The following is a 68,434-nucleotide window of genomic DNA, read 5'->3' on the forward strand; positions in this document are numbered from 1 at the left end:
TTGCACAAACTTTGGGACAGGTGCACGTCTTCCTCTGACTGAACGCTGTTGCTTCTGCTTTCTCTCTTCCTCCATCTATTCCCAGCAGCAAGTGGAAATCCTTCTGCTAAGTGTTGTTCCTCTGCAGGAGACCTGGACGTCTGCATGCTAGGTCCCCTTACAGGGGCTCCACGGGTGTCATTGTGTGGCTGCTTCCCACTTCTGCACAGCTAGAGGTTTTGTCAGCCCTGCCAAAGGGACACTGAGGTGATTAAGGACTTGGCTCATCTGTCATACAGAGAGAGGCTGGGACGGCTGGGGTTGCTTAGCCTGGGGAAGGGAAGGGAAGGGAAGGGAAGGGAAGGGAAGGGAAGGGAAGGGAAGGGAAGGGAAGGGAAGGGAAGGGAAGGGAAGGGAAGGGAAGGGAAGGGAAGGGAGAGGAAGAAGGAGAACCTGCTCTCTCCCATGACAGTGAGTCTGCCCCCCTGCATGGGGCACTCCCAGCTGTGGGTGGAGCTCCCTGAGCCGGAGCACCAAAAATAAGCAAGCAGGCAAGGGAAAGTCAGAAACGCCTCAGAGCAACGGAGAGAGCAAGAAGCACTGGACAGAATTGGAAATACAAGTACTGCCACAAACAGTGGTGGTCAAAGATGGGAAACGTGTGCCCAGGGAGGTTGCAGAGTCTCCATCTCTGGAGATGTGCAGCATCCAACCAGACAAAGGATGAAAAACGGCCTCTACTTGGCCTTGCTTTGAGCTGGGCTCAGGCTCAGACTGCATCGTGTCTCCACCCTGTCTGCTGTGTGATTCTCTGAGGCCCTGCTGGAGGCCCTCATCCAGGAGCAGCCATCAAGCAGAAGTCAGCAGAGAGGGAGCGCTGGCCATTTCTGACGAAAGCTGCAGAGACTTGGTGGGCACAGGGTAGAAGGGTCACTGATGTCAGTGCCAGTGCTGCAAGCGCAGGAAAAGAAGGAAGATGTGAGTGCATCAAAGAATTGACCCAAGAGCAAGTCAAGGGAATTGGGTGTAAGCATGGTGAGGGAGCCAAAAGGACCAGGCCCCACTGAGGTTTGCACTCAGATCGCTGGATTCAGAGTCCAGAGTGCTTACCATTACACCATGGGACCTCCTGGATGGTGCTTCTTTTTCCACTGTGGTCACCCTCACTCAGCCAAATCCCCCTGGCCAAGCCTGGCAGTCTCTCTGTCTCCCTGCCCATCACCAAGTATGGCCTCTCTACAGGGCCACCAAGCGTTCTCTGCTCATTTCACCTTTGGAGGGAGCTGCAGACCTCTTTGGGCAAGCCTGGTATGCCCTCTCTTGCAAGACCCAGGCTGTGAACCCCTTGCTTCTCCCTAATTAAACCTGGTTATGAAGTTTCCAGTAGAACCTCTTCAACGTTGCACCTCACAGGGGACCTTCACGGACCAGTCATCGGTGGTTCGATGCCTGCACTTGCCATCTCTTCTCCACTTGGAGAAGAAGAGAAGGCTCCGGGGAGACCTTATAGCAGCCTTCCAGTACCCAAAGGGGGACTACACGAGAGACGGAGAGGGACTCTTGATCAGGGAGTGGAGCCATAGGAGGAGGGGGAAGGGTTTTGAACTGAAAGAGGGGACATTTAGACTAGGTATTAGGAAGAAATTCTTTACTGTGAGGTTGGTTGCCCAGAGAAGCTGTGGATGCCCCATGCCTGGAGGTGTTCATGACCAGGCTGGATGGGGCTGTCAGCAACCTGGTCTAGTGGGAGGTGTCCCTGCCCATGGCAGGGGGGTTGGAACTTGATGATCTTTAAGGCCCCTTCTAACACAAACCATTCTATGATTCTACCTCTGCTGCTGCCTCCCTTCACCCCCGTGTTGGACAACCTGCCAATCTGCCGGTGTAAGGTATTGCCTCTCTGGTTTCTCACCTGGAGCTAGTATGAAGCAGCCATTAACTAGATATGCTTACTCTTGGTTGCAGTCCTAGCCGAGCTCCTGACCTTGCTGAACGAGGGGACGAAGAGAGAGGGCAGGGAATGAGGTTCAACAGAGGGAAGAGTTGGCACCAGGACCCAAAGCAGCGTGTTACTGATTGCACAAGCTGGACTGCCGACTTCTGCTGGGACCGAGGCAGTATGGCAGGACCCAGTCCCCGAAGGTCTTGGAAACAGGGAAGGTATGTTTGGTATGCAGATACTCTGCAGCTGCAGGAGGAGGAATGCCCCTTGTGGGGCTGAGACAGCATTCCTCCAAGCAGTGGAGGGTGCTCCTGGGGCTCTGCTAGGCTTACTCAGCAATCGGGGAGAAAGGATTCTGGGCCAGTGGATGTAGTGGGCCAGTGGGTGTAGTGGGCCAGTGCAGGCAGGTTCCTCGCTTTTCTCTTTGGTTTCCTTCCTGGCAGCACCAGCTGCTGGGGCTGCCATGGTCCCCAGCCTGTTTGCTTCCCCAAGCTCATGGTAACTGCTCCTACCGCTGTAGGCTCTGATGCTGCTCCTCCCTGGGGAGAACCCTTTGTGCCCCCCTTACAGGATTCAGTGTGCAGCCAGAGACCTCCCAGAGCTCCCCAGGGCCTGGGACCTGCAGCTCGGGCCAGGCTGTCCCACACAGGACACCAGGTCAATCCAGGTCCTGCACTCCTGAGGCCTTTCTGTCTGAGGGCAGACCTTGGCAAGCCAGAGAGCCACCTTCACCCAGCAGACCTCTTCTGTGGCTCATACTTCCTGACTGCGGTCCTTCTGAAAATTGCAACCTGGCTCAGTGTTGCAATTGGCTCAGTGTTATCCAGCTGGGTCCAGCACAGGGCAGCCCCTTACCCCTTCTCACAGAGGCCACCCGCTGCCCTCCATACCAACGCCTGGCCACATACAGCCAATACAGTGCCCACTGGGAATACCTGCTCGGACCTGCTCCTGGCTGGACCTGCGAGTGGGCATGGCAGCAAACAGACTAGGATGGAGAAAGCCATAGGGTTAGGAGTGAAGACTCATCCCAAGGATTTACAGTGAAATCTGTGTTGGAAGAGACTTTCTCTCCTCTCTCCAGGCCTTCTGGCCAGAAGGGTCTTCTAGTCACTGGCATGAAACTGAAATGCAGAGCAGGTGGATTCCTTACACACAGCAGCCCTGTTGCTCTCCAAGGTGGCAGATGAAGCACACTCCGACCTCTTGGTGCATGCAGATCAAACCTAGAAGTAGATGGGTTTTTAAAGTGGGATGAAACAATTCAGCTGAGAATGAGGTAAAGAAAAGGGAATCCTTGAGGTATCACTATAGAGAAGACAAGAAAACTTCCATTCAACCCATCAGCAGACCTTACCCCATAACCCTAGCATCTGCTCTCCAGTGCAGCCACTTAAAGGCAATGGCCAGGAAGGCAGCTGCAGTACAAGATTAGACAGAAGTAGCAGCTGATTCAGGAACGGTGCTAAAACCTGAGGAAATGCCCTTGAGGAAAGCGGCACTTTTAGAGGAATGAGGCTATGAGCTCTGGTATCCCTGTCACGCCTGAGACAGGGGCACAGTGTCCACTGAAGCCAACAGCACGATGGCTCATGTTTGCCTGGAGCTCAGGGTTTTTCCCGACTCTTCCACATCACGATGACTCCCAGGTGCTCTGGGAGACCGATCCCATGTCCCTTTGAAATGTGAAATGCAGGGAACGAGCCACCCCATCCTTTACCCAGAAAAGAGAGCCATGAGCTTTTGGCTCCCTGCCCCGAGGCTCTCCTCAAAAGCAGACCATCCAAGCCTTTGGCCTCTGGGGTGAACTGACTGAGCAAAACAGGTCAATTTGGGTGCGGGTTTTCTCCTTCAGGGGAGGACGCGGGCATCTCTTTGATCACCCTCCTACGCGCTGATTTGCTCTTTTCCATCAGGTTCTCCGCTTCCCAAGCTGAGCCCAAACCCCTGGTTGGAAGAAGCGTGAGGGCCTGGTCAAGTCATCAGGGTACATGGCAATGGAGATCCCAGGGAGAGATTAGTTGAGAGGGACCTGCCCGACCCTCTGCTCTTCATCGTGAAGAAACTGCCTTTGTTCCCTGGGCTCGCGGGCAGAAAAGACAGGTTCTGGCAGAGCCTGCTGAGCGTAAGCAAGGTCCCTGAGGCCCTCAAGCTTGCCCTCAGCCCACAATGGCTTTTCCTTGCCCTTGAGCTTTGCCACATCCCTGGAGATATGAGTCTCTTCTCCCACCATCTCCTGTGAGCCTACAATGACCCGCTGGAGAGGCGTATCTCCCCGGGTCAGCATGAGCCCCTGGACTGAAAGCACTTGAGAGCTGACTGGAGGCGTCCCTAATAGCTGAATAACGTGACTGGTGGCCAAGCTCACCGTGAAGAAGGCGACGGAACAAGTGTCATCCGTGTGATGGAAGGCCACGTAAAATCTCTGCCCAGCTAGCCTGAGACCTCTGAGCCAGTGGGTTTTTGCAGGCCTGGACACAAATTAAATATATTGGCATTCGATGGTATGCAGCTGGAGCAAAACATTTCAGGTGAAAGAGGCCAGGGCTTAATCACCATTGGGGCTTCAGCGAGCAGTAACTGCTAGGTGTTCAGATGCTTCATGAGCAAGGAATGTTTGTGGCCCCATGGGGCTCTGGGACGCAGCATAAAAGCCTGCGCTGCTCCTGGCTCCGCATGCTCCTCTCTTGCCTCCTTTTCCTCAAGGAGCAAGGTAAGCCCGCGTCCGCTCCATCTCTCCCCGTGGGCTGAACTGCTATCATGGTGGTTACTCAGGCTGACACTTGGGCTGCCTCAGCCTGGCCCTACAACAGAACTGTTTGAGGGCTGCCACCTCTTTGCCTTTTGATGGTGGTGGCCGGGGAGAGGTGGGAAGGGAGGGGTTCTTTCAAGCAGAAGGGGATCAATGGGGCTCAGCCGCAGGGAGGTCTGCCCACCAGAATTTGCACCTGCAGCACGTGCTCTCTAACCAACTGGACAAGCTCATCCAGTGCCTTCTTCAATGCAGCAGTGTTAGTTCTGGGGATGGAATGTGATCAGTCTTTCCACAGGCGCTTTACACCCACTGTGCTGGGTCCTATCTCAAAGGGGGTCAGCCTTCCCATCCCGCGCAACTCAGAGGGCACAGTGAGTGTTGTGGGAGCTGTAGGCACAGTGTGCATTTATAAGAGGTGATTTCTGAGATAGCTGTTCAACCCAGCCTGTTTGAGCTGGGTCCATTTCATCAATCTTTACCCATGCTATCGTACCAGGAAACGCAGGAGGAGGTCCTGGTGGAATCGGTAGTCAGTTAGGCAGGTCTTTGCTCCCAGTCCTTCAGATCTAGCCCTAGGGTGTTGTGCGCGTTAGTAAAATCAGCTGCAGGTTCTTTCTGGATGTGGAGCTCAAAACAGAGGTGCATGGCAGCAAAGTATATCTTCAGCGAGAGTGGAAGAAACAATAGACAGGCTGATGTTGGAGTCCGTGTTTCCTCCCTGCTCTGTGTTTCAGCTTTGCCTCCCTCACCGAGAGATGTCTTGCTTCAGACCCTGTCCCCCACGCCCCTGCGGAGCCTGTGGCCCAACCCCACTTGCAAGCAGCTGCAGCGAGCCCTGCGTCACCCGCTGTGCTGACTCGACGGTGGCCATCGAGGCTTCCCCGGTGGTGGTGACCCTGCCGGGCCCCATCCTCACCTCTTTCCCGCAGAGCACAGCCGTGGGATCCTCTCTGTCAGCTGCTGTCGGGAGCTCCCTCAGCACCGGGGGGGTTCCCATCTCTTCTGGGGGCTCCCTTGGTCTGGGGGGGTCAGGGCTGTGTCTGCCTATCCCCCGCTGCAGTCTGAACTGCTGAAGCCGGCGCATCATCCCCTTTGGAGCGGGAAGGAAGACGGGAACTCTGCAGCAGGAGTGTGGCCGCGGCTTGCCGATGGGCTGGGTGTCCCCATCCCAGCAGGCAGGAGGGACCTGCGCCCGCTGCTCCTCACTGCATGGCAGGCCTCGCCGTGCCTCCCCTGGCTCCGATTTGCTCTGAGCTCCTTGAGAAAGGGCTCGTTCTTTTCTGCTTTGCTGAATCTCCTGCTGATGGGGAGAGGGTGCTGGAGTTAGGGACTGCTCTTGGTGGGCTGCGATTGCCACCAGGTAGAGCAGAATGGGAAAAGGCAAGCGCTTTGTGTGGAGCTTCTCCTTGGGCAGCGGGCCATTTTCTTTGCCTCCCCGAACCCTGCAGACGTGTGTCTTGGTCTCTGCCCTGTGCCACCGCATTTGCTCCTTCTCATTAAAGACTTTGTGCAGCGTAGCTGGAGACTCGTGGTGGTTTGTTTCCCCCCCCGCCTCGGCTGGCCAACACCGCTGAAAGGAAGAAGGAGAACCTGCTCTCTCCCATGACAGTGAGTCTGCCCCCCTGCATGGGGCACTCCCAGCTGTGGGTGGAGCTCCCTGAGCCGGAGCACCAAAAATAAGCAAGCAGGCAAGGGAAAGTCAGAAACGCCTCAGAGCAACGGAGAGAGCAAGAAGCACTGGACAGAATTGGAAATACAAGTACTGCCACAAACAGTGGTGGTCAAAGATGGGAAACGTGTGCCCAGGGAGGTTGCAGAGTCTCCATCTCTGGAGATGTGCAGCATCCAACCAGACAAAGGATGAAAAACGGCCTCTACTTGGCCTTGCTTTGAGCTGGGCTCAGGCTCAGACTGCATCGTGTCTCCACCCTGTCTGCTGTGTGATTCTCTGAGGCCCTGCTGGAGGCCCTCATCCAGGAGCAGCCATCAAGCAGAAGTCAGCAGAGAGGGAGCGCTGGCCATTTCTGACGAAAGCTGCAGAGACTTGGTGGGCACAGGGTAGAAGGGTCACTGATGTCAGTGCCAGTGCTGCAAGCGCAGGAAAAGAAGGAAGATGTGAGTGCATCAAAGAATTGACCCAAGAGCAAGTCAAGGGAATTGGGTGTAAGCATGGTGAGGGAGCCAAAAGGACCAGGCCCCACTGAGGTTTGCACTCAGATCGCTGGATTCAGAGTCCAGAGTGCTTACCATTACACCATGGGACCTCCTGGATGGTGCTTCTTTTTCCACTGTGGTCACCCTCACTCAGCCAAATCCCCCTGGCCAAGCCTGGCAGTCTCTCTGTCTCCCTGCCCATCACCAAGTATGGCCTCTCTACAGGGCCACCAAGCGTTCTCTGCTCATTTCACCTTTGGAGGGAGCTGCAGACCTCTTTGGGCAAGCCTGGTATGCCCTCTCTTGCAAGACCCAGGCTGTGAACCCCTTGCTTCTCCCTAATTAAACCTGGTTATGAAGTTTCCAGTAGAACCTCTTCAACGTTGCACCTCACAGGGGACCTTCACGGACCAGTCATCGGTGGTTCGATGCCTGCACTTGCCATCTCTTCTCCACTTGGAGAAGAAGAGAAGGCTCCGGGGAGACCTTATAGCAGCCTTCCAGTACCCAAAGGGGGACTACACGAGAGACGGAGAGGGACTCTTGATCAGGGAGTGGAGCCATAGGAGGAGGGGGAAGGGTTTTGAACTGAAAGAGGGGACATTTAGACTAGGTATTAGGAAGAAATTCTTTACTGTGAGGTTGGTTGCCCAGAGAAGCTGTGGATGCCCCATGCCTGGAGGTGTTCATGACCAGGCTGGATGGGGCTGTCAGCAACCTGGTCTAGTGGGAGGTGTCCCTGCCCATGGCAGGGGGGTTGGAACTTGATGATCTTTAAGGCCCCTTCTAACACAAACCATTCTATGATTCTACCTCTGCTGCTGCCTCCCTTCACCCCCGTGTTGGACAACCTGCCAATCTGCCGGTGTAAGGTATTGCCTCTCTGGTTTCTCACCTGGAGCTAGTATGAAGCAGCCATTAACTAGATATGCTTACTCTTGGTTGCAGTCCTAGCCGAGCTCCTGACCTTGCTGAACGAGGGGACGAAGAGAGAGGGCAGGGAATGAGGTTCAACAGAGGGAAGAGTTGGCACCAGGACCCAAAGCAGCGTGTTACTGATTGCACAAGCTGGACTGCCGACTTCTGCTGGGACCGAGGCAGTATGGCAGGACCCAGTCCCCGAAGGTCTTGGAAACAGGGAAGGTATGTTTGGTATGCAGATACTCTGCAGCTGCAGGAGGAGGAATGCCCCTTGTGGGGCTGAGACAGCATTCCTCCAAGCAGTGGAGGGTGCTCCTGGGGCTCTGCTAGGCTTACTCAGCAATCGGGGAGAAAGGATTCTGGGCCAGTGGATGTAGTGGGCCAGTGGGTGTAGTGGGCCAGTGCAGGCAGGTTCCTCGCTTTTCTCTTTGGTTTCCTTCCTGGCAGCACCAGCTGCTGGGGCTGCCATGGTCCCCAGCCTGTTTGCTTCCCCAAGCTCATGGTAACTGCTCCTACCGCTGTAGGCTCTGATGCTGCTCCTCCCTGGGGAGAACCCTTTGTGCCCCCCTTACAGGATTCAGTGTGCAGCCAGAGACCTCCCAGAGCTCCCCAGGGCCTGGGACCTGCAGCTCGGGCCAGGCTGTCCCACACAGGACACCAGGTCAATCCAGGTCCTGCACTCCTGAGGCCTTTCTGTCTGAGGGCAGACCTTGGCAAGCCAGAGAGCCACCTTCACCCAGCAGACCTCTTCTGTGGCTCATACTTCCTGACTGCGGTCCTTCTGAAAATTGCAACCTGGCTCAGTGTTGCAATTGGCTCAGTGTTATCCAGCTGGGTCCAGCACAGGGCAGCCCCTTACCCCTTCTCACAGAGGCCACCCGCTGCCCTCCATACCAACGCCTGGCCACATACAGCCAATACAGTGCCCACTGGGAATACCTGCTCGGACCTGCTCCTGGCTGGACCTGCGAGTGGGCATGGCAGCAAACAGACTAGGATGGAGAAAGCCATAGGGTTAGGAGTGAAGACTCATCCCAAGGATTTACAGTGAAATCTGTGTTGGAAGAGACTTTCTCTCCTCTCTCCAGGCCTTCTGGCCAGAAGGGTCTTCTAGTCACTGGCATGAAACTGAAATGCAGAGCAGGTGGATTCCTTACACACAGCAGCCCTGTTGCTCTCCAAGGTGGCAGATGAAGCACACTCCGACCTCTTGGTGCATGCAGATCAAACCTAGAAGTAGATGGGTTTTTAAAGTGGGATGAAACAATTCAGCTGAGAATGAGGTAAAGAAAAGGGAATCCTTGAGGTATCACTATAGAGAAGACAAGAAAACTTCCATTCAACCCATCAGCAGACCTTACCCCATAACCCTAGCATCTGCTCTCCAGTGCAGCCACTTAAAGGCAATGGCCAGGAAGGCAGCTGCAGTACAAGATTAGACAGAAGTAGCAGCTGATTCAGGAACGGTGCTAAAACCTGAGGAAATGCCCTTGAGGAAAGCGGCACTTTTAGAGGAATGAGGCTATGAGCTCTGGTATCCCTGTCACGCCTGAGACAGGGGCACAGTGTCCACTGAAGCCAACAGCACGATGGCTCATGTTTGCCTGGAGCTCAGGGTTTTTCCCGACTCTTCCACATCACGATGACTCCCAGGTGCTCTGGGAGACCGATCCCATGTCCCTTTGAAATGTGAAATGCAGGGAACGAGCCACCCCATCCTTTACCCAGAAAAGAGAGCCATGAGCTTTTGGCTCCCTGCCCCGAGGCTCTCCTCAAAAGCAGACCATCCAAGCCTTTGGCCTCTGGGGTGAACTGACTGAGCAAAACAGGTCAATTTGGGTGCGGGTTTTCTCCTTCAGGGGAGGACGCGGGCATCTCTTTGATCACCCTCCTACGCGCTGATTTGCTCTTTTCCATCAGGTTCTCCGCTTCCCAAGCTGAGCCCAAACCCCTGGTTGGAAGAAGCGTGAGGGCCTGGTCAAGTCATCAGGGTACATGGCAATGGAGATCCCAGGGAGAGATTAGTTGAGAGGGACCTGCCCGACCCTCTGCTCTTCATCGTGAAGAAACTGCCTTTGTTCCCTGGGCTCGCGGGCAGAAAAGACAGGTTCTGGCAGAGCCTGCTGAGCGTAAGCAAGGTCCCTGAGGCCCTCAAGCTTGCCCTCAGCCCACAATGGTTTTTCCTTGCCGTTGAGCTTTGCCACATCCCTGGAGATATGAGTCTCTTCTCCCACCATCTCCTGTGAGCCTACAATGACCCGCTGGAGAGGCGTATCTCCCCGGGTCAGCATGAGCCCCTGGACTGAAAGCACTTGAGAGCTGACTGGAGGCGTCCCTAATAGCTGAATAACGTGACTGGTGGCCAAGCTCACCGTGAAGAAGGCGACGGAACAAGTGTCATCCGTGTGATGGAAAGCCACGTAAAATCTCTGCCCAGCTAGCCTGAGACCTCTGAGCCAGTGGGTTTTTGCAGGCCTGGACACAAATTAAATATATTGGCATTCGATGGTATGCAGCTGGAGCAAAACATTTCAGGTGAAAGAGGCCAGGGCTTAATCACCATTGGGGCTTCAGCGAGCAGTAACTGCTAGGTGTTCAGATGCTTCATGAGCAAGGAATGTTTGTGGCCCCATGGGGCTCTGGGACGCAGCATAAAAGCCTGCGCTGCTCCTGGCTCCGCATGCTCCTCTCTTGCCTCCTTTTCCTCAAGGAGCAAGGTAAGCCCGCGTCCGCTCCATCTCTCCCCGTGGGCTGAACTGCTATCATGGTGGTTACTCAGGCTGACACTTGGGCTGCCTCAGCCTGGCCCTACAACAGAACTGTTTGAGGGCTGCCACCTCTTTGCCTTTTGATGGTGGTGGCCGGGGAGAGGTGGGAAGGGAGGGGTTCTTTCAAGCAGAAGGGGATCAATGGGGCTCAGCCGCAGGGAGGTCTGCCCACCAGAATTTGCACCTGCAGCACGTGCTCTCTAACCAACTGGACAAGCTCATCCAGTGCCTTCTTCAATGCAGCAGTGTTAGTTCTGGGGATGGAATGTGATCAGTCTTTCCACAGGCGCTTTACACCCACTGTGCTGGGTCCTATCTCAAAGGGGGTCAGCCTTCCCATCCCGCGCAACTCGGAGGGCACAGTGAGTGTTGTGGGAGCTGTAGGCACAGTGTGCATTTATAAGAGGTGATTTCTGAGATAGCTGTTCAACCCAGCCTGTTTGAGCTGGGTCCATTTCATCAATCTTTACCCATGCTATCGTACCAGGAAACGCAGGAGGAGGTCCTGGTGGAATCGGTAGTCAGTTAGGCAGGTCTTTGCTCCCAGTCCTTCAGATCTAGCCCTAGGGTGTTGTGCGCGTTAGTAAAATCAGCTGCAGGTTCTTTCTGGATGTGGAGCTCAAAACAGAGGTGCATGGCAGCAAAGTATATCTTCAGCGAGAGTGGAAGAAACAATAGACAGGCTGATGTTGGAGTCCGTATTTCCTCCCTGCTCTGTGTTTCAGCTTTGCCTCCCTCACCGAGAGATGTCTTGCTTCAGACCCTGTCCCCCACGCCCCTGCGGAGCCTGTGGCCCAACCCCACTTGCAAGCAGCTGCAGCGAGCCCTGCGTCACCCGCTGTGCTGACTCGACGGTGGCCATCGAGGCTTCCCCGGTGGTGGTGACCCTGCCGGGCCCCATCCTCACCTCTTTCCCGCAGAGCACAGCCGTGGGATCCTCTCTGTCAGCTGCTGTCGGGAGCTCCCTCAGCACCGGGGGGGTTCCCATCTCTTCTGGGGGCTCCCTTGGTCTGGGGGGGTCAGGGCTGTGTCTGCCTATCCCCCGCTGCAGTCTGAACTGCTGAAGCCGGCGCATCATCCCCTTTGGAGCGGGAAGGAAGACGGGAACTCTGCAGCAGGAGTGTGGCCGCGGCTTGCCGATGGGCTGGGTGTCCCCATCCCAGCAGGCAGGAGGGACCTGCGCCCGCTGCTCCTCACTGCATGGCAGGCCTCGCCGTGCCTCCCCTGGCTCCGATTTGCTCTGAGCTCCTTGAGAAAGGGCTCGTTCTTTTCTGCTTTGCTGAATCTCCTGCTGATGGGGAGAGGGTGCTGGAGTTAGGGACTGCTCTTGGTGGGCTGCGATTGCCACCAGGTAGAGCAGAATGGGAAAAGGCAAGCGCTTTGTGTGGAGCTTCTCCTTGGGCAGCGGGCCATTTTCTTTGCCTCCCCGAACCCTGCAGACGTGTGTCTTGGTCTCTGCCCTGTGCCACCGCATTTGCTCCTTCTCATTAAAGACTTTGTGCAGCGTAGCTGGAGACTCGTGGTGGTTTGTTTCCCCCCCCGCCTCGGCTGGCCAACACCGCTGAAAGGAAGAAGGAGAACCTGCTCTCTCCCATGACAGTGAGTCTGCCCCCCTGCATGGGGCACTCCCAGCTGTGGGTGGAGCTCCCTGAGCCGGAGCACCAAAAATAAGCAAGCAGGCAAGGGAAAGTCAGAAACGCCTCAGAGCAACGGAGAGAGCAAGAAGCACTGGACAGAATTGGAAATACAAGTACTGCCACAAACAGTGGTGGTCAAAGATGGGAAACGTGTGCCCAGGGAGGTTGCAGAGTCTCCATCTCTGGAGATGTGCAGCATCCAACCAGACAAAGGATGAAAAACGGCCTCTACTTGGCCTTGCTTTGAGCTGGGCTCAGGCTCAGACTGCATCGTGTCTCCACCCTGTCTGCTGTGTGATTCTCTGAGGCCCTGCTGGAGGCCCTCATCCAGGAGCAGCCATCAAGCAGAAGTCAGCAGAGAGGGAGCGCTGGCCATTTCTGATGAAAGCTGCAGAGACTTGGTGGGCACAGGGTAGAAGGGTCACTGATGTCAGTGCCAGTGCTGCAAGCGCAGGAAAAGAAGGAAGATGTGAGTGCATCAAAGAATTGACCCAAGAGCAAGTCAAGGGAATTGGGTGTAAGCATGGTGAGGGAGCCAAAAGGACCAGGCCCCACTGAGGTTTGCACTCAGATCGCTGGATTCAGAGTCCAGAGTGCTTACCATTACACCATGGGACCTCCTGGATGGTGCTTCTTTTTCCACTGTGGTCACCCTCACTCAGCCAAATCCCCCTGGCCAAGCCTGGCAGTCTCTCTGTCTCCCTGCCCATCACCAAGTATGGCCTCTCTACAGGGCCACCAAGCGTTCTCTGCTCATTTCACCTTTGGAGGGAGCTGCAGACCTCTTTGGGCAAGCCTGGTATGCCCTCTCTTGCAAGACCCAGGCTGTGAACCCCTTGCTTCTCCCTAATTAAACCTGGTTATGAAGTTTCCAGTAGAACCTCTTCAACGTTGCACCTCACAGGGGACCTTCACGGACCAGTCATCGGTGGTTCGATGCCTGCACTTGCCATCTCTTCTCCACTTGGAGAAGAAGAGAAGGCTCCGGGGAGACCTTATAGCAGCCTTCCAGTACCCAAAGGGGGACTACACGAGAGACGGAGAGGGACTCTTGATCAGGGAGTGGAGCCATAGGAGGAGGGGGAAGGGTTTTGAACTGAAAGAGGGGACATTTAGACTAGGTATTAGGAAGAAATTCTTTACTGTGAGGTTGGTTGCCCAGAGAAGCTGTGGATGCCCCATGCCTGGAGGTGTTCATGACCAGGCTGGATGGGGCTGTCAGCAACCTGGTCTAGTGGGAGGTGTCCCTGCCCATGGCAGGGGGGTTGGAACTTGATGATCTTTAAGGCCCCTTCTAACACAAACCATTCTATGATTCTACCTCTGCTGCTGCCTCCCTTCACCCCCGTGTTGGACAACCTGCCAATCTGCCGGTGTAAGGTATTGCCTCTCTGGTTTCTCACCTGGAGCTAGTATGAAGCAGCCATTAACTAGATATGCTTACTCTTGGTTGCAGTCCTAGCCGAGCTCCTGACCTTGCTGAACGAGGGGACGAAGAGAGAGGGCAGGGAATGAGGTTCAACAGAGGGAAGAGTTGGCACCAGGACCCAAAGCAGCGTGTTACTGATTGCACAAGCTGGACTGCCGACTTCTGCTGGGACCGAGGCAGTATGGCAGGACCCAGTCCCCGAAGGTCTTGGAAACAGGGAAGGTATGTTTGGTATGCAGATACTCTGCAGCTGCAGGAGGAGGAATGCCCCTTGTGGGGCTGAGACAGCATTCCTCCAAGCAGTGGAGGGTGCTCCTGGGGCTCTGCTAGGCTTACTCAGCAATCGGGGAGAAAGGATTCTGGGCCAGTGGATGTAGTGGGCCAGTGGGTGTAGTGGGCCAGTGCAGGCAGGTTCCTCGCTTTTCTCTTTGGTTTCCTTCCTGGCAGCACCAGCTGCTGGGGCTGCCATGGTCCCCAGCCTGTTTGCTTCCCCAAGCTCATGGTAACTGCTCCTACCGCTGTAGGCTCTGATGCTGCTCCTCCCTGGGGAGAACCCTTTGTGCCCCCCTTACAGGATTCAGTGTGCAGCCAGAGACCTCCCAGAGCTCCCCAGGGCCTGGGACCTGCAGCTCGGGCCAGGCTGTCCCACACAGGACACCAGGTCAATCCAGGTCCTGCACTCCTGAGGCCTTTCTGTCTGAGGGCAGACCTTGGCAAGCCAGAGAGCCACCTTCACCCAGCAGACCTCTTCTGTGGCTCATACTTCCTGACTGCGGTCCTTCTGAAAATTGCAACCTGGCTCAGTGTTGCAATTGGCTCAGTGTTATCCAGCTGGGTCCAGCACAGGGCAGCCCCTTACCCCTTCTCACAGAGGCCACCCGCTGCCCTCCATACCAACGCCTGGCCACATACAGCCAATACAGTGCCCACTGGGAATACCTGCTCGGACCTGCTCCTGGCTGGACCTGCGAGTGGGCATGGCAGCAAACAGACTAGGATGGAGAAAGCCATAGGGTTAGGAGTGAAGACTCATCCCAAGGATTTACAGTGAAATCTGTGTTGGAAGAGACTTTCTCTCCTCTCTCCAGGCCTTCTGGCCAGAAGGGTCTTCTAGTCACTGGCATGAAACTGAAATGCAGAGCAGGTGGATTCCTTACACACAGCAGCCCTGTTGCTCTCCAAGGTGGCAGATGAAGCACACTCCGACCTCTTGGTGCATGCAGATCAAACCTAGAAGTAGATGGGTTTTTAAAGTGGGATGAAACAATTCAGCTGAGAATGAGGTAAAGAAAAGGGAATCCTTGAGGTATCACTATAGAGAAGACAAGAAAACTTCCATTCAACCCATCAGCAGACCTTACCCCATAACCCTAGCATCTGCTCTCCAGTGCAGCCACTTAAAGGCAATGGCCAGGAAGGCAGCTGCAGTACAAGATTAGACAGAAGTAGCAGCTGATTCAGGAACGGTGCTAAAACCTGAGGAAATGCCCTTGAGGAAAGCGGCACTTTTAGAGGAATGAGGCTATGAGCTCTGGTATCCCTGTCACGCCTGAGACAGGGGCACAGTGTCCACTGAAGTCCACAGCATGATGAGTCATGTTTGCCTGGAGCTCAGGGTTTTTCCCGACTCTTCCACATCACGATGACTCCCAGGTGCTCTGGGAGACCGATCCCATGTCCCTTTGAAATGTGAAATGCAGGGAACGAGCCACCCCATCCTTTACCCAGAAAAGAGAGCCATGAGCTTTTGGCTCCCTGCCCCGAGGCTCTCCTCAAAAGCAGACCATCCAAGCCTTTGGCCTCTGGGGTGAACTGACTGAGCAAAACAGGTCAATTTGGGTGCGGGTTTTCCCCTTCAGGGGAGGACGCGGGCATCTCTTTGATCACCCTCCTACGCGCTGATTTGCTCTTTTCCATCAGGTTCTCCGCTTCCCAAGCTGAGCCCAAACCCCTGGTTGGAAGAAGCGTGAGGGCCTGGTCAAGTCATCAGGGTACATGGCAATGGAGATCCCAGGGAGAGATTAGTTGAGAGGGACCTGCCCGACCCTCTGCTCTTCATCGTGAAGAAACTGCCTTTGTTCCCTGGGCTCGCGGGCAGAAAAGACAGGTTCTGGCAGAGCCTGCTGAGCGTAAGCAAGGTCCCTGAGGCCCTCAAGCTTGCCCTCAGCCCACAATGGTTTTTCCTTGCCGTTGAGCTTTGCCACATCCCTGGAGATATGAGTCTCTTCTCCCACCATCTCCTGTGAGCCTACAATGACCCGCTGGAGAGGCGTATCTCCCCGGGTCAGCATGAGCCCCTGGACTGAAAGCACTTGAGAGCTGACTGGAGGCGTCCCTAATAGCTGAATAACGTGACTGGTGGCCAAGCTCACCGTGAAGAAGGCGACGGAACAAGTGTCATCCGTGTGATGGAAAGCCACGTAAAATCTCTGCCCAGCTAGCCTGAGACCTCTGAGCCAGTGGGTTTTTGCAGGCCTGGACACAAATTAAATATATTGGCATTCGATGGTATGCAGCTGGAGCAAAACATTTCAGGTGAAAGAGGCCAGGGCTTAATCACCATTGGGGCTTCAGCGAGCAGTAACTGCTAGGTGTTCAGATGCTTCATGAGCAAGGAATGTTTGTGGCCCCATGGGGCTCTGGGACGCAGCATAAAAGCCTGCGCTGCTCCTGGCTCCGCATGCTCCTCTCTTGCCTCCTTTTCCTCAAGGAGCAAGGTAAGCCCGCGTCCGCTCCATCTCTCCCCGTGGGCTGAACTGCTATCATGGTGGTTACTCAGGCTGACACTTGGGCTGCCTCAGCCTGGCCCTACAACAGAACTGTTTGAGGGCTGCCACCTCTTTGCCTTTTGATGGTGGTGGCCGGGGAGAGGTGGGAAGGGAGGGGTTCTTTCAAGCAGAAGGGGATCAATGGGGCTCAGCCGCAGGGAGGTCTGCCCACCAGAATTTGCACCTGCAGCACGTGCTCTCTAACCAACTGGACAAGCTCATCCAGTGCCTTCTTCAATGCAGCAGTGTTAGTTCTGGGGATGGAATGTGATCAGTCTTTCCACAGGCGCTTTACACCCACTGTGCTGGGTCCTATCTCAAAGGGGGTCAGCCTTCCCATCCCGCGCAACTCAGAGGGCACAGTGAGTGTTGTGGGAGCTGTAGGCACAGTGTGCATTTATAAGAGGTGATTTCTGAGATAGCTGTTCAACCCAGCCTGTTTGAGCTGGGTCCATTTCATCAATCTTTACCCATGCTATCGTACCAGGAAACGCAGGAGGAGGTCCTGGTGGAATCGGTAGTCAGTTAGGCAGGTCTTTGCTCCCAGTCCTTCAGATCTAGCCCTAGGGTGTTGTGCGCGTTAGTAAAATCAGCTGCAGGTTCTTTCTGGATGTGGAGCTCAAAACAGAGGTGCATGGCAGCAAAGTATATCTTCAGCGAGAGTGGAAGAAACAATAGACAGGCTGATGTTGGAGTCCGTGTTTCCTCCCTGCTCTGTGTTTCAGCTTTGCCTCCCTCACCGAGAGATGTCTTGCTTCAGACCCTGTCCCCCACGCCCCTGCGGAGCCTGTGGCCCAACCCCACTTGCAAGCAGCTGCAGCGAGCCCTGCGTCACCCGCTGTGCTGACTCGACGGTGGCCATCGAGGCTTCCCCGGTGGTGGTGACCCTGCCGGGCCCCATCCTCACCTCTTTCCCGCAGAGCACAGCCGTGGGATCCTCTCTGTCAGCTGCTGTCGGGAGCTCCCTCAGCACCGGGGGGGTTCCCATCTCTTCTGGGGGCTCCCTTGGTCTGGGGGGGTCAGGGCTGTGTCTGCCTATCCCCCGCTGCAGTCTGAACTGCTGAAGCCGGCGCATCATCCCCTTTGGAGCGGGAAGGAAGACGGGAACTCTGCAGCAGGAGTGTGGCCGCGGCTTGCCGATGGGCTGGGTGTCCCCATCCCAGCAGGCAGGAGGGACCTGCGCCCGCTGCTCCTCACTGCATGGCAGGCCTCGCCGTGCCTCCCCTGGCTCCGATTTGCTCTGAGCTCCTTGAGAAAGGGCTCGTTCTTTTCTGCTTTGCTGAATCTCCTGCTGATGGGGAGAGGGTGCTGGAGTTAGGGACTGCTCTTGGTGGGCTGCGATTGCCACCAGGTAGAGCAGAATGGGAAAAGGCAAGCGCTTTGTGTGGAGCTTCTCCTTGGGCAGCGGGCCATTTTCTTTGCCTCCCCGAACCCTGCAGACGTGTGTCTTGGTCTCTGCCCTGTGCCACCGCATTTGCTCCTTCTCATTAAAGACTTTGTGCAGCGTAGCTGGAGACTCGTGGTGGTTTGTTTCCCCCCCCGCCTCGGCTGGCCAACACCGCTGAAAGGAAGAAGGAGAACCTGCTCTCTCCCATGACAGTGAGTCTGCCCCCCTGCATGGGGCACTCCCAGCTGTGGGTGGAGCTCCCTGAGCCGGAGCACCAAAAATAAGCAAGCAGGCAAGGGAAAGTCAGAAACGCCTCAGAGCAACGGAGAGAGCAAGAAGCACTGGACAGAATTGGAAATACAAGTACTGCCACAAACAGTGGTGGTCAAAGATGGGAAACGTGTGCCCAGGGAGGTTGCAGAGTCTCCATCTCTGGAGATGTGCAGCATCCAACCAGACAAAGGATGAAAAACGGCCTCTACTTGGCCTTGCTTTGAGCTGGGCTCAGGCTCAGACTGCATCGTGTCTCCACCCTGTCTGCTGTGTGATTCTCTGAGGCCCTGCTGGAGGCCCTCATCCAGGAGCAGCCATCAAGCAGAAGTCAGCAGAGAGGGAGCGCTGGCCATTTCTGACGAAAGCTGCAGAGACTTGGTGGGCACAGGGTAGAAGGGTCACTGATGTCAGTGCCAGTGCTGCAAGCGCAGGAAAAGAAGGAAGATGTGAGTGCATCAAAGAATTGACCCAAGAGCAAGTCAAGGGAATTGGGTGTAAGCATGGTGAGGGAGCCAAAAGGACCAGGCCCCACTGAGGTTTGCACTCAGATCGCTGGATTCAGAGTCCAGAGTGCTTACCATTACACCATGGGACCTCCTGGATGGTGCTTCTTTTTCCACTGTGGTCACCCTCACTCAGCCAAATCCCCCTGGCCAAGCCTGGCAGTCTCTCTGTCTCCCTGCCCATCACCAAGTATGGCCTCTCTACAGGGCCACCAAGCGTTCTCTGCTCATTTCACCTTTGGAGGGAGCTGCAGACCTCTTTGGGCAAGCCTGGTATGCCCTCTCTTGCAAGACCCAGGCTGTGAACCCCTTGCTTCTCCCTAATTAAACCTGGTTATGAAGTTTCCAGTAGAACCTCTTCAACGTTGCACCTCACAGGGGACCTTCACGGACCAGTCATCGGTGGTTCGATGCCTGCACTTGCCATCTCTTCTCCACTTGGAGAAGAAGAGAAGGCTCCGGGGAGACCTTATAGCAGCCTTCCAGTACCCAAAGGGGGACTACACGAGAGACGGAGAGGGACTCTTGATCAGGGAGTGGAGCCATAGGAGGAGGGGGAAGGGTTTTGAACTGAAAGAGGGGACATTTAGACTAGGTATTAGGAAGAAATTCTTTACTGTGAGGTTGGTTGCCCAGAGAAGCTGTGGATGCCCCATGCCTGGAGGTGTTCATGACCAGGCTGGATGGGGCTGTCAGCAACCTGGTCTAGTGGGAGGTGTCCCTGCCCATGGCAGGGGGGTTGGAACTTGATGATCTTTAAGGCCCCTTCTAACACAAACCATTCTATGATTCTACCTCTGCTGCTGCCTCCCTTCACCCCCGTGTTGGACAACCTGCCAATCTGCCGGTGTAAGGTATTGCCTCTCTGGTTTCTCACCTGGAGCTAGTATGAAGCAGCCATTAACTAGATATGCTTACTCTTGGTTGCAGTCCTAGCCGAGCTCCTGACCTTGCTGAACGAGGGGACGAAGAGAGAGGGCAGGGAATGAGGTTCAACAGAGGGAAGAGTTGGCACCAGGACCCAAAGCAGCGTGTTACTGATTGCACAAGCTGGACTGCCGACTTCTGCTGGGACCGAGGCAGTATGGCAGGACCCAGTCCCCGAAGGTCTTGGAAACAGGGAAGGTATGTTTGGTATGCAGATACTCTGCAGCTGCAGGAGGAGGAATGCCCCTTGTGGGGCTGAGACAGCATTCCTCCAAGCAGTGGAGGGTGCTCCTGGGGCTCTGCTAGGCTTACTCAGCAATCGGGGAGAAAGGATTCTGGGCCAGTGGATGTAGTGGGCCAGTGGGTGTAGTGGGCCAGTGCAGGCAGGTTCCTCGCTTTTCTCTTTGGTTTCCTTCCTGGCAGCACCAGCTGCTGGGGCTGCCATGGTCCCCAGCCTGTTTGCTTCCCCAAGCTCATGGTAACTGCTCCTACCGCTGTAGGCTCTGATGCTGCTCCTCCCTGGGGAGAACCCTTTGTGCCCCCCTTACAGGATTCAGTGTGCAGCCAGAGACCTCCCAGAGCTCCCCAGGGCCTGGGACCTGCAGCTCGGGCCAGGCTGTCCCACACAGGACACCAGGTCAATCCAGGTCCTGCACTCCTGAGGCCTTTCTGTCTGAGGGCAGACCTTGGCAAGCCAGAGAGCCACCTTCACCCAGCAGACCTCTTCTGTGGCTCATACTTCCTGACTGTGGTCCTTCTGAAAATTGCAACCTGGCTCAGTGTTGCAATTGGCTCAGTGTTATCCAGCTGGGTCCAGCACAGGGCAGCCCCTTACCCCTTCTCACAGAGGCCACCCGCTGCCCTCCATACCAACGCCTGGCCACATACAGCCAATACAGTGCCCACTGGGAATACCTGCTCGGACCTGCTCCTGGCTGGACCTGCGAGTGGGCATGGCAGCAAACAGACTAGGATGGAGAAAGCCATAGGGTTAGGAGTGAAGACTCATCCCAAGGATTTACAGTGAAATCTGTGTTGGAAGAGACTTTCTCTCCTCTCTCCAGGCCTTCTGGCCAGAAGGGTCTTCTAGTCGCTGGCATGAAACTGAAATGCAGAGCAGGTGGATTCCTTACACACAGCAGCCCTGTTGCTCTCCAAGGTGGCAGATGAAGCACACTCCGACCTCTTGGTGCATGCAGATCAAACCTAGAAGTAGATGGGTTTTTAAAGTGGGATGAAACAATTCAGCTGAGAATGAGGTAAAGAAAAGGGAATCCTTGAGGTATCACTATAGAGAAGACAAGAAAACTTCCATTCAACCCATCAGCAGACCTTACCCCATAACCCTAGCATCTGCTCTCCAGTGCAGCCACTTAAAGGCAATGGCCAGGAAGGCAGCTGCAGTACAAGATTAGACAGAAGTAGCAGCTGATTCAGGAACGGTGCTAAAACCTGAGGAAATGCCCTTGAGGAAAGCGGCACTTTTAGAGGAATGAGGCTATGAGCTCTGGTATCCCTGTCACGCCTGAGACAGGGGCACAGTGTCCACTGAAGTCCACAGCATGATGAGTCATGTTTGCCTGGAGCTCAGGGTTTTTCCCGACTCTTCCACATCACGATGACTCCCAGGTGCTCTGGGAGACCGATCCCATGTCCCTTTGAAATGTGAAATGCAGGGAACGAGCCACCCCATCCTTTACCCAGAAAAGAGAGCCATGAGCTTTTGGCTCCCTGCCCCGAGGCTCTCCTCAAAAGCAGACCATCCAAGCCTTTGGCCTCTGGGGTGAACTGACTGAGCAAAACAGGTCAATTTGGGTGCGGGTTTTCTCCTTCAGGGGAGGACGCGGGCATCTCTTTGATCACCCTCCTACGCGCTGATTTGCTCTTTTCCATCAGGTTCTCCGCTTCCCAAGCTGAGCCCAAACCCCTGGTTGGAAGAAGCGTGAGGGCCTGGTCAAGTCATCAGGGTACATGGCAATGGAGATCCCAGGGAGAGATTAGTTGAGAGGGACCTGCCCGACCCTCTGCTCTTCATCGTGAAGAAACTGCCTTTGTTCCCTGGGCTCGCGGGCAGAAAAGACAGGTTCTGGCAGAGCCTGCTGAGCGTAAGCAAGGTCCCTGAGGCCCTCAAGCTTGCCCTCAGCCCACAATGGCTTTTCCTTGCCCTTGAGCTTTGCCACATCCCTGGAGATATGAATCTCTTCTCCCACCATCTCCTGTGAGCCTACAATGACCCGCTGGAGAGGCGTATCTCCCCGGGTCAGCATGAGCCCCTGGACTGAAAGCACTTGAGAGCTGACTGGAGGCGTCCCTAATAGCTGAATAACGTGACTGGTGGCCAAGCTCACCGTGAAGAAGGCGACGGAACAAGTGTCATCCGTGTGATGGAAGGCCACGTAAAATCTCTGCCCAGCTAGCCTGAGACCTCTGAGCCAGTGGGTTTTTGCAGGCCTGGACACAAATTAAATATATTGGCATTCGATGGTATGCAGCTGGAGCAAAACATTTCAGGTGAAAGAGGCCAGGGCTTAATCACCATTGGGGCTTCAGCGAGCAGTAACTGCTAGGTGTTCAGATGCTTCATGAGCAAGGAATGTTTGTGGCCCCATGGGGCTCTGGGACGCAGCATAAAAGCCTGCGCTGCTCCTGGCTCCGCATGCTCCTCTCTTGCCTCCTTTTCCTCAAGGAGCAAGGTAAGCCCGCGTCCGCTCCATCTCTCCCCGTGGGCTGAACTGCTATCATGGTGGTTACTCAGGCTGACACTTGGGCTGCCTCAGCCTGGCCCTACAACAGAACTGTTTGAGGGCTGCCACCTCTTTGCCTTTTGATGGTGGTGGCCGGGGAGAGGTGGGAAGGGAGGGGTTCTTTCAAGCAGAAGGGGATCAATGGGGCTCAGCCGCAGGGAGGTCTGCCCACCAGAATTTGCACCTGCAGCACGTGCTCTCTAACCAACTGGACAAGCTCATCCAGTGCCTTCTTCAATGCAGCAGTGTTAGTTCTGGGGATGGAATGTGATCAGTCTTTCCACAGGCGCTTTACACCCACTGTGCTGGGTCCTATCTCAAAGGGGGTCAGCCTTCCCGTCCCGCGCAACTCGGAGGGCACAGTGAGTGTTGTGGGAGCTGTAGGCACAGTGTGCATTTATAAGAGGTGATTTCTGAGATAGCTGTTCAACCCAGCCTGTTTGAGCTGGGTCCATTTCATCAATCTTTACCCATGCTATCGTACCAGGAAACGCAGGAGGAGGTCCTGGTGGAATCGGTAGTCAGTTAGGCAGGTCTTTGCTCCCAGTCCTTCAGATCTAGCCCTAGGGTGTTGTGTGCGTTAGTAAAATCAGCTGCAGGTTCTTTCTGGATGTGGAGCTCAAAACAGAGGTGCATGGCAGCAAAGTATATCTTCAGCGAGAGTGGAAGAAACAATAGACAGGCTGATGTTGGAGTCCGTGTTTCCTCCCTGCTCTGTGTTTCAGCTTTGCCTCCCTCACCGAGAGATGTCTTGCTTCAGACCCTGTCCCCCACGCCCCTGCGGAGCCTGTGGCCCAACCCCACTTGCAAGCAGCTGCAGCGAGCCCTGCGTCACCCGCTGTGCTGACTCGACGGTGGCCATCGAGGCTTCCCCGGTGGTGGTGACCCTGCCGGGCCCCATCCTCACCTCTTTCCCGCAGAGCACAGCCGTGGGATCCTCTCTGTCAGCTGCTGTCGGGAGCTCCCTCAGCACCGGGGGGGTTCCCATCTCTTCTGGGGGCTCCCTTGGTCTGGGGGGGTCAGGGCTGTGTCTGCCTATCCCCCGCTGCAGTCTGAACTGCTGAAGCCGGCGCATCATCCCCTTTGGAGCGGGAAGGAAGACGGGAACTCTGCAGCAGGAGTGTGGCCGCGGCTTGCCGATGGGCTGGGTGTCCCCATCCCAGCAGGCAGGAGGGACCTGCGCCCGCTGCTCCTCACTGCATGGCAGGCCTCGCCGTGCCTCCCCTGGCTCCGATTTGCTCTGAGCTCCTTGAGAAAGGGCTCGTTCTTTTCTGCTTTGCTGAATCTCCTGCTGATGGGGAGAGGGTGCTGGAGTTAGGGACTGCTCTTGGTGGGCTGCGATTGCCACCAGGTAGAGCAGAATGGGAAAAGGCAAGCGCTTTGTGTGGAGCTTCTCCTTGGGCAGCGGGCCATTTTCTTTGCCTCCCCGAACCCTGCAGACGTGTGTCTTGGTCTCTGCCCTGTGCCACCGCATTTGCTCCTTCTCATTAAAGACTTTGTGCAGCGTAGCTGGAGACTCGTGGTGGTTTGTTTCCCCCCCCGCCTCGGCTGGCCAACACCGCTGAAAGGAAGAAGGAGAACCTGCTCTCTCCCATGACAGTGAGTCTGCCCCCCTGCATGGGGCACTCCCAGCTGTGGGTGGAGCTCCCTGAGCCGGAGCACCAAAAATAAGCAAGCAGGCAAGGGAAAGTCAGAAACGCCTCAGAGCAACGGAGAGAGCAAGAAGCACTGGACAGAATTGGAAATACAAGTACTGCCACAAACAGTGGTGGTCAAAGATGGGAAACGTGTGCCCAGGGAGGTTGCAGAGTCTCCATCTCTGGAGATGTGCAGCATCCAACCAGACAAAGGATGAAAAACGGCCTCTACTTGGCCTTGCTTTGAGCTGGGCTCAGGCTCAGACTGCATCGTGTCTCCACCCTGTCTGCTGTGTGATTCTCTGAGGCCCTGCTGGAGGCCCTCATCCAGGAGCAGCCATCAAGCAGAAGTCAGCAGAGAGGGAGCGCTGGCCATTTCTGACGAAAGCTGCAGAGACTTGGTGGGCACAGGGTAGAAGGGTCACTGATGTCAGTGCCAGTGCTGCAAGCGCAGGAAAAGAAGGAAGATGTGAGTGCATCAAAGAATTGACCCAAGAGCAAGTCAAGGGAATTGGGTGTAAGCATGGTGAGGGAGCCAAAAGGACCAGGCCCCACTGAGGTTTGCACTCAGATCGCTGGATTCAGAGTCCAGAGTGCTTACCATTACACCATGGGACCTCCTGGATGGTGCTTCTTTTTCCACTGTGGTCACCCTCACTCAGCCAAATCCCCCTGGCCAAGCCTGGCAGTCTCTCTGTCTCCCTGCCCATCACCAAGTATGGCCTCTCTACAGGGCCACCAAGCGTTCTCTGCTCATTTCACCTTTGGAGGGAGCTGCAGACCTCTTTGGGCAAGCCTGGTATGCCCTCTCTTGCAAGACCCAGGCTGTGAACCCCTTGCTTCTCCCTAATTAAACCTGGTTATGAAGTTTCCAGTAGAACCTCTTCAACGTTGCACCTCACAGGGGACCTTCACGGACCAGTCATCGGTGGTTCGATGCCTGCACTTGCCATCTCTTCTCCACTTGGAGAAGAAGAGAAGGCTCCGGGGAGACCTTATAGCAGCCTTCCAGTACCCAAAGGGGGACTACACGAGAGACGGAGAGGGACTCTTGATCAGGGAGTGGAGCCATAGGAGGAGGGGGAAGGGTTTTGAACTGAAAGAGGGGACATTTAGACTAGGTATTAGGAAGAAATTCTTTACTGTGAGGTTGGTTGCCCAGAGAAGCTGTGGATGCCCCATGCCTGGAGGTGTTCATGACCAGGCTGGATGGGGCTGTCAGCAACCTGGTCTAGTGGGAGGTGTCCCTGCCCATGGCAGGGGGGTTGGAACTTGATGATCTTTAAGGCCCCTTCTAACACAAACCATTCTATGATTCTACCTCTGCTGCTGCCTCCCTTCACCCCCGTGTTGGACAACCTGCCAATCTGCCGGTGTAAGGTATTGCCTCTCTGGTTTCTCACCTGGAGCTAGTATGAAGCAGCCATTAACTAGATATGCTTACTCTTGGTTGCAGTCCTAGCCGAGCTCCTGACCTTGCTGAACGAGGGGACGAAGAGAGAGGGCAGGGAATGAGGTTCAACAGAGGGAAGAGTTGGCACCAGGACCCAAAGCAGCGTGTTACTGATTGCACAAGCTGGACTGCCGACTTCTGCTGGGACCGAGGCAGTATGGCAGGACCCAGTCCCCGAAGGTCTTGGAAACAGGGAAGGTATGTTTGGTATGCAGATACTCTGCAGCTGCAGGAGGAGGAATGCCCCTTGTGGGGCTGAGACAGCATTCCTCCAAGCAGTGGAGGGTGCTCCTGGGGCTCTGCTAGGCTTACTCAGCAATCGGGGAGAAAGGATTCTGGGCCAGTGGATGTAGTGGGCCAGTGGGTGTAGTGGGCCAGTGCAGGCAGGTTCCTCGCTTTTCTCTTTGGTTTCCTTCCTGGCAGCACCAGCTGCTGGGGCTGCCATGGTCCCCAGCCTGTTTGCTTCCCCAAGCTCATGGTAACTGCTCCTACCGCTGTAGGCTCTGATGCTGCTCCTCCCTGGGGAGAACCCTTTGTGCCCCCCTTACAGGATTCAGTGTGCAGCCAGAGACCTCCCAGAGCTCCCCAGGGCCTGGGACCTGCAGCTCGGGCCAGGCTGTCCCACACAGGACACCAGGTCAATCCAGGTCCTGCACTCCTGAGGCCTTTCTGTCTGAGGGCAGACCTTGGCAAGCCAGAGAGCCACCTTCACCCAGCAGACCTCTTCTGTGGCTCATACTTCCTGACTGCGGTCCTTCTGAAAATTGCAACCTGGCTCAGTGTTGCAATTGGCTCAGTGTTATCCAGCTGGGTCCAGCACAGGGCAGCCCCTTACCCCTTCTCACAGAGGCCACCCGCTGCCCTCCATACCAACGCCTGGCCACATACAGCCAATACAGTGCCCACTGGGAATACCTGCTCGGACCTGCTCCTGGCTGGACCTGCGAGTGGGCATGGCAGCAAACAGACTAGGATGGAGAAAGCCATAGGGTTAGGAGTGAAGACTCATCCCAAGGATTTACAGTGAAATCTGTGTTGGAAGAGACTTTCTCTCCTCTCTCCAGGCCTTCTGGCCAGAAGGGTCTTCTAGTCGCTGGCATGAAACTGAAATGCAGAGCAGGTGGATTCCTTACACACAGCAGCCCTGTTGCTCTCCAAGGTGGCAGATGAAGCACACTCCGACCTCTTGGTGCATGCAGATCAAACCTAGAAGTAGATGGGTTTTTAAAGTGGGATGAAACAATTCAGCTGAGAATGAGGTAAAGAAAAGGGAATCCTTGAGGTATCACTATAGAGAAGACAAGAAAACTTCCATTCAACCCATCAGCAGACCTTACCCCATAACCCTAGCATCTGCTCTCCAGTGCAGCCACTTAAAGGCAATGGCCAGGAAGGCAGCTGCAGTACAAGATTAGACAGAAGTAGCAGCTGATTCAGGAACGGTGCTAAAACCTGAGGAAATGCCCTTGAGGAAAGCGGCACTTTTAGAGGAATGAGGCTATGAGCTCTGGTATCCCTGTCACGCCTGAGACAGGGGCACAGTGTCCACTGAAGTCCACAGCATGATGAGTCATGTTTGCCTGGAGCTCAGGGTTTTTCCCGACTCTTCCACATCACGATGACTCCCAGGTGCTCTGGGAGACCGATCCCATGTCCCTTTGAAATGTGAAATGCAGGGAACGAGCCACCCCATCCTTTACCCAGAAAAGAGAGCCATGAGCTTTTGGCTCCCTGCCCCGAGGCTCTCCTCAAAAGCAGACCATCCAAGCCTTTGGCCTCTGGGGTGAACTGACTGAGCAAAACAGGTCAATTTGGGTGCGGGTTTTCTCCTTCAGGGGAGGACGCGGGCATCTCTTTGATCACCCTCCTACGCGCTGATTTGCTCTTTTCCATCAGGTTCTCCGCTTCCCAAGCTGAGCCCAAACCCCTGGTTGGAAGAAGCGTGAGGGCCTGGTCAAGTCATCAGGGTACATGGCAATGGAGATCCCAGGGAGAGATTAGTTGAGAGGGACCTGCCCGACCCTCTGCTCTTCATCGTGAAGAAACTGCCTTTGTTCCCTGGGCTCGCGGGCAGAAAAGACAGGTTCTGGCAGAGCCTGCTGAGCGTAAGCAAGGTCCCTGAGGCCCTCAAGCTTGCCCTCAGCCCACAATGGCTTTTCCTTGCCCTTGAGCTTTGCCACATCCCTGGAGATATGAATCTCTTCTCCCACCATCTCCTGTGAGCCTACAATGACCCGCTGGAGAGGCGTATCTCCCCGGGTCAGCATGAGCCCCTGGACTGAAAGCACTTGAGAGCTGACTGGAGGCGTCCCTAATAGCTGAATAACGTGACTGGTGGCCAAGCTCACCGTGAAGAAGGCGACGGAACAAGTGTCATCCGTGTGATGGAAGGCCACGTAAAATCTCTGCCCAGCTAGCCTGAGACCTCTGAGCCAGTGGGTTTTTGCAGGCCTGGACACAAATTAAATATATTGGCATTCGATGGTATGCAGCTGGAGCAAAACATTTCAGGTGAAAGAGGCCAGGGCTTAATCACCATTGGGGCTTCAGCGAGCAGTAACTGCTAGGTGTTCAGATGCTTCATGAGCAAGGAATGTTTGTGGCCCCATGGGGCTCTGGGACGCAGCATAAAAGCCTGCGCTGCTCCTGGCTCCGCATGCTCCTCTCTTGCCTCCTTTTCCTCAAGGAGCAAGGTAAGCCCGCGTCCGCTCCATCTCTCCCCGTGGGCTGAACTGCTATCATGGTGGTTACTCAGGCTGACACTTGGGCTGCCTCAGCCTGGCCCTACAACAGAACTGTTTGAGGGCTGCCACCTCTTTGCCTTTTGATGGTGGTGGCCGGGGAGAGGTGGGAAGGGAGGGGTTCTTTCAAGCAGAAGGGGATCAATGGGGCTCAGCCGCAGGGAGGTCTGCCCACCAGAATTTGCACCTGCAGCACGTGCTCTCTAACCAACTGGACAAGCTCATCCAGTGCCTTCTTGAATGCAGCAGTGTTAGTTCTGGGGATGGAATGTGATCAGTCTTTCCACAGGCGCTTTACACCCACTGTGCTGGGTCCTATCTCAAAGGGGGTCAGCCTTCCCGTCCCGCGCAACTCGGAGGGCACAGTGAGTGTTGTGGGAGCTGTAGGCACAGTGTGCATTTATAAGAGGTGATTTCTGAGATAGCTGTTCAACCCAGCCTGTTTGAGCTGGGTCCATTTCATCAATCTTTACCCATGCTATCGTACCAGGAAACGCAGGAGGAGGTCCTGGTGGAATCGGTAGTCAGTTAGGCAGGTCTTTGCTCCCAGTCCTTCAGATCTAGCCCTAGGGTGTTGTGTGCGTTAGTAAAATCAGCTGCAGGTTCTTTCTGGATGTGGAGCTCAAAACAGAGGTGCATGGCAGCAAAGTATATCTTCAGCGAGAGTGGAAGAAACAATAGACAGGCTGATGTTGGAGTCCGTGTTTCCTCCCTGCTCTGTGTTTCAGCTTTGCCTCCCTCACCGAGAGATGTCTTGCTTCAGACCCTGTCCCCCACGCCCCTGCGGAGCCTGTGGCCCAACCCCACTTGCAAGCAGCTGCAGCGAGCCCTGCGTCACCCGCTGCGCTGACTCGACGGTGGCCATCGAGGCTTCCCCGGTGGTGGTGACCCTGCCGGGCCCCATCCTCACCTCTTTCCCGCAGAGCACAGCCGTGGGATCCTCTCTGTCAGCTGCTGTCGGGAGCTCCCTCAGCACCGGGGGGGTTCCCATCTCTTCTGGGGGCTCCCTTGGTCTGGGGGGGTCAGGGCTGTGTCTGCCTATCCCCCGCTGCAGTCTGAACTGCTGAAGCCGGCGCATCATCCCCTTTGGAGCGGGAAGGAAGACGGGAACTCTGCAGCAGGAGTGTGGCCGCGGCTTGCCGATGGGCTGGGTGTCCCCATCCCAGCAGGCAGGAGGGACCTGCGCCCGCTGCTCCTCACTGCATGGCAGGCCTCGCCGTGCCTCCCCTGGCTCCGATTTGCTCTGAGCTCCTTGAGAAAGGGCTCGTTCTTTTCTGCTTTGCTGAATCTCCTGCTGATGGGGAGAGGGTGCTGGAGTTAGGGACTGCTCTTGGTGGGCTGCGATTGCCACCAGGTAGAGCAGAATGGGAAAAGGCAAGCGCTTTGTGTGGAGCTTCTCCTTGGGCAGCGGGCCATTTTCTTTGCCTCCCCGAACCCTGCAGACGTGTGTCTTGGTCTCTGCCCTGTGCCACCGCATTTGCTCCTTCTCATTAAAGACTTTGTGCAGCGTAGCTGGAGACTCGTGGTGGTTTGTTTCCCCCCCCGCCTCGGCTGGCCAACACCGCTGAAAGGAAGAAGGAGAACCTGCTCTCTCCCATGACAGTGAGTCTGCCCCCCTGCATGGGGCACTCCCAGCTGTGGGTGGAGCTCCCTGAGCCGGAGCACCAAAAATAAGCAAGCAGGCAAGGGAAAGTCAGAAACGCCTCAGAGCAACGGAGAGAGCAAGAAGCACTGGACAGAATTGGAAATACAAGTACTGCCACAAACAGTGGTGGTCAAAGATGGGAAACGTGTGCCCAGGGAGGTTGCAGAGTCTCCATCTCTGGAGATGTGCAGCATCCAACCAGACAAAGGATGAAAAACGGCCTCTACTTGGCCTTGCTTTGAGCTGGGCTCAGGCTCAGACTGCATCGTGTCTCCACCCTGTCTGCTGTGTGATTCTCTGAGGCCCTGCTGGAGGCCCTCATCCAGGAGCAGCCATCAAGCAGAAGTCAGCAGAGAGGGAGCGCTGGCCATTTCTGACGAAAGCTGCAGAGACTTGGTGGGCACAGGGTAGAAGGGTCACTGATGTCAGTGCCAGTGCTGCAAGCGCAGGAAAAGAAGGAAGATGTGAGTGCATCAAAGAATTGACCCAAGAGCAAGTCAAGGGAATTGGGTGTAAGCATGGTGAGGGAGCCAAAAGGACCAGGCCCCACTGAGGTTTGCACTCAGATCGCTGGATTCAGAGTCCAGAGTGCTTACCATTACACCATGGGACCTCCTGGATGGTGCTTCTTTTTCCACTGTGGTCACCCTCACTCAGCCAAATCCCCCTGGCCAAGCCTGGCAGTCTCTCTGTCTCCCTGCCCATCACCAAGTATGGCCTCTCTACAGGGCCACCAAGCGTTCTCTGCTCATTTCACCTTTGGAGGGAGCTGCAGACCTCTTTGGGCAAGCCTGGTATGCCCTCTCTTGCAAGACCCAGGCTGTGAACCCCTTGCTTCTCCCTAATTAAACCTGGTTATGAAGTTTCCAGTAGAACCTCTTCAACGTTGCACCTCACAGGGGACCTTCACGGACCAGTCATCGGTGGTTCGATGCCTGCACTTGCCATCTCTTCTCCACTTGGAGAAGAAGAGAAGGCTCCGGGGAGACCTTATAGCAGCCTTCCAGTACCCAAAGGGGGACTACACGAGAGACGGAGAGGGACTCTTGATCAGGGAGTGGAGCCATAGGAGGAGGGGGAAGGGTTTTGAACTGAAAGAGGGGACATTTAGACTAGGTATTAGGAAGAAATTCTTTACTGTGAGGTTGGTTGCCCAGAGAAGCTGTGGATGCCCCATGCCTGGAGGTGTTCATGACCAGGCTGGATGGGGCTGTCAGCAACCTGGTCTAGTGGGAGGTGTCCCTGCCCATGGCAGGGGGGTTGGAACTTGATGATCTTTAAGGCCCCTTCTAACACAAACCATTCTATGATTCTACCTCTGCTGCTGCCTCCCTTCACCCCCGTGTTGGACAACCTGCCAATCTGCCGGTGTAAGGTATTGCCTCTCTGGTTTCTCACCTGGAGCTAGTATGAAGCAGCCATTAACTAGATATGCTTACTCTTGGTTGCAGTCCTAGCCGAGCTCCTGACCTTGCTGAACGAGGGGACGAAGAGAGAGGGCAGGGAATGAGGTTCAACAGAGGGAAGAGTTGGCACCAGGACCCAAAGCAGCGTGTTACTGATTGCACAAGCTGGACTGCCGACTTCTGCTGGGACCGAGGCAGTATGGCAGGACCCAGTCCCCGAAGGTCTTGGAAACAGGGAAGGTATGTTTGGTATGCAGATACTCTGCAGCTGCAGGAGGAGGAATGCCCCTTGTGGGGCTGAGACAGCATTCCTCCAAGCAGTGGAGGGTGCTCCTGGGGCTCTGCTAGGCTTACTCAGCAATCGGGGAGAAAGGATTCTGGGCCAGTGGATGTAGTGGGCCAGTGGGTGTAGTGGGCCAGTGCAGGCAGGTTCCTCGCTTTTCTCTTTGGTTTCCTTCCTGGCAGCACCAGCTGCTGGGGCTGCCATGGTCCCCAGCCTGTTTGCTTCCCCAAGCTCATGGTAACTGCTCCTACCGCTGTAGGCTCTGATGCTGCTCCTCCCTGGGGAGAACCCTTTGTGCCCCCCTTACAGGATTCAGTGTGCAGCCAGAGACCTCCCAGAGCTCCCCAGGGCCTGGGACCTGCAGCTCGGGCCAGGCTGTCCCACACAGGACACCAGGTCAATCCAGGTCCTGCACTCCTGAGGCCTTTCTGTCTGAGGGCAGACCTTGGCAAGCCAGAGAGCCACCTTCACCCAGCAGACCTCTTCTGTGGCTCATACTTCCTGACTGCGGTCCTTCTGAAAATTGCAACCTGGCTCAGTGTTGCAATTGGCTCAGTGTTATCCAGCTGGGTCCAGCACAGGGCAGCCCCTTACCCCTTCTCACAGAGGCCACCCGCTGCCCTCCATACCAACGCCTGGCCACATACAGCCAATACAGTGCCCACTGGGAATACCTGCTCGGACCTGCTCCTGGCTGGACCTGCGAGTGGGCATGGCAGCAAACAGACTAGGATGGAGAAAGCCATAGGGTTAGGAGTGAAGACTCATCCCAAGGATTTACAGTGAAATCTGTGTTGGAAGAGACTTTCTCTCCTCTCTCCAGGCCTTCTGGCCAGAAGGGTCTTCTAGTCACTGGCATGAAACTGAAATGCAGAGCAGGTGGATTCCTTACACACAGCAGCCCTGTTGCTCTCCAAGGTGGCAGATGAAGCACACTCCGACCTCTTGGTGCATGCAGATCAAACCTAGAAGTAGATGGGTTTTTAAAGTGGGATGAAACAATTCAGCTGAGAATGAGGTAAAGAAAAGGGAATCCTTGAGGTATCACTATAGAGAAGACAAGAAAACTTCCATTCAACCCATCAGCAGACCTTACCCCATAACCCTAGCATCTGCTCTCCAGTGCAGCCACTTAAAGGCAATGGCCAGGAAGGCAGCTGCAGTACAAGATTAGACAGAAGTGGCAGCTGATTCAGGAACGGTGCTAAAACCTGAGGAAATGCCCTTGAGGAAAGCGGCACTTTTAGAGGAATGAGGCTATGAGCTCTGGTATCCCTGTCACGCCTGAGACAGGGGCACAGTGTCCACTGAAGTCCACAGCATGATGAGTCATGTTTGCCTGGAGCTCAGGGTTTTTCCCGACTCTTCCACATCACGATGACTCCCAGGTGCTCTGGGAGACCGATCCCATGTCCCTTTGAAATGTGAAATGCAGGGAACGAGCCACCCCATCCTTTACCCAGAAAAGAGAGCCATGAGCTTTTGGCTCCCTGCCCCGAGGCTCTCCTCAAAAGCAGACCATCCAAGCCTTTGGCCTCTGGGGTGAACTGACTGAGCAAAACAGGTCAATTTGGGTGCGGGTTTTCCCCTTCAGGGGAGGACGCGGGCATCTCTTTGATCACCCTCCTACGCGCTGATTTGCTCTTTTCCATCAGGTTCTCCGCTTCCCAAGCTGAGCCCAAACCCCTGGTTGGAAGAAGCGTGAGGGCCTGGTCAAGTCATCAGGGTACATGGCAATGGAGATCCCAGGGAGAGATTAGTTGAGAGGGACCTGCCCGACCCTCTGCTCTTCATCGTGAAGAAACTGCCTTTGTTCCCTGGGCTCGCGGGCAGAAAAGACAGGTTCTGGCAGAGCCTGCTGAGCGTAAGCAAGGTCCCTGAGGCCCTCAAGCTTGCCCTCAGCCCACAATGGTTTTTCCTTGCCGTTGAGCTTTGCCACATCCCTGGAGATATGAGTCTCTTCTCCCACCATCTCCTGTGAGCCTACAATGACCCGCTGGAGAGGCGTATCTCCCCGGGTCAGCATGAGCCCCTGGACTGAAAGCACTTGAGAGCTGACTGGAGTCGTCCCTAATAGCTGAATAACGTGACTGGTGGCCAAGCTCACCGTGAAGAAGGCGACGGAACAAGTGTCATCCGTGTGATGGAAAGCCACGTAAAATCTCTGCCCAGCTAGCCTGAGACCTCTGAGCCAGTGGGTTTTTGCAGGCCTGGACACAAATTAAATATATTGGCATTCGATGGTATGCAGCTGGAGCAAAACATTTCAGGTGAAAGAGGCCAGGGCTTAATCACCATTGGGGCTTCAGCGAGCAGTAACTGCTAGGTGTTCAGATGCTTCATGAGCAAGGAATGTTTGTGGCCCCATGGGGCTCTGGGACGCAGCATAAAAGCCTGCGCTGCTCCTGGCTCCGCATGCTCCTCTCTTGCCTCCTTTTCCTCAAGGAGCAAGGTAAGCCCGCGTCCGCTCCATCTCTCCCCGTGGGCTGAACTGCTATCATGGTGGTTACTCAGGCTGACACTTGGGCTGCCTCAGCCTGGCCCTACAACAGAACTGTTTGAGGGCTGCCACCTCTTTGCCTTTTGATGGTGGTGGCCGGGGAGAGGTGGGAAGGGAGGGGTTCTTTCAAGCAGAAGGGGATCAATGGGGCTCAGCCGCAGGGAGGTCTGCCCACCAGAATTTGCACCTGCAGCACGTGCTCTCTAACCAACTGGACAAGCTCATCCAGTGCCTTCTTCAATGCAGCAGTGTTAGTTTTGGGGATGGAATGTGATCAGTCTTTCCACAGGCGCTTTACACCCACTGTGCTGGGTCCTATCTCAAAGGGGGTCAGCCTTCCCATCCCGCGCAACTCGGAGGGCACAGTGAGTGTTGTGGGAGCTGTAGGCACAGTGTGCATTTATAAGAGGTGATTTCTGAGATAGCTGTTCAACCCAGCCTGTTTGAGCTGGGTCCATTTCATCAATCTTTACCCATGCTATCGTACCAGGAAACGCAGGAGGAGGTCCTGGTGGAATCGGTAGTCAGTTAGGCAGGTCTTTGCTCCCAGTCCTTCAGATCTAGCCCTAGGGTGTTGTGTGCGTTAGTAAAATCAGCTGCAGGTTCTTTCTGGATGTGGAGCTCAAAACAGAGGTGCATGGCAGCAAAGTATATCTTCAGCGAGAGTGGAAGAAACAATAGACAGGCTGATGTTGGAGTCCGTGTTTCCTCCCTGCTCTGTGTTTCAGCTTTGCCTCCCTCACCGAGAGATGTCTTGCTTCAGACCCTGTCCCCCACGCCCCTGCGGAGCCTGTGGCCCAACCCCACTTGCAAGCAGCTGCAGCGAGCCCTGCGTCACCCGCTGTGCTGACTCGACGGTGGCCATTGAGGCTTCCCCGGTGGTGGTGACCCTGCCGGGCCCCATCCTCACCTCTTTCCCGCAGAGCACAGCCGTGGGATCCTCTCTGTCAGCTGCTGTCGGGAGCTCCCTCAGCACCGGGGGGGTTCCCATCTCTTCTGGGGGCTCCCTTGGTCTGGGGGGGTCAGGGCTGTGTCTGCCTATCCCCCGCTGCAGTCTGAACTGCTGAAGCCGGCGCATCATCCCCTTTGGAGCGGGAAGGAAGACGGGAACTCTGCAGCAGGAGTGTGGCCACGGCTTGCCGATGGGCTGGGTGTCCCCATCCCAGCAGGCAGGAGGGACCTGCGCCCGCTGCTCCTCACTGCATGGCAGGCCTCGCCGTGCCTCCCCTGGCTCCGATTTGCTCTGAGCTCCTTGAGAAAGGGCTCGTTCTTTTCTGCTTTGCTGAATCTCCTGCTGATGGGGAGAGGGTGCTGGAGTTAGGGACTGCTCTTGGTGGGCTGCGATTGCCACCAGGTAGAGCAGAATGGGAAAAGGCAAGCGCTTTGTGTGGAGCTTCTCCTTGGGCAGCGGGCCATTTTCTTTGCCTCCCCGAACCCTGCAGACGTGTGTCTTGGTCTCTGCCCTGTGCCACCGCATTTGCTCCTTCTCATTAAAGACTTTGTGCAGCGTAGCTGGAGACTCGTGGTGGTTTGTTTCCCCCCCCGCCTCGGCTGGCCAACACCGCTGAAAGGAAGAAGGAGAACCTGCTCTCTCCCATGACAGTGAGTCTGCCCCCCTGCATGGGGCACTCCCAGCTGTGGGTGGAGCTCCCTGAGCCGGAGCACCAAAAATAAGCAAGCAGGCAAGGGAAAGTCAGAAACGCCTCAGAGCAACGGAGAGAGCAAGAAGCACTGGACAGAATTGGAAATACAAGTACTGCCACAAACAGTGGTGGTCAAAGATGGGAAACGTGTGCCCAGGGAGGTTGCAGAGTCTCCATCTCTGGAGATGTGCAGCATCCAACCAGACAAAGGATGAAAAACGGCCTCTACTTGGCCTTGCTTTGAGCTGGGCTCAGGCTCAGACTGCATCGTGTCTCCACCCTGTCTGCTGTGTGATTCTCTGAGGCCCTGCTGGAGGCCCTCATCCAGGAGCAGCCATCAAGCAGAAGTCAGCAGAGAGGGAGCGCTGGCCATTTCTGACGAAAGCTGCAGAGACTTGGTGGGCACAGGGTAGAAGGGTCACTGATGTCAGTGCCAGTGCTGCAAGCGCAGGAAAAGAAGGAAGATGTGAGTGCATCAAAGAATTGACCCAAGAGCAAGTCAAGGGAATTGGGTGTAAGCATGGTGAGGGAGCCAAAAGGACCAGGCCCCACTGAGGTTTGCACTCAGATCGCTGGATTCAGAGTCCAGAGTGCTTACCATTACACCATGGGACCTCCTGGATGGTGCTTCTTTTTCCACTGTGGTCACCCTCACTCAGCCAAATCCCCCTGGCCAAGCCTGGCAGTCTCTCTGTCTCCCTGCCCATCACCAAGTATGGCCTCTCTACAGGGCCACCAAGCGTTCTCTGCTCATTTCACCTTTGGAGGGAGCTGCAGACCTCTTTGGGCAAGCCTGGTATGCCCTCTCTTGCAAGACCCAGGCTGTGAACCCCTTGCTTCTCCCTAATTAAACCTGGTTATGAAGTTTCCAGTAGAACCTCTTCAACGTTGCACCTCACAGGGGACCTTCACGGACCAGTCATCGGTGGTTCGATGCCTGCACTTGCCATCTCTTCTCCACTTGGAGAAGAAGAGAAGGCTCCGGGGAGACCTTATAGCAGCCTTCCAGTACCCAAAGGGGGACTACACGAGAGACGGAGAGGGACTCTTGATCAGGGAGTGGAGCCATAGGAGGAGGGGGAAGGGTTTTGAACTGAAAGAGGGGACATTTAGACTAGGTATTAGGAAGAAATTCTTTACTGTGAGGTTGGTTGCCCAGAGAAGCTGTGGATGCCCCATGCCTGGAGGTGTTCATGACCAGGCTGGATGGGGCTGTCAGCAACCTGGTCTAGTGGGAGGTGTCCCTGCCCATGGCAGGGGGGTTGGAACTTGATGATCTTTAAGGCCCCTTCTAACACAAACCATTCTATGATTCTACCTCTGCTGCTGCCTCCCTTCACCCCCGTGTTGGACAACCTGCCAATCTGCCGGTGTAAGGTATTGCCTCTCTGGTTTCTCACCTGGAGCTAGTATGAAGCAGCCATTAACTAGATATGCTTACTCTTGGTTGCAGTCCTAGCCGAGCTCCTGACCTTGCTGAACGAGGGGACGAAGAGAGAGGGCAGGGAATGAGGTTCAACAGAGGGAAGAGTTGGCACCAGGACCCAAAGCAGCGTGTTACTGATTGCACAAGCTGGACTGCCGACTTCTGCTGGGACCGAGGCAGTATGGCAGGACCCAGTCCCCGAAGGTCTTGGAAACAGGGAAGGTATGTTTGGTATGCAGATACTCTGCAGCTGCAGGAGGAGGAATGCCCCTTGTGGGGCTGAGACAGCATTCCTCCAAGCAGTGGAGGGTGCTCCTGGGGCTCTGCTAGGCTTACTCAGCAATCGGGGAGAAAGGATTCTGGGCCAGTGGATGTAGTGGGCCAGTGGGTGTAGTGGGCCAGTGCAGGCAGGTTCCTCGCTTTTCTCTTTGGTTTCCTTCCTGGCAGCACCAGCTGCTGGGGCTGCCATGGTCCCCAGCCTGTTTGCTTCCCCAAGCTCATGGTAACTGCTCCTACCGCTGTAGGCTCTGATGCTGCTCCTCCCTGGGGAGAACCCTTTGTGCCCCCCTTACAGGATTCAGTGTGCAGCCAGAGACCTCCCAGAGCTCCCCAGGGCCTGGGACCTGCAGCTCGGGCCAGGCTGTCCCACACAGGACACCAGGTCAATCCAGGTCCTGCACTCCTGAGGCCTTTCTGTCTGAGGGCAGACCTTGGCAAGCCAGAGAGCCACCTTCACCCAGCAGACCTCTTCTGTGGCTCATACTTCCTGACTGCGGTCCTTCTGAAAATTGCAACCTGGCTCAGTGTTGCAATTGGCTCAGTGTTATCCAGCTGGGTCCAGCACAGGGCAGCCCCTTACCCCTTCTCACAGAGGCCACCCGCTGCCCTCCATACCAACGCCTGGCCACATACAGCCAATACAGTGCCCACTGGGAATACCTGCTCGGACCTGCTCCTGGCTGGACCTGCGAGTGGGCATGGCAGCAAACAGACTAGGATGGAGAAAGCCATAGGGTTAGGAGTGAAGACTCATCCCAAGGATTTACAGTGAAATCTGTGTTGGAAGAGACTTTCTCTCCTCTCTCCAGGCCTTCTGGCCAGAAGGGTCTTCTAGTCACTGGCATGAAACTGAAATGCAGAGCAGGTGGATTCCTTACACACAGCAGCCCTGTTGCTCTCCAAGGTGGCAGATGAAGCACACTCCGACCTCTTGGTGCATGCAGATCAAACCTAGAAGTAGATGGGTTTTTAAAGTGGGATGAAACAATTCAGCTGAGAATGAGGTAAAGAAAAGGGAATCCTTGAGGTATCACTATAGAGAAGACAAGAAAACTTCCATTCAACCCATCAGCAGACCTTACCCCATAACCCTAGCATCTGCTCTCCAGTGCAGCCACTTAAAGGCAATGGCCAGGAAGGCAGCTGCAGTACAAGATTAGACAGAAGTAGCAGCTGATTCAGGAACGGTGCTAAAACCTGAGGAAATGCCCTTGAGGAAAGCGGCACTTTTAGAGGAATGAGGCTATGAGCTCTGGTATCCCTGTCACGCCTGAGACAGGGGCACAGTGTCCACTGAAGCCAACAGCACGATGGCTCATGTTTGCCTGGAGCTCAGGGTTTTTCCCGACTCTTCCACATCACGATGACTCCCAGGTGCTCTGGGAGACCGATCCCATGTCCCTTTGAAATGTGAAATGCAGGGAACGAGCCACCCCATCCTTTACCCAGAAAAGAGAGCCATGAGCTTTTGGCTCCCTGCCCCGAGGCTCTCCTCAAAAGCAGACCATCCAAGCCTTTGGCCTCTGGGGTGAACTGACTGAGCAAAACAGGTCAATTTGGGTGCGGGTTTTCTCCTTCAGGGGAGGACGCGGGCATCTCTTTGATCACCCTCCTACGCGCTGATTTGCTCTTTTCCATCAGGTTCTCCACTTCCCAAGCTGAGCCCAAACCCCTGGTTGGAAGAAGCGTGAGGGCCTGGTCAAGTCATCAGGGTACATGGCAATGGAGATCCCAGGGAGAGATTAGTTGAGAGGGACCTGCCCGACCCTCTGCTCTTCATCGTGAAGAAACTGCCTTTGTTCCCTGGGCTCGCGGGCAGAAAAGACAGGTTCTGGCAGAGCCTGCTGAGCGTAAGCAAGGTCCCTGAGGCCCTCAAGCTTGCCCTCAGCCCACAATGGTTTTTCCTTGCCCTTGAGCTTTGCCACATCCCTGGAGATATGAGTCTCTTCTCCCACCATCTCCTGTGAGCCTACAATGACCCGCTGGAGAGGCGTATCTCCCCGGGTCAGCATGAGCCCCTGGACTGAAAGCACTTGAGAGCTGACTGGAGGCGTCCCTAATAGCTGAATAACGTGACTGGTGGCCAAGCTCACCGTGAAGAAGGCGACGGAACAAGTGTCATCCGTGTGATGGAAAGCCACGTAAAATCTCTGCCCAGCTAGCCTGAGACCTCTGAGCCAGTGGGTTTTTGCAGGCCTGGACACAAATTAAATATATTGGCATTCGATGGTATGCAGCTGGAGCAAAACATTTCAGGTGAAAGAGGCCAGCGCTTAATCACCATTGGGGCTTCAGCGAGCAGTAACTGCTAGGTGTTCAGATGCTTCATGAGCAAGGAATGTTTGTGGCCCCATGGGGCTCTGGGACGCAGCATAAAAGCCTGCGCTGCTCCTGGCTCCGCATGCTCCTCTCTTGCCTCCTTTTCCTCAAGGAGCAAGGTAAGCCCGAGTCCGCTCCATCTCTCCCCGTGGGCTGAACTGCTGTCATGGTGGTTACTCAGGCTGACACTTGGGCTGCCTCAGCCTGGCCCTACAACAGAACTGTTTGAGGGCTGCCACCTCTTTGCCTTTTGATGGTGGTGGCCGGGGAGAGGTGGGAAGGGAGGGGTTCTTTCAAGCAGAAGGGGATCAATGGGGCTCAGCCGCAGGGAGGTCTGCCCACCAGAATTTGCACCTGCAGCACGTGCTCTCTAACCAACTGGACAAGCTCATCCAGTGCCTTCTTCAATGCAGCAGTGTTAGTTCTGGGGATGGAATGTGATCAGTCTTTCCACAGGCGCTTTACACCCACTGTGCTGGGTCCTATCTCAAAGGGGGTCAGCCTTCCCATCCCGCGCAACTCGGAGGGCACAGTGAGTGTTGTGGGAGCTGTAGGCACAGTGTGCATTTATAAGAGGTGATTTCTGAGATAGCTGTTCAACCCAGCCTGTTTGAGCTGGGTCCATTTCATCAATCTTTACCCATGCTATCGTACCAGGAAACGCAGGAGGAGGTCCTGGTGGAATCGGTAGTCAGTTAGGCAGGTCTTTGCTCCCAGTCCTTCAGATCTAGCCCTAGGGTGTTGTGCGCGTTAGTAAAATCAGCTGCAGGTTCTTTCTGGATGTGGAGCTCAAAACAGAGGTGCATGGCAGCAAAGTATATCTTCAGCGAGAGTGGAAGAAACAATAGACAGGCTGATGTTGGAGTCCGTGTTTCCTCCCTGCTCTGTGTTTCAGCTTTGCCTCCCTCACCGAGAGATGTCTTGCTTCAGACCCTGTCCCCCACGCCCCTGCGGAGCCTGTGGCCCAACCCCACTTGCAAGCAGCTGCAGCGAGCCCTGCGTCACCCGCTGCGCTGACTCGACGGTGGCCATCGAGGCTTCCCCGGTGGTGGTGACCCTGCCGGGCCCCATCCTCACCTCTTTCCCGCAGAGCACAGCCGTGGGATCCTCTCTGTCAGCTGCTGTCGGGAGCTCCCTCAGCACCGGGGGGGTTCCCATCTCTTCTGGGGGCTCCCTTGGTCTGGGGGGGTCAGGGCTGTGTCTGCCTATCCCCCGCTGCAGTCTGAACTGCTGAAGCCGGCGCATCATCCCCTTTGGAGCGGGAAGGAAGACGGGAACTCTGCAGCAGGAGTGTGGCCGCGGCTTGCCGATGGGCTGGGTGTCCCCATCCCAGCAGGCAGGAGGGACCTGCGCCCGCTGCTCCTCACTGCATGGCAGGCCTCGCCGTGCCTCCCCTGGCTCCGATTTGCTCTGAGCTCCTTGAGAAAGGGCTCGTTCTTTTCTGCTTTGCTGAATCTCCTGCTGATGGGGAGAGGGTGCTGGAGTTAGGGACTGCTCTTGGTGGGCTGCGATTGCCACCAGGTAGAGCAGAATGGGAAAAGGCAAGCGCTTTGTGTGGAGCTTCTCCTTGGGCAGCGGGCCATTTTCTTTGCCTCCCCGAACCCTGCAGACGTGTGTCTTGGTCTCTGCCCTGTGCCACCGCATTTGCTCCTTCTCATTAAAGACTTTGTGCAGCGTAGCTGGAGACTCGTGGTGGTTTGTTTCCCCCCCCGCCTCGGCTGGCCAACACCGCTGAAAGGAAGAAGGAGAACCTGCTCTCTCCCATGACAGTGAGTCTGCCCCCCTGCATGGGGCACTCCCAGCTGTGGGTGGAGCTCCCTGAGCCGGAGCACCAAAAATAAGCAAGCAGGCAAGGGAAAGTCAGAAACGCCTCAGAGCAACGGAGAGAGCAAGAAGCACTGGACAGAATTGGAAATACAAGTACTGCCACAAACAGTGGTGGTCAAAGATGGGAAACGTGTGCCCAGGGAGGTTGCAGAGTCTCCATCTCTGGAGATGTGCAGCATCCAACCAGACAAAGGATGAAAAACGGCCTCTACTTGGCCTTGCTTTGAGCTGGGCTCAGGCTCAGACTGCATCGTGTCTCCACCCTGTCTGCTGTGTGATTCTCTGAGGCCCTGCTGGAGGCCCTCATCCAGGAGCAGCCATCAAGCAGAAGTCAGCAGAGAGGGAGCGCTGGCCATTTCTGACGAAAGCTGCAGAGACTTGGTGGGCACAGGGTAGAAGGGTCACTGATGTCAGTGCCAGTGCTGCAAGCGCAGGAAAAGAAGGAAGATGTGAGTGCATCAAAGAATTGACCCAAGAGCAAGTCAAGGGAATTGGGTGTAAGCATGGTGAGGGAGCCAAAAGGACCAGGCCCCACTGAGGTTTGCACTCAGATCGCTGGATTCAGAGTCCAGAGTGCTTACCATTACACCATGGGACCTCCTGGATGGTGCTTCTTTTTCCACTGTGGTCACCCTCACTCAGCCAAATCCCCCTGGCCAAGCCTGGCAGTCTCTCTGTCTCCCTGCCCATCACCAAGTATGGCCTCTCTACAGGGCCACCAAGCGTTCTCTGCTCATTTCACCTTTGGAGGGAGCTGCAGACCTCTTTGGGCAAGCCTGGTATGCCCTCTCTTGCAAGACCCAGGCTGTGAACCCCTTGCTTCTCCCTAATTAAACCTGGTTATGAAGTTTCCAGTAGAACCTCTTCAACGTTGCACCTCACAGGGGACCTTCACGGACCAGTCATCGGTGGTTCGATGCCTGCACTTGCCATCTCTTCTCCACTTGGAGAAGAAGAGAAGGCTCCGGGGAGACCTTATAGCAGCCTTCCAGTACCCAAAGGGGGACTACACGAGAGACGGAGAGGGACTCTTGATCAGGGAGTGGAGCCATAGGAGGAGGGGGAAGGGTTTTGAACTGAAAGAGGGGACATTTAGACTAGGTATTAGGAAGAAATTCTTTACTGTGAGGTTGGTTGCCCAGAGAAGCTGTGGATGCCCCATGCCTGGAGGTGTTCATGACCAGGCTGGATGGGGCTGTCAGCAACCTGGTCTAGTGGGAGGTGTCCCTGCCCATGGCAGGGGGGTTGGAACTTGATGATCTTTAAGGCCCCTTCTAACACAAACCATTCTATGATTCTACCTCTGCTGCTGCCTCCCTTCACCCCCGTGTTGGACAACCTGCCAATCTGCCGGTGTAAGGTATTGCCTCTCTGGTTTCTCACCTGGAGCTAGTATGAAGCAGCCATTAACTAGATATGCTTACTCTTGGTTGCAGTCCTAGCCGAGCTCCTGACCTTGCTGAACGAGGGGACGAAGAGAGAGGGCAGGGAATGAGGTTCAACAGAGGGAAGAGTTGGCACCAGGACCCAAAGCAGCGTGTTACTGATTGCACAAGCTGGACTGCCGACTTCTGCTGGGACCGAGGCAGTATGGCAGGACCCAGTCCCCGAAGGTCTTGGAAACAGGGAAGGTATGTTTGGTATGCAGATACTCTGCAGCTGCAGGAGGAGGAATGCCCCTTGTGGGGCTGAGACAGCATTCCTCCAAGCAGTGGAGGGTGCTCCTGGGGCTCTGCTAGGCTTACTCAGCAATCGGGGAGAAAGGATTCTGGGCCAGTGGATGTAGTGGGCCAGTGGGTGTAGTGGGCCAGTGCAGGCAGGTTCCTCGCTTTTCTCTTTGGTTTCCTTCCTGGCAGCACCAGCTGCTGGGGCTGCCATGGTCCCCAGCCTGTTTGCTTCCCCAAGCTCATGGTAACTGCTCCTACCGCTGTAGGCTCTGATGCTGCTCCTCCCTGGGGAGAACCCTTTGTGCCCCCCTTACAGGATTCAGTGTGCAGCCAGAGACCTCCCAGAGCTCCCCAGGGCCTGGGACCTGCAGCTCGGGCCAGGCTGTCCCACACAGGACACCAGGTCAATCCAGGTCCTGCACTCCTGAGGCCTTTCTGTCTGAGGGCAGACCTTGGCAAGCCAGAGAGCCACCTTCACCCAGCAGACCTCTTCTGTGGCTCATACTTCCTGACTGCGGTCCTTCTGAAAATTGCAACCTGGCTCAGTGTTGCAATTGGCTCAGTGTTATCCAGCTGGGTCCAGCACAGGGCAGCCCCTTACCCCTTCTCACAGAGGCCACCCGCTGCCCTCCATACCAACGCCTGGCCACATACAGCCAATACAGTGCCCACTGGGAATACCTGCTCGGACCTGCTCCTGGCTGGACCTGCGAGTGGGCATGGCAGCAAACAGACTAGGATGGAGAAAGCCATAGGGTTAGGAGTGAAGACTCATCCCAAGGATTTACAGTGAAATCTGTGTTGGAAGAGACTTTCTCTCCTCTCTCCAGGCCTTCTGGCCAGAAGGGTCTTCTAGTCACTGGCATGAAACTGAAATGCAGAGCAGGTGGATTCCTTACACACAGCAGCCCTGTTGCTCTCCAAGGTGGCAGATGAAGCACACTCCGACCTCTTGGTGCATGCAGATCAAACCTAGAAGTAGATGGGTTTTTAAAGTGGGATGAAACAATTCAGCTGAGAATGAGGTAAAGAAAAGGGAATCCTTGAGGTATCACTATAGAGAAGACAAGAAAACTTCCATTCAACCCATCAGCAGACCTTACCCCATAACCCTAGCATCTGCTCTCCAGTGCAGCCACTTAAAGGCAATGGCCAGGAAGGCAGCTGCAGTACAAGATTAGACAGAAGTAGCAGCTGATTCAGGAACGGTGCTAAAACCTGAGGAAATGCCCTTGAGGAAAGCGGCACTTTTAGAGGAATGAGGCTATGAGCTCTGGTATCCCTGTCACGCCTGAGACAGGGGCACAGTGTCCACTGAAGCCAACAGCACGATGGCTCATGTTTGCCTGGAGCTCAGGGTTTTTCCCGACTCTTCCACATCACGATGACTCCCAGGTGCTCTGGGAGACCGATCCCATGTCCCTTTGAAATGTGAAATGCAGGGAACGAGCCACCCCATCCTTTACCCAGAAAAGAGAGCCATGAGCTTTTGGCTCCCTGCCCCGAGGCTCTCCTCAAAAGCAGACCATCCAAGCCTTTGGCCTCTGGGGTGAACTGACTGAGCAAAACAGGTCAATTTGGGTGCGGGTTTTCTCCTTCAGGGGAGGACGCGGGCATCTCTTTGATCACCCTCCTACGCGCTGATTTGCTCTTTTCCATCAGGTTCTCCGCTTCCCAAGCTGAGCCCAAACCCCTGGTTGGAAGAAGCGTGAGGGCCTGGTCAAGTCATCAGGGTACATGGCAATGGAGATCCCAGGGAGAGATTAGTTGAGAGGGACCTGCCCGACCCTCTGCTCTTCATCGTGAAGAAACTGCCTTTGTTCCCTGGGCTCGCGGGCAGAAAAGACAGGTTCTGGCAGAGCCTGCTGAGCGTAAGCAAGGTCCCTGAGGCCCTCAAGCTTGCCCTCAGCCCACAATGGCTTTTCCTTGCCCTTGAGCTTTGCCACATCCCTGGAGATATGAGTCTCTTCTCCCACCATCTCCTGTGAGCCTACAATGACCCGCTGGAGAGGCGTATCTCCCCGGGTCAGCATGAGCCCCTGGACTGAAAGCACTTGAGAGCTGACTGGAGGCGTCCCTAATAGCTGAATAACGTGACTGGTGGCCAAGCTCACCGTGAAGAAGGCGACGGAACAAGTGTCATCCGTGTGATGGAAGGCCACGTAAAATCTCTGCCCAGCTAGCCTGAGACCTCTGAGCCAGTGGGTTTTTGCAGGCCTGGACACAAATTAAATATATTGGCATTCGATGGTATGCAGCTGGAGCAAAACATTTCAGGTGAAAGAGGCCAGGGCTTAATCACCATTGGGGCTTCAGCGAGCAGTAACTGCTAGGTGTTCAGATGCTTCATGAGCAAGGAATGTTTGTGGCCCCATGGGGCTCTGGGACGCAGCATAAAAGCCTGCGCTGCTCCTGGCTCCGCATGCTCCTCTCTTGCCTCCTTTTCCTCAAGGAGCAAGGTAAGCCCGCGTCCGCTCCATCTCTCCCCGTGGGCTGAACTGCTATCATGGTGGTTACTCAGGCTGACACTTGGGCTGCCTCAGCCTGGCCCTACAACAGAACTGTTTGAGGGCTGCCACCTCTTTGCCTTTTGATGGTGGTGGCCGGGGAGAGGTGGGAAGGGAGGGGTTCTTTCAAGCAGAAGGGGATCAATGGGGCTCAGCCGCAGGGAGGTCTGCCCACCAGAATTTGCACCTGCAGCACGTGCTCTCTAACCAACTGGACAAGCTCATCCAGTGCCTTCTTCAATGCAGCAGTGTTAGTTCTGGGGATGGAATGTGATCAGTCTTTCCACAGGCGCTTTACACCCACTGTGCTGGGTCCTATCTCAAAGGGGGTCAGCCTTCCCATCCCGCGCAACTCAGAGGGCACAGTGAGTGTTGTGGGAGCTGTAGGCACAGTGTGCATTTATAAGAGGTGATTTCTGAGATAGCTGTTCAACCCAGCCTGTTTGAGCTGGGTCCATTTCATCAATCTTTACCCATGCTATCGTACCAGGAAACGCAGGAGGAGGTCCTGGTGGAATCGGTAGTCAGTTAGGCAGGTCTTTGCTCCCAGTCCTTCAGATCTAGCCCTAGGGTGTTGTGCGCGTTAGTAAAATCAGCTGCAGGTTCTTTCTGGATGTGGAGCTCAAAACAGAGGTGCATGGCAGCAAAGTATATCTTCAGCGAGAGTGGAAGAAACAATAGACAGGCTGATGTTGGAGTCCGTGTTTCCTCCCTGCTCTGTGTTTCAGCTTTGCCTCCCTCACCGAGAGATGTCTTGCTTCAGACCCTGTCCCCCACGCCCCTGCGGAGCCTGTGGCCCAACCCCACTTGCAAGCAGCTGCAGCGAGCCCTGCGTCACCCGCTGTGCTGACTCGACGGTGGCCATCGAGGCTTCCCCGGTGGTGGTGACCCTGCCGGGCCCCATCCTCACCTCTTTCCCGCAGAGCACAGCCGTGGGATCCTCTCTGTCAGCTGCTGTCGGGAGCTCCCTCAGCACCGGGGGGGTTCCCATCTCTTCTGGGGGCTCCCTTGGTCTGGGGGGGTCAGGGCTGTGTCTGCCTATCCCCCGCTGCAGTCTGAACTGCTGAAGCCGGCGCATCATCCCCTTTGGAGCGGGAAGGAAGACGGGAACTCTGCAGCAGGAGTGTGGCCGCGGCTTGCCGATGGGCTGGGTGTCCCCATCCCAGCAGGCAGGAGGGACCTGCGCCCGCTGCTCCTCACTGCATGGCAGGCCTCGCCGTGCCTCCCCTGGCTCCGATTTGCTCTGAGCTCCTTGAGAAAGGGCTCGTTCTTTTCTGCTTTGCTGAATCTCCTGCTGATGGGGAGAGGGTGCTGGAGTTAGGGACTGCTCTTGGTGGGCTGCGATTGCCACCAGGTAGAGCAGAATGGGAAAAGGCAAGCGCTTTGTGTGGAGCTTCTCCTTGGGCAGCGGGCCATTTTCTTTGCCTCCCCGAACCCTGCAGACGTGTGTCTTGGTCTCTGCCCTGTGCCACCGCATTTGCTCCTTCTCATTAAAGACTTTGTGCAGCGTAGCTGGAGACTCGTGGTGGTTTGTTTCCCCCCCCGCCTCGGCTGGCCAACACCGCTGAAAGGAAGAAGGAGAACCTGCTCTCTCCCATGACAGTGAGTCTGCCCCCCTGCATGGGGCACTCCCAGCTGTGGGTGGAGCTCCCTGAGCCGGAGCACCAAAAATAAGCAAGCAGGCAAGGGAAAGTCAGAAACGCCTCAGAGCAACGGAGAGAGCAAGAAGCACTGGACAGAATTGGAAATACAAGTACTGCCACAAACAGTGGTGGTCAAAGATGGGAAACGTGTGCCCAGGGAGGTTGCAGAGTCTCCATCTCTGGAGATGTGCAGCATCCAACCAGACAAAGGATGAAAAACGGCCTCTACTTGGCCTTGCTTTGAGCTGGGCTCAGGCTCAGACTGCATCGTGTCTCCACCCTGTCTGCTGTGTGATTCTCTGAGGCCCTGCTGGAGGCCCTCATCCAGGAGCAGCCATCAAGCAGAAGTCAGCAGAGAGGGAGCGCTGGCCATTTCTGACGAAAGCTGCAGAGACTTGGTGGGCACAGGGTAGAAGGGTCACTGATGTCAGTGCCAGTGCTGCAAGCGCAGGAAAAGAAGGAAGATGTGAGTGCATCAAAGAATTGACCCAAGAGCAAGTCAAGGGAATTGGGTGTAAGCATGGTGAGGGAGCCAAAAGGACCAGGCCCCACTGAGGTTTGCACTCAGATCGCTGGATTCAGAGTCCAGAGTGCTTACCATTACACCATGGGACCTCCTGGATGGTGCTTCTTTTTCCACTGTGGTCACCCTCACTCAGCCAAATCCCCCTGGCCAAGCCTGGCAGTCTCTCTGTCTCCCTGCCCATCACCAAGTATGGCCTCTCTACAGGGCCACCAAGCGTTCTCTGCTCATTTCACCTTTGGAGGGAGCTGCAGACCTCTTTGGGCAAGCCTGGTATGCCCTCTCTTGCAAGACCCAGGCTGTGAACCCCTTGCTTCTCCCTAATTAAACCTGGTTATGAAGTTTCCAGTAGAACCTCTTCAACGTTGCACCTCACAGGGGACCTTCACGGACCAGTCATCGGTGGTTCGATGCCTGCACTTGCCATCTCTTCTCCACTTGGAGAAGAAGAGAAGGCTCCGGGGAGACCTTATAGCAGCCTTCCAGTACCCAAAGGGGGACTACACGAGAGACGGAGAGGGACTCTTGATCAGGGAGTGGAGCCATAGGAGGAGGGGGAAGGGTTTTGAACTGAAAGAGGGGACATTTAGACTAGGTATTAGGAAGAAATTCTTTACTGTGAGGTTGGTTGCCCAGAGAAGCTGTGGATGCCCCATGCCTGGAGGTGTTCATGACCAGGCTGGATGGGGCTGTCAGCAACCTGGTCTAGTGGGAGGTGTCCCTGCCCATGGCAGGGGGGTTGGAACTTGATGATCTTTAAGGCCCCTTCTAACACAAACCATTCTATGATTCTACCTCTGCTGCTGCCTCCCTTCACCCCCGTGTTGGACAACCTGCCAATCTGCCGGTGTAAGGTATTGCCTCTCTGGTTTCTCACCTGGAGCTAGTATGAAGCAGCCATTAACTAGATATGCTTACTCTTGGTTGCAGTCCTAGCCGAGCTCCTGACCTTGCTGAACGAGGGGACGAAGAGAGAGGGCAGGGAATGAGGTTCAACAGAGGGAAGAGTTGGCACCAGGACCCAAAGCAGCGTGTTACTGATTGCACAAGCTGGACTGCCGACTTCTGCTGGGACCGAGGCAGTATGGCAGGACCCAGTCCCCGAAGGTCTTGGAAACAGGGAAGGTATGTTTGGTATGCAGATACTCTGCAGCTGCAGGAGGAGGAATGCCCCTTGTGGGGCTGAGACAGCATTCCTCCAAGCAGTGGAGGGTGCTCCTGGGGCTCTGCTAGGCTTACTCAGCAATCGGGGAGAAAGGATTCTGGGCCAGTGGATGTAGTGGGCCAGTGGGTGTAGTGGGCCAGTGCAGGCAGGTTCCTCGCTTTTCTCTTTGGTTTCCTTCCTGGCAGCACCAGCTGCTGGGGCTGCCATGGTCCCCAGCCTGTTTGCTTCCCCAAGCTCATGGTAACTGCTCCTACCGCTGTAGGCTCTGATGCTGCTCCTCCCTGGGGAGAACCCTTTGTGCCCCCCTTACAGGATTCAGTGTGCAGCCAGAGACCTCCCAGAGCTCCCCAGGGCCTGGGACCTGCAGCTCGGGCCAGGCTGTCCCACACAGGACACCAGGTCAATCCAGGTCCTGCACTCCTGAGGCCTTTCTGTCTGAGGGCAGACCTTGGCAAGCCAGAGAGCCACCTTCACCCAGCAGACCTCTTCTGTGGCTCATACTTCCTGACTGCGGTCCTTCTGAAAATTGCAACCTGGCTCAGTGTTGCAATTGGCTCAGTGTTATCCAGCTGGGTCCAGCACAGGGCAGCCCCTTACCCCTTCTCACAGAGGCCACCCGCTGCCCTCCATACCAACGCCTGGCCACATACAGCCAATACAGTGCCCACTGGGAATACCTGCTCGGACCTGCTCCTGGCTGGACCTGCGAGTGGGCATGGCAGCAAACAGACTAGGATGGAGAAAGCCATAGGGTTAGGAGTGAAGACTCATCCCAAGGATTTACAGTGAAATCTGTGTTGGAAGAGACTTTCTCTCCTCTCTCCAGGCCTTCTGGCCAGAAGGGTCTTCTAGTCACTGGCATGAAACTGAAATGCAGAGCAGGTGGATTCCTTACACACAGCAGCCCTGTTGCTCTCCAAGGTGGCAGATGAAGCACACTCCGACCTCTTGGTGCATGCAGATCAAACCTAGAAGTAGATGGGTTTTTAAAGTGGGATGAAACAATTCAGCTGAGAATGAGGTAAAGAAAAGGGAATCCTTGAGGTATCACTATAGAGAAGACAAGAAAACTTCCATTCAACCCATCAGCAGACCTTACCCCATAACCCTAGCATCTGCTCTCCAGTGCAGCCACTTAAAGGCAATGGCCAGGAAGGCAGCTGCAGTACAAGATTAGACAGAAGTAGCAGCTGATTCAGGAACGGTGCTAAAACCTGAGGAAATGCCCTTGAGGAAAGCGGCACTTTTAGAGGAATGAGGCTATGAGCTCTGGTATCCCTGTCACGCCTGAGACAGGGGCACAGTGTCCACTGAAGCCAACAGCACGATGGCTCATGTTTGCCTGGAGCTCAGGGTTTTTCCCGACTCTTCCACATCACGATGACTCCCAGGTGCTCTGGGAGACCGATCCCATGTCCCTTTGAAATGTGAAATGCAGGGAACGAGCCACCCCATCCTTTACCCAGAAAAGAGAGCCATGAGCTTTTGGCTCCCTGCCCCGAGGCTCTCCTCAAAAGCAGACCATCCAAGCCTTTGGCCTCTGGGGTGAACTGACTGAGCAAAACAGGTCAATTTGGGTGCGGGTTTTCTCCTTCAGGGGAGGACGCGGGCATCTCTTTGATCACCCTCCTACGCGCTGATTTGCTCTTTTCCATCAGGTTCTCCGCTTCCCAAGCTGAGCCCAAACCCCTGGTTGGAAGAAGCGTGAGGGCCTGGTCAAGTCATCAGGGTACATGGCAATGGAGATCCCAGGGAGAGATTAGTTGAGAGGGACCTGCCCGACCCTCTGCTCTTCATCGTGAAGAAACTGCCTTTGTTCCCTGGGCTCGCGGGCAGAAAAGACAGGTTCTGGCAGAGCCTGCTGAGCGTAAGCAAGGTCCCTGAGGCCCTCAAGCTTGCCCTCAGCCCACAATGGCTTTTCCTTGCCCTTGAGCTTTGCCACATCCCTGGAGATATGAGTCTCTTCTCCCACCATCTCCTGTGAGCCTACAATGACCCGCTGGAGAGGCGTATCTCCCCGGGTCAGCATGAGCCCCTGGACTGAAAGCACTTGAGAGCTGACTGGAGGCGTCCCTAATAGCTGAATAACGTGACTGGTGGCCAAGCTCACCGTGAAGAAGGCGACGGAACAAGTGTCATCCGTGTGATGGAAGGCCACGTAAAATCTCTGCCCAGCTAGCCTGAGACCTCTGAGCCAGTGGGTTTTTGCAGGCCTGGACACAAATTAAATATATTGGCATTCGATGGTATGCAGCTGGAGCAAAACATTTCAGGTGAAAGAGGCCAGGGCTTAATCACCATTGGGGCTTCAGCGAGCAGTAACTGCTAGGTGTTCAGATGCTTCATGAGCAAGGAATGTTTGTGGCCCCATGGGGCTCTGGGACGCAGCATAAAAGCCTGCGCTGCTCCTGGCTCCGCATGCTCCTCTCTTGCCTCCTTTTCCTCAAGGAGCAAGGTAAGCCCGCGTCCGCTCCATCTCTCCCCGTGGGCTGAACTGCTATCATGGTGGTTACTCAGGCTGACACTTGGGCTGCCTCAGCCTGGCCCTACAACAGAACTGTTTGAGGGCTGCCACCTCTTTGCCTTTTGATGGTGGTGGCCGGGGAGAGGTGGGAAGGGAGGGGTTCTTTCAAGCAGAAGGGGATCAATGGGGCTCAGCCGCAGGGAGGTCTGCCCACCAGAATTTGCACCTGCAGCACGTGCTCTCTAACCAACTGGACAAGCTCATCCAGTGCCTTCTTCAATGCAGCAGTGTTAGTTCTGGGGATGGAATGTGATCAGTCTTTCCACAGGCGCTTTACACCCACTGTGCTGGGTCCTATCTCAAAGGGGGTCAGCCTTCCCATCCCGCGCAACTCAGAGGGCACAGTGAGTGTTGTGGGAGCTGTAGGCACAGTGTGCATTTATAAGAGGTGATTTCTGAGATAGCTGTTCAACCCAGCCTGTTTGAGCTGGGTCCATTTCATCAATCTTTACCCATGCTATCGTACCAGGAAACGCAGGAGGAGGTCCTGGTGGAATCGGTAGTCAGTTAGGCAGGTCTTTGCTCCCAGTCCTTCAGATCTAGCCCTAGGGTGTTGTGCGCGTTAGTAAAATCAGCTGCAGGTTCTTTCTGGATGTGGAGCTCAAAACAGAGGTGCATGGCAGCAAAGTATATCTTCAGCGAGAGTGGAAGAAACAATAGACAGGCTGATGTTGGAGTCCGTGTTTCCTCCCTGCTCTGTGTTTCAGCTTTGCCTCCCTCACCGAGAGATGTCTTGCTTCAGACCCTGTCCCCCACGCCCCTGCGGAGCCTGTGGCCCAACCCCACTTGCAAGCAGCTGCAGCGAGCCCTGCGTCACCCGCTGTGCTGACTCGACGGTGGCCATCGAGGCTTCCCCGGTGGTGGTGACCCTGCCGGGCCCCATCCTCACCTCTTTCCCGCAGAGCACAGCCGTGGGATCCTCTCTGTCAGCTGCTGTCGGGAGCTCCCTCAGCACCGGGGGGGTTCCCATCTCTTCTGGGGGCTCCCTTGGTCTGGGGGGGTCAGGGCTGTGTCTGCCTATCCCCCGCTGCAGTCTGAACTGCTGAAGCCGGCGCATCATCCCCTTTGGAGCGGGAAGGAAGACGGGAACTCTGCAGCAGGAGTGTGGCCGCGGCTTGCCGATGGGCTGGGTGTCCCCATCCCAGCAGGCAGGAGGGACCTGCGCCCGCTGCTCCTCACTGCATGGCAGGCCTCGCCGTGCCTCCCCTGGCTCCGATTTGCTCTGAGCTCCTTGAGAAAGGGCTCGTTCTTTTCTGCTTTGCTGAATCTCCTGCTGATGGGGAGAGGGTGCTGGAGTTAGGGACTGCTCTTGGTGGGCTGCGATTGCCACCAGGTAGAGCAGAATGGGAAAAGGCAAGCGCTTTGTGTGGAGCTTCTCCTTGGGCAGCGGGCCATTTTCTTTGCCTCCCCGAACCCTGCAGACGTGTGTCTTGGTCTCTGCCCTGTGCCACCGCATTTGCTCCTTCTCATTAAAGACTTTGTGCAGCGTAGCTGGAGACTCGTGGTGGTTTGTTTCCCCCCCCGCCTCGGCTGGCCAACACCGCTGAAAGGAAGAAGGAGAACCTGCTCTCTCCCATGACAGTGAGTCTGCCCCCCTGCATGGGGCACTCCCAGCTGTGGGTGGAGCTCCCTGAGCCGGAGCACCAAAAATAAGCAAGCAGGCAAGGGAAAGTCAGAAACGCCTCAGAGCAACGGAGAGAGCAAGAAGCACTGGACAGAATTGGAAATACAAGTACTGCCACAAACAGTGGTGGTCAAAGATGGGAAACGTGTGCCCAGGGAGGTTGCAGAGTCTCCATCTCTGGAGATGTGCAGCATCCAACCAGACAAAGGATGAAAAACGGCCTCTACTTGGCCTTGCTTTGAGCTGGGCTCAGGCTCAGACTGCATCGTGTCTCCACCCTGTCTGCTGTGTGATTCTCTGAGGCCCTGCTGGAGGCCCTCATCCAGGAGCAGCCATCAAGCAGAAGTCAGCAGAGAGGGAGCGCTGGCCATTTCTGACGAAAGCTGCAGAGACTTGGTGGGCACAGGGTAGAAGGGTCACTGATGTCAGTGCCAGTGCTGCAAGCGCAGGAAAAGAAGGAAGATGTGAGTGCATCAAAGAATTGACCCAAGAGCAAGTCAAGGGAATTGGGTGTAAGCATGGTGAGGGAGCCAAAAGGACCAGGCCCCACTGAGGTTTGCACTCAGATCGCTGGATTCAGAGTCCAGAGTGCTTACCATTACACCATGGGACCTCCTGGATGGTGCTTCTTTTTCCACTGTGGTCACCCTCACTCAGCCAAATCCCCCTGGCCAAGCCTGGCAGTCTCTCTGTCTCCCTGCCCATCACCAAGTATGGCCTCTCTACAGGGCCACCAAGCGTTCTCTGCTCATTTCACCTTTGGAGGGAGCTGCAGACCTCTTTGGGCAAGCCTGGTATGCCCTCTCTTGCAAGACCCAGGCTGTGAACCCCTTGCTTCTCCCTAATTAAACCTGGTTATGAAGTTTCCAGTAGAACCTCTTCAACGTTGCACCTCACAGGGGACCTTCACGGACCAGTCATCGGTGGTTCGATGCCTGCACTTGCCATCTCTTCTCCACTTGGAGAAGAAGAGAAGGCTCCGGGGAGACCTTATAGCAGCCTTCCAGTACCCAAAGGGGGACTACACGAGAGACGGAGAGGGACTCTTGATCAGGGAGTGGAGCCATAGGAGGAGGGGGAAGGGTTTTGAACTGAAAGAGGGGACATTTAGACTAGGTATTAGGAAGAAATTCTTTACTGTGAGGTTGGTTGCCCAGAGAAGCTGTGGATGCCCCATGCCTGGAGGTGTTCATGACCAGGCTGGATGGGGCTGTCAGCAACCTGGTCTAGTGGGAGGTGTCCCTGCCCATGGCAGGGGGGTTGGAACTTGATGATCTTTAAGGCCCCTTCTAACACAAACCATTCTATGATTCTACCTCTGCTGCTGCCTCCCTTCACCCCCGTGTTGGACAACCTGCCAATCTGCCGGTGTAAGGTATTGCCTCTCTGGTTTCTCACCTGGAGCTAGTATGAAGCAGCCATTAACTAGATATGCTTACTCTTGGTTGCAGTCCTAGCCGAGCTCCTGACCTTGCTGAACGAGGGGACGAAGAGAGAGGGCAGGGAATGAGGTTCAACAGAGGGAAGAGTTGGCACCAGGACCCAAAGCAGCGTGTTACTGATTGCACAAGCTGGACTGCCGACTTCTGCTGGGACCGAGGCAGTATGGCAGGACCCAGTCCCCGAAGGTCTTGGAAACAGGGAAGGTATGTTTGGTATGCAGATACTCTGCAGCTGCAGGAGGAGGAATGCCCCTTGTGGGGCTGAGACAGCATTCCTCCAAGCAGTGGAGGGTGCTCCTGGGGCTCTGCTAGGCTTACTCAGCAATCGGGGAGAAAGGATTCTGGGCCAGTGGATGTAGTGGGCCAGTGGGTGTAGTGGGCCAGTGCAGGCAGGTTCCTCGCTTTTCTCTTTGGTTTCCTTCCTGGCAGCACCAGCTGCTGGGGCTGCCATGGTCCCCAGCCTGTTTGCTTCCCCAAGCTCATGGTAACTGCTCCTACCGCTGTAGGCTCTGATGCTGCTCCTCCCTGGGGAGAACCCTTTGTGCCCCCCTTACAGGATTCAGTGTGCAGCCAGAGACCTCCCAGAGCTCCCCAGGGCCTGGGACCTGCAGCTCGGGCCAGGCTGTCCCACACAGGACACCAGGTCAATCCAGGTCCTGCACTCCTGAGGCCTTTCTGTCTGAGGGCAGACCTTGGCAAGCCAGAGAGCCACCTTCACCCAGCAGACCTCTTCTGTGGCTCATACTTCCTGACTGCGGTCCTTCTGAAAATTGCAACCTGGCTCAGTGTTGCAATTGGCTCAGTGTTATCCAGCTGGGTCCAGCACAGGGCAGCCCCTTACCCCTTCTCACAGAGGCCACCCGCTGCCCTCCATACCAACGCCTGGCCACATACAGCCAATACAGTGCCCACTGGGAATACCTGCTCGGACCTGCTCCTGGCTGGACCTGCGAGTGGGCATGGCAGCAAACAGACTAGGATGGAGAAAGCCATAGGGTTAGGAGTGAAGACTCATCCCAAGGATTTACAGTGAAATCTGTGTTGGAAGAGACTTTCTCTCCTCTCTCCAGGCCTTCTGGCCAGAAGGGTCTTCTAGTCACTGGCATGAAACTGAAATGCAGAGCAGGTGGATTCCTTACACACAGCAGCCCTGTTGCTCTCCAAGGTGGCAGATGAAGCACACTCCGACCTCTTGGTGCATGCAGATCAAACCTAGAAGTAGATGGGTTTTTAAAGTGGGATGAAACAATTCAGCTGAGAATGAGGTAAAGAAAAGGGAATCCTTGAGGTATCACTATAGAGAAGACAAGAAAACTTCCATTCAACCCATCAGCAGACCTTACCCCATAACCCTAGCATCTGCTCTCCAGTGCAGCCACTTAAAGGCAATGGCCAGGAAGGCAGCTGCAGTACAAGATTAGACAGAAGTAGCAGCTGATTCAGGAACGGTGCTAAAACCTGAGGAAATGCCCTTGAGGAAAGCGGCACTTTTAGAGGAATGAGGCTATGAGCTCTGGTATCCCTGTCACGCCTGAGACAGGGGCACAGTGTCCACTGAAGTCCACAGCATGATGAGTCATGTTTGCCTGGAGCTCAGGGTTTTTCCCGACTCTTCCACATCACGATGACTCCCAGGTGCTCTGGGAGACCGATCCCATGTCCCTTTGAAATGTGAAATGCAGGGAACGAGCCACCCCATCCTTTACCCAGAAAAGAGAGCCATGAGCTTTTGGCTCCCTGCCCCGAGGCTCTCCTCAAAAGCAGACCATCCAAGCCTTTGGCCTCTGGGGTGAACTGACTGAGCAAAACAGGTCAATTTGGGTGCGGGTTTTCTCCTTCAGGGGAGGACGCGGGCATCTCTTTGATCACCCTCCTACGCGCTGATTTGCTCTTTTCCATCAGGTTCTCCGCTTCCCAAGCTGAGCCCAAACCCCTGGTTGGAAGAAGCGTGAGGGCCTGGTCAAGTCATCAGGGTACATGGCAATGGAGATCCCAGGGAGAGATTAGTTGAGAGGGACCTGCCCGACCCTCTGCTCTTCATCGTGAAGAAACTGCCTTTGTTCCCTGGGCTCGCGGGCAGAAAAGACAGGTTCTGGCAGAGCCTGCTGAGCGTAAGCAAGGTCCCTGAGGCCCTCAAGCTTGCCCTCAGCCCACAATGGTTTTTCCTTGCCGTTGAGCTTTGCCACATCCCTGGAGATATGAGTCTCTTCTCCCACCATCTCCTGTGAGCCTACAATGACCCGCTGGAGAGGCGTATCTCCCCGGGTCAGCATGAGCCCCTGGACTGAAAGCACTTGAGAGCTGACTGGAGGCGTCCCTAATAGCTGAATAACGTGACTGGTGGCCAAGCTCACCGTGAAGAAGGCGACGGAACAAGTGTCATCCGTGTGATGGAAAGCCACGTAAAATCTCTGCCCAGCTAGCCTGAGACCTCTGAGCCAGTGGGTTTTTGCAGGCCTGGACACAAATTAAATATATTGGCATTCGATGGTATGCAGCTGGAGCAAAACATTTCAGGTGAAAGAGGCCAGGGCTTAATCACCATTGGGGCTTCAGCGAGCAGTAACTGCTAGGTGTTCAGATGCTTCATGAGCAAGGAATGTTTGTGGCCCCATGGGGCTCTGGGACGCAGCATAAAAGCCTGCGCTGCTCCTGGCTCCGCATGCTCCTCTCTTGCCTCCTTTTCCTCAAGGAGCAAGGTAAGCCCGCGTCCGCTCCATCTCTCCCCGTGGGCTGAACTGCTATCATGGTGGTTACTCAGGCTGACACTTGGGCTGCCTCAGCCTGGCCCTACAACAGAACTGTTTGAGGGCTGCCACCTCTTTGCCTTTTGATGGTGGTGGCCGGGGAGAGGTGGGAAGGGAGGGGTTCTTTCAAGCAGAAGGGGATCAATGGGGCTCAGCCGCAGGGAGGTCTGCCCACCAGAATTTGCACCTGCAGCACGTGCTCTCTAACCAACTGGACAAGCTCATCCAGTGCCTTCTTCAATGCAGCAGTGTTAGTTCTGGGGATGGAATGTGATCAGTCTTTCCACAGGCGCTTTACACCCACTGTGCTGGGTCCTATCTCAAAGGGGGTCAGCCTTCCCATCCCGCGCAACTCGGAGGGCACAGTGAGTGTTGTGGGAGCTGTAGGCACAGTGTGCATTTATAAGAGGTGATTTCTGAGATAGCTGTTCAACCCAGCCTGTTTGAGCTGGGTCCATTTCATCAATCTTTACCCATGCTATCGTACCAGGAAACGCAGGAGGAGGTCCTGGTGGAATCGGTAGTCAGTTAGGCAGGTCTTTGCTCCCAGTCCTTCAGATCTAGCCCTAGGGTGTTGTGCACGTTAGTAAAATCAGCTGCAGGTTCTTTCTGGATGTGGAGCTCAAAACAGAGGTGCATGGCAGCAAAGTATATCTTCAGCGAGAGTGGAAGAAACAATAGACAGGCTGATGTTGGAGTCCGTGTTTCCTCCCTGCTCTGTGTTTCAGCTTTGCCTCCCTCACCGAGAGATGTCTTGCTTCAGACCCTGTCCCCCACGCCCCTGCGGAGCCTGTGGCCCAACCCCACTTGCAAGCAGCTGCAGCGAGCCCTGCGTCACCCGCTGTGCTGACTCGACGGTGGCCATCGAGGCTTCCCCGGTGGTGGTGACCCTGCCGGGCCCCATCCTCACCTCTTTCCCGCAGAGCACAGCCGTGGGATCCTCTCTGTCAGCTGCTGTCGGGAGCTCCCTCAGCACCGGGGGGGTTCCCATCTCTTCTGGGGGCTCCCTTGGTCTGGGGGGGTCAGGGCTGTGTCTGCCTATCCCCCGCTGCAGTCTGAACTGCTGAAGCCGGCGCATCATCCCCTTTGGAGCGGGAAGGAAGACGGGAACTCTGCAGCAGGAGTGTGGCCGCGGCTTGCCGATGGGCTGGGTGTCCCCATCCCAGCAGGCAGGAGGGACCTGCGCCCGCTGCTCCTCACTGCATGGCAGGCCTCGCCGTGCCTCCCCTGGCTCCGATTTGCTCTGAGCTCCTTGAGAAAGGGCTCGTTCTTTTCTGCTTTGCTGAATCTCCTGCTGATGGGGAGAGGGTGCTGGAGTTAGGGACTGCTCTTGGTGGGCTGTGATTGCCACCAGGTAGAGCAGAATGGGAAAAGGCAAGCGCTTTGTGTGGAGCTTCTCCTTGGGCAGCGGGCCATTTTCTTTGCCTCCCCGAACCCTGCAGACGTGTGTCTTGGTCTCTGCCCTGTGCCACCGCATTTGCTCCTTCTCATTAAAGACTTTGTGCAGCGTAGCTGGAGACTCGTGGTGGTTTGTTTCCCCCCCCGCCTCGGCTGGCCAACACCGCTGAAAGGAAGAAGGAGAACCTGCTCTCTCCCATGACAGTGAGTCTGCCCCCCTGCATGGGGCACTCCCAGCTGTGGGTGGAGCTCCCTGAGCCGGAGCACCAAAAATAAGCAAGCAGGCAAGGGAAAGTCAGAAACGCCTCAGAGCAACGGAGAGAGCAAGAAGCACTGGACAGAATTGGAAATACAAGTACTGCCACAAACAGTGGTGGTCAAAGATGGGAAACGTGTGCCCAGGGAGGTTGCAGAGTCTCCATCTCTGGAGATGTGCAGCATCCAACCAGACAAAGGATGAAAAACGGCCTCTACTTGGCCTTGCTTTGAGCTGGGCTCAGGCTCAGACTGCATCGTGTCTCCACCCTGTCTGCTGTGTGATTCTCTGAGGCCCTGCTGGAGGCCCTCATCCAGGAGCAGCCATCAAGCAGAAGTCAGCAGAGAGGGAGCGCTGGCCATTTCTGACGAAAGCTGCAGAGACTTGGTGGGCACAGGGTAGAAGGGTCACTGATGTCAGTGCCAGTGCTGCAAGCGCAGGAAAAGAAGGAAGATGTGAGTGCATCAAAGAATTGACCCAAGAGCAAGTCAAGGGAATTGGGTGTAAGCATGGTGAGGGAGCCAAAAGGACCAGGCCCCACTGAGGTTTGCACTCAGATCGCTGGATTCAGAGTCCAGAGTGCTTACCATTACACCATGGGACCTCCTGGATGGTGCTTCTTTTTCCACTGTGGTCACCCTCACTCAGCCAAATCCCCCTGGCCAAGCCTGGCAGTCTCTCTGTCTCCCTGCCCATCACCAAGTATGGCCTCTCTACAGGGCCACCAAGCGTTCTCTGCTCATTTCACCTTTGGAGGGAGCTGCAGACCTCTTTGGGCAAGCCTGGTATGCCCTCTCTTGCAAGACCCAGGCTGTGAACCCCTTGCTTCTCCCTAATTAAACCTGGTTATGAAGTTTCCAGTAGAACCTCTTCAACGTTGCACCTCACAGGGGACCTTCACGGACCAGTCATCGGTGGTTCGATGCCTGCACTTGCCATCTCTTCTCCACTTGGAGAAGAAGAGAAGGCTCCGGGGAGACCTTATAGCAGCCTTCCAGTACCCAAAGGGGGACTACACGAGAGACGGAGAGGGACTCTTGATCAGGGAGTGGAGCCATAGGAGGAGGGGGAAGGGTTTTGAACTGAAAGAGGGGACATTTAGACTAGGTATTAGGAAGAAATTCTTTACTGTGAGGTTGGTTGCCCAGAGAAGCTGTGGATGCCCCATGCCTGGAGGTGTTCATGACCAGGCTGGATGGGGCTGTCAGCAACCTGGTCTAGTGGGAGGTGTCCCTGCCCATGGCAGGGGGGTTGGAACTTGATGATCTTTAAGGCCCCTTCTAACACAAACCATTCTATGATTCTACCTCTGCTGCTGCCTCCCTTCACCCCCGTGTTGGACAACCTGCCAATCTGCCGGTGTAAGGTATTGCCTCTCTGGTTTCTCACCTGGAGCTAGTATGAAGCAGCCATTAACTAGATATGCTTACTCTTGGTTGCAGTCCTAGCCGAGCTCCTGACCTTGCTGAACGAGGGGACGAAGAGAGAGGGCAGGGAATGAGGTTCAACAGAGGGAAGAGTTGGCACCAGGACCCAAAGCAGCGTGTTACTGATTGCACAAGCTGGACTGCCGACTTCTGCTGGGACCGAGGCAGTATGGCAGGACCCAGTCCCCGAAGGTCTTGGAAACAGGGAAGGTATGTTTGGTATGCAGATACTCTGCAGCTGCAGGAGGAGGAATGCCCCTTGTGGGGCTGAGACAGCATTCCTCCAAGCAGTGGAGGGTGCTCCTGGGGCTCTGCTAGGCTTACTCAGCAATCGGGGAGAAAGGATTCTGGGCCAGTGGATGTAGTGGGCCAGTGGGTGTAGTGGGCCAGTGCAGGCAGGTTCCTCGCTTTTCTCTTTGGTTTCCTTCCTGGCAGCACCAGCTGCTGGGGCTGCCATGGTCCCCAGCCTGTTTGCTTCCCCAAGCTCATGGTAACTGCTCCTACCGCTGTAGGCTCTGATGCTGCTCCTCCCTGGGGAGAACCCTTTGTGCCCCCCTTACAGGATTCAGTGTGCAGCCAGAGACCTCCCAGAGCTCCCCAGGGCCTGGGACCTGCAGCTCGGGCCAGGCTGTCCCACACAGGACACCAGGTCAATCCAGGTCCTGCACTCCTGAGGCCTTTCTGTCTGAGGGCAGACCTTGGCAAGCCAGAGAGCCACCTTCACCCAGCAGACCTCTTCTGTGGCTCATACTTCCTGACTGCGGTCCTTCTGAAAATTGCAACCTGGCTCAGTGTTGCAATTGGCTCAGTGTTATCCAGCTGGGTCCAGCACAGGGCAGCCCCTTACCCCTTCTCACAGAGGCCACCCGCTGCCCTCCATACCAACGCCTGGCCACATACAGCCAATACAGTGCCCACTGGGAATACCTGCTCGGACCTGCTCCTGGCTGGACCTGCGAGTGGGCATGGCAGCAAACAGACTAGGATGGAGAAAGCCATAGGGTTAGGAGTGAAGACTCATCCCAAGGATTTACAGTGAAATCTGTGTTGGAAGAGACTTTCTCTCCTCTCTCCAGGCCTTCTGGCCAGAAGGGTCTTCTAGTCACTGGCATGAAACTGAAATGCAGAGCAGGTGGATTCCTTACACACAGCAGCCCTGTTGCTCTCCAAGGTGGCAGATGAAGCACACTCCGACCTCTTGGTGCATGCAGATCAAACCTAGAAGTAGATGGGTTTTTAAAGTGGGATGAAACAATTCAGCTGAGAATGAGGTAAAGAAAAGGGAATCCTTGAGGTATCACTATAGAGAAGACAAGAAAACTTCCATTCAACCCATCAGCAGACCTTACCCCATAACCCTAGCATCTGCTCTCCAGTGCAGCCACTTAAAGGCAATGGCCAGGAAGGCAGCTGCAGTACAAGATTAGACAGAAGTAGCAGCTGATTCAGGAACGGTGCTAAAACCTGAGGAAATGCCCTTGAGGAAAGCGGCACTTTTAGAGGAATGAGGCTATGAGCTCTGGTATCCCTGTCACGCCTGAGACAGGGGCACAGTGTCCACTGAAGTCCACAGCATGATGAGTCATGTTTGCCTGGAGCTCAGGGTTTTTCCCGACTCTTCCACATCACGATGACTCCCAGGTGCTCTGGGAGACCGATCCCATGTCCCTTTGAAATGTGAAATGCAGGGAACGAGCCACCCCATCCTTTACCCAGAAAAGAGAGCCATGAGCTTTTGGCTCCCTGCCCCGAGGCTCTCCTCAAAAGCAGACCATCCAAGCCTTTGGCCTCTGGGGTGAACTGACTGAGCAAAACAGGTCAATTTGGGTGCGGGTTTTCCCCTTCAGGGGAGGACGCGGGCATCTCTTTGATCACCCTCCTACGCGCTGATTTGCTCTTTTCCATCAGGTTCTCCGCTTCCCAAGCTGAGCCCAAACCCCTGGTTGGAAGAAGCGTGAGGGCCTGGTCAAGTCATCAGGGTACATGGCAATGGAGATCCCAGGGAGAGATTAGTTGAGAGGGACCTGCCCGACCCTCTGCTCTTCATCGTGAAGAAACTGCCTTTGTTCCCTGGGCTCGCGGGCAGAAAAGACAGGTTCTGGCAGAGCCTGCTGAGCGTAAGCAAGGTCCCTGAGGCCCTCAAGCTTGCCCTCAGCCCACAATGGTTTTTCCTTGCCGTTGAGCTTTGCCACATCCCTGGAGATATGAGTCTCTTCTCCCACCATCTCCTGTGAGCCTACAATGACCCGCTGGAGAGGCGTATCTCCCCGGGTCAGCATGAGCCCCTGGACTGAAAGCACTTGAGAGCTGACTGGAGGCGTCCCTAATAGCTGAATAACGTGACTGGTGGCCAAGCTCACCGTGAAGAAGGCGACGGAACAAGTGTCATCCGTGTGATGGAAAGCCACGTAAAATCTCTGCCCAGCTAGCCTGAGACCTCTGAGCCAGTGGGTTTTTGCAGGCCTGGACACAAATTAAATATATTGGCATTCGATGGTATGCAGCTGGAGCAAAACATTTCAGGTGAAAGAGGCCAGGGCTTAATCACCATTGGGGCTTCAGCGAGCAGTAACTGCTAGGTGTTCAGATGCTTCATGAGCAAGGAATGTTTGTGGCCCCATGGGGCTCTGGGACGCAGCATAAAAGCCTGCGCTGCTCCTGGCTCCGCATGCTCCTCTCTTGCCTCCTTTTCCTCAAGGAGCAAGGTAAGCCCGCGTCCGCTCCATCTCTCCCCGTGGGCTGAACTGCTATCATGGTGGTTACTCAGGCTGACACTTGGGCTGCCTCAGCCTGGCCCTACAACAGAACTGTTTGAGGGCTGCCACCTCTTTGCCTTTTGATGGTGGTGGCCGGGGAGAGGTGGGAAGGGAGGGGTTCTTTCAAGCAGAAGGGGATCAATGGGGCTCAGCCGCAGGGAGGTCTGCCCACCAGAATTTGCACCTGCAGCACGTGCTCTCTAACCAACTGGACAAGCTCATCCAGTGCCTTCTTCAATGCAGCAGTGTTAGTTCTGGGGATGGAATGTGATCAGTCTTTCCACAGGCGCTTTACACCCACTGTGCTGGGTCCTATCTCAAAGGGGGTCAGCCTTCCCATCCCGCGCAACTCGGAGGGCACAGTGAGTGTTGTGGGAGCTGTAGGCACAGTGTGCATTTATAAGAGGTGATTTCTGAGATAGCTGTTCAACCCAGCCTGTTTGAGCTGGGTCCATTTCATCAATCTTTACCCATGCTATCGTACCAGGAAACGCAGGAGGAGGTCCTGGTGGAATCGGTAGTCAGTTAGGCAGGTCTTTGCTCCCAGTCCTTCAGATCTAGCCCTAGGGTGTTGTGCGCGTTAGTAAAATCAGCTGCAGGTTCTTTCTGGATGTGGAGCTCAAAACAGAGGTGCATGGCAGCAAAGTATATCTTCAGCGAGAGTGGAAGAAACAATAGACAGGCTGATGTTGGAGTCCGTGTTTCCTCCCTGCTCTGTGTTTCAGCTTTGCCTCCCTCACCGAGAGATGTCTTGCTTCAGACCCTGTCCCCCACGCCCCTGCGGAGCCTGTGGCCCAACCCCACTTGCAAGCAGCTGCAGCGAGCCCTGCGTCACCCGCTGTGCTGACTCGACGGTGGCCATCGAGGCTTCCCCGGTGGTGGTGACCCTGCCGGGCCCCATCCTCACCTCTTTCCCGCAGAGCACAGCCGTGGGATCCTCTCTGTCAGCTGCTGTCGGGAGCTCCCTCAGCACCGGGGGGGTTCCCATCTCTTCTGGGGGCTCCCTTGGTCTGGGGGGGTCAGGGCTGTGTCTGCCTATCCCCCGCTGCAGTCTGAACTGCTGAAGCCGGCGCATCATCCCCTTTGGAGCGGGAAGGAAGACGGGAACTCTGCAGCAGGAGTGTGGCCGCGGCTTGCCGATGGGCTGGGTGTCCCCATCCCAGCAGGCAGGAGGGACCTGCGCCCGCTGCTCCTCACTGCATGGCAGGCCTCGCCGTGCCTCCCCTGGCTCCGATTTGCTCTGAGCTCCTTGAGAAAGGGCTCGTTCTTTTCTGCTTTGCTGAATCTCCTGCTGATGGGGAGAGGGTGCTGGAGTTAGGGACTGCTCTTGGTGGGCTGCGATTGCCACCAGGTAGAGCAGAATGGGAAAAGGCAAGCGCTTTGTGTGGAGCTTCTCCTTGGGCAGCGGGCCATTTTCTTTGCCTCCCCGAACCCTGCAGACGTGTGTCTTGGTCTCTGCCCTGTGCCACCGCATTTGCTCCTTCTCATTAAAGACTTTGTGCAGCATAGCTGGAGACTCGTGGTGGTTTGTTTCCCCCCCCGCCTCGGCTGGCCAACACCGCTGAAAGGAAGAAGGAGAACCTGCTCTCTCCCATGACAGTGAGTCTGCCCCCCTGCATGGGGCACTCCCAGCTGTGGGTGGAGCTCCCTGAGCCGGAGCACCAAAAATAAGCAAGCAGGCAAGGGAAAGTCAGAAACGCCTCAGAGCAACGGAGAGAGCAAGAAGCACTGGACAGAATTGGAAATACAAGTACTGCCACAAACAGTGGTGGTCAAAGATGGGAAACGTGTGCCCAGGGAGGTTGCAGAGTCTCCATCTCTGGAGATGTGCAGCATCCAACCAGACAAAGGATGAAAAACGGCCTCTACTTGGCCTTGCTTTGAGCTGGGCTCAGGCTCAGACTGCATCGTGTCTCCACCCTGTCTGCTGTGTGATTCTCTGAGGCCCTGCTGGAGGCCCTCATCCAGGAGCAGCCATCAAGCAGAAGTCAGCAGAGAGGGAGCGCTGGCCATTTCTGACGAAAGCTGCAGAGACTTGGTGGGCACAGGGTAGAAGGGTCACTGATGTCAGTGCCAGTGCTGCAAGCGCAGGAAAAGAAGGAAGATGTGAGTGCATCAAAGAATTGACCCAAGAGCAAGTCAAGGGAATTGGGTGTAAGCATGGTGAGGGAGCCAAAAGGACCAGGCCCCACTGAGGTTTGCACTCAGATCGCTGGATTCAGAGTCCAGAGTGCTTACCATTACACCATGGGACCTCCTGGATGGTGCTTCTTTTTCCACTGTGGTCACCCTCACTCAGCCAAATCCCCCTGGCCAAGCCTGGCAGTCTCTCTGTCTCCCTGCCCATCACCAAGTATGGCCTCTCTACAGGGCCACCAAGCGTTCTCTGCTCATTTCACCTTTGGAGGGAGCTGCAGACCTCTTTGGGCAAGCCTGGTATGCCCTCTCTTGCAAGACCCAGGCTGTGAACCCCTTGCTTCTCCCTAATTAAACCTGGTTATGAAGTTTCCAGTAGAACCTCTTCAACGTTGCACCTCACAGGGGACCTTCACGGACCAGTCATCGGTGGTTCGATGCCTGCACTTGCCATCTCTTCTCCACTTGGAGAAGAAGAGAAGGCTCCGGGGAGACCTTATAGCAGCCTTCCAGTACCCAAAGGGGGACTACACGAGAGACGGAGAGGGACTCTTGATCAGGGAGTGGAGCCATAGGAGGAGGGGGAAGGGTTTTGAACTGAAAGAGGGGACATTTAGACTAGGTATTAGGAAGAAATTCTTTACTGTGAGGTTGGTTGCCCAGAGAAGCTGTGGATGCCCCATGCCTGGAGGTGTTCATGACCAGGCTGGATGGGGCTGTCAGCAACCTGGTCTAGTGGGAGGTGTCCCTGCCCATGGCAGGGGGGTTGGAACTTGATGATCTTTAAGGCCCCTTCTAACACAAACCATTCTATGATTCTACCTCTGCTGCTGCCTCCCTTCACCCCCGTGTTGGACAACCTGCCAATCTGCCGGTGTAAGGTATTGCCTCTCTGGTTTCTCACCTGGAGCTAGTATGAAGCAGCCATTAACTAGATATGCTTACTCTTGGTTGCAGTCCTAGCCGAGCTCCTGACCTTGCTGAACGAGGGGACGAAGAGAGAGGGCAGGGAATGAGGTTCAACAGAGGGAAGAGTTGGCACCAGGACCCAAAGCAGCGTGTTACTGATTGCACAAGCTGGACTGCCGACTTCTGCTGGGACCGAGGCAGTATGGCAGGACCCAGTCCCCGAAGGTCTTGGAAACAGGGAAGGTATGTTTGGTATGCAGATACTCTGCAGCTGCAGGAGGAGGAATGCCCCTTGTGGGGCTGAGACAGCATTCCTCCAAGCAGTGGAGGGTGCTCCTGGGGCTCTGCTAGGCTTACTCAGCAATCGGGGAGAAAGGATTCTGGGCCAGTGGATGTAGTGGGCCAGTGGGTGTAGTGGGCCAGTGCAGGCAGGTTCCTCGCTTTTCTCTTTGGTTTCCTTCCTGGCAGCACCAGCTGCTGGGGCTGCCATGGTCCCCAGCCTGTTTGCTTCCCCAAGCTCATGGTAACTGCTCCTACCGCTGTAGGCTCTGATGCTGCTCCTCCCTGGGGAGAACCCTTTGTGCCCCCCTTACAGGATTCAGTGTGCAGCCAGAGACCTCCCAGAGCTCCCCAGGGCCTGGGACCTGCAGCTCGGGCCAGGCTGTCCCACACAGGACACCAGGTCAATCCAGGTCCTGCACTCCTGAGGCCTTTCTGTCTGAGGGCAGACCTTGGCAAGCCAGAGAGCCACCTTCACCCAGCAGACCTCTTCTGTGGCTCATACTTCCTGACTGCGGTCCTTCTGAAAATTGCAACCTGGCTCAGTGTTGCAATTGGCTCAGTGTTATCCAGCTGGGTCCAGCACAGGGCAGCCCCTTACCCCTTCTCACAGAGGCCACCCGCTGCCCTCCATACCAACGCCTGGCCACATACAGCCAATACAGTGCCCACTGGGAATACCTGCTCGGACCTGCTCCTGGCTGGACCTGCGAGTGGGCATGGCAGCAAACAGACTAGGATGGAGAAAGCCATAGGGTTAGGAGTGAAGACTCATCCCAAGGATTTACAGTGAAATCTGTGTTGGAAGAGACTTTCTCTCCTCTCTCCAGGCCTTCTGGCCAGAAGGGTCTTCTAGTCACTGGCATGAAACTGAAATGCAGAGCAGGTGGATTCCTTACACACAGCAGCCCTGTTGCTCTCCAAGGTGGCAGATGAAGCACACTCCGACCTCTTGGTGCATGCAGATCAAACCTAGAAGTAGATGGGTTTTTAAAGTGGGATGAAACAATTCAGCTGAGAATGAGGTAAAGAAAAGGGAATCCTTGAGGTATCACTATAGAGAAGACAAGAAAACTTCCATTCAACCCATCAGCAGACCTTACCCCATAACCCTAGCATCTGCTCTCCAGTGCAGCCACTTAAAGGCAATGGCCAGGAAGGCAGCTGCAGTACAAGATTAGACAGAAGTAGCAGCTGATTCAGGAACGGTGCTAAAACCTGAGGAAATGCCCTTGAGGAAAGCGGCACTTTTAGAGGAATGAGGCTATGAGCTCTGGTATCCCTGTCACGCCTGAGACAGGGGCACAGTGTCCACTGAAGTCCACAGCATGATGAGTCATGTTTGCCTGGAGCTCAGGGTTTTTCCCGACTCTTCCACATCACGATGACTCCCAGGTGCTCTGGGAGACCGATCCCATGTCCCTTTGAAATGTGAAATGCAGGGAACGAGCCACCCCATCCTTTACCCAGAAAAGAGAGCCATGAGCTTTTGGCTCCCTGCCCCGAGGCTCTCCTCAAAAGCAGACCATCCAAGCCTTTGGCCTCTGGGGTGAACTGACTGAGCAAAACAGGTCAATTTGGGTGCGGGTTTTCCCCTTCAGGGGAGGACGCGGGCATCTCTTTGATCACCCTCCTACGCGCTGATTTGCTCTTTTCCATCAGGTTCTCCGCTTCCCAAGCTGAGCCCAAACCCCTGGTTGGAAGAAGCGTGAGGGCCTGGTCAAGTCATCAGGGTACATGGCAATGGAGATCCCAGGGAGAGATTAGTTGAGAGGGACCTGCCCGACCCTCTGCTCTTCATCGTGAAGAAACTGCCTTTGTTCCCTGGGCTCGCGGGCAGAAAAGACAGGTTCTGGCAGAGCCTGCTGAGCGTAAGCAAGGTCCCTGAGGCCCTCAAGCTTGCCCTCAGCCCACAATGGTTTTTCCTTGCCGTTGAGCTTTGCCACATCCCTGGAGATATGAGTCTCTTCTCCCACCATCTCCTGTGAGCCTACAATGACCCGCTGGAGAGGCGTATCTCCCCGGGTCAGCATGAGCCCCTGGACTGAAAGCACTTGAGAGCTGACTGGAGGCGTCCCTAATAGC

General features: G+C 55.5%; 11 non-coding genes across 11 annotated transcripts; all 11 read right to left on the reverse strand.

Moving 5' to 3' along the window:
* Positions 1–1,034: 1,034 nt before the first annotated feature.
* On the reverse strand, positions 1,035–1,106 carry TRNAQ-CUG (transfer RNA glutamine (anticodon CUG)). The gene has a single exon. It is a non-coding gene; the product is annotated as a tRNA-Gln (tRNA).
* A 5,762-nt stretch (positions 1,107–6,868) lies between these two features.
* TRNAQ-CUG (transfer RNA glutamine (anticodon CUG)) lies at positions 6,869–6,940 on the reverse strand. The gene has a single exon. It is a non-coding gene; the product is annotated as a tRNA-Gln (tRNA).
* A 5,762-nt stretch (positions 6,941–12,702) lies between these two features.
* Positions 12,703–12,774, reverse strand: TRNAQ-CUG (transfer RNA glutamine (anticodon CUG)). The gene has a single exon. It is a non-coding gene; the product is annotated as a tRNA-Gln (tRNA).
* Positions 12,775–18,536: 5,762 nt separating this feature from the next.
* Positions 18,537–18,608, reverse strand: TRNAQ-CUG (transfer RNA glutamine (anticodon CUG)). Its single transcript has one exon. It is a non-coding gene; the product is annotated as a tRNA-Gln (tRNA).
* A 5,762-nt stretch (positions 18,609–24,370) lies between these two features.
* On the reverse strand, positions 24,371–24,442 carry TRNAQ-CUG (transfer RNA glutamine (anticodon CUG)). The gene has a single exon. It is a non-coding gene; the product is annotated as a tRNA-Gln (tRNA).
* A 5,762-nt stretch (positions 24,443–30,204) lies between these two features.
* TRNAQ-CUG (transfer RNA glutamine (anticodon CUG)) lies at positions 30,205–30,276 on the reverse strand. The gene has a single exon. It is a non-coding gene; the product is annotated as a tRNA-Gln (tRNA).
* A 5,762-nt stretch (positions 30,277–36,038) lies between these two features.
* Positions 36,039–36,110, reverse strand: TRNAQ-CUG (transfer RNA glutamine (anticodon CUG)). The gene has a single exon. It is a non-coding gene; the product is annotated as a tRNA-Gln (tRNA).
* A 5,762-nt stretch (positions 36,111–41,872) lies between these two features.
* TRNAQ-CUG (transfer RNA glutamine (anticodon CUG)) lies at positions 41,873–41,944 on the reverse strand. Its single transcript has one exon. It is a non-coding gene; the product is annotated as a tRNA-Gln (tRNA).
* Positions 41,945–47,706: 5,762 nt separating this feature from the next.
* TRNAQ-CUG (transfer RNA glutamine (anticodon CUG)) lies at positions 47,707–47,778 on the reverse strand. The gene has a single exon. It is a non-coding gene; the product is annotated as a tRNA-Gln (tRNA).
* A 5,762-nt stretch (positions 47,779–53,540) lies between these two features.
* TRNAQ-CUG (transfer RNA glutamine (anticodon CUG)) lies at positions 53,541–53,612 on the reverse strand. Its single transcript has one exon. It is a non-coding gene; the product is annotated as a tRNA-Gln (tRNA).
* A 5,762-nt stretch (positions 53,613–59,374) lies between these two features.
* TRNAQ-CUG (transfer RNA glutamine (anticodon CUG)) lies at positions 59,375–59,446 on the reverse strand. Its single transcript has one exon. It is a non-coding gene; the product is annotated as a tRNA-Gln (tRNA).
* Positions 59,447–68,434: the final 8,988 nt, after the last annotated feature.

The sequence above is a fragment of the Numenius arquata genome, unplaced genomic scaffold (genome assembly GCF_964106895.1).
Source record: "Numenius arquata unplaced genomic scaffold, bNumArq3.hap1.1 HAP1_SCAFFOLD_90, whole genome shotgun sequence".
Lineage (NCBI taxonomy): Eukaryota > Metazoa > Chordata > Aves > Charadriiformes > Scolopacidae > Numenius > Numenius arquata.